Here is a 72,089-nt window from a genome sequence, read left to right as displayed (position 1 = left end):
TCTAAATACTATTTTTTTCTTTTACATTTGCCATTATGTGTTTCTTTTAGATTTTTCCTTAGCTGCCTTGGTCAGTGAAAAAAATTAGTCTATTTACTTATTTTAGCATTTTATCTCCTCTTAATTACTTTAGGTAATAACCTCTTAATTTTAAATGTGTTTTTTTCTTCAAGAAGCATTTTTATAATCCAAAATCATACTTTAATAATTCAACAATATTTTTATAATGTATAAAATATAACCACATTCATCATTTCATTGCACATATAATTATATAGTACCTGCTAGACAATTAAAATTTGTTTATGCTTATGGAAAATTGCCCTTATTGTTACTGCAACAGCAAATTCACAGAAATTTCAGGCGAGTTCTGAGTTCCCAAACAAATTTAAAACTTTTTTTAGAAAGAATTATGTACTACAGATCTTCCTGTATTAAACTATCTATCACTGAAGGTAATTACCCCATTTTCCTTCCAGCTTGTTAGTATCTATCCTCAAGTATTTTATGCTTAATTTAAAAAAACTATTTTATTCTATGTAATATTTTACAAAAGGTAAAAGATTACTTGAAATATATATATTTGGAAATAGAGAACCTCGATAGGCAAAAAAGAAAAAGAAAATCTTTTGGAATGAAGTTTTTCAAGGGATGGGACCTCACAATCATATTTTTTACTAAAATAATACTTCCAATTCTAAAACAATGGAAGAGTTGCATGGGAATGAATAAAATCAAAATTCTGAATTTTCAACCTGATGACTTATCACATTTTCATAATAAAATCTTTCTGTTTTGTCACATGGCACACATGTATATTCTGTTAGATATACTTAATATTCATTAAGTTCTTACTGTATGTCAAGAACTTTATATAGATTTCATGTAATTCTAACAAACACCCTATATGTAGGTGCTACACGTGCACACAGTAATCATACATGAAAACTAAGGTGCAGAGTTTAAAATACATATCCATGATCATTCCAGGATCTAATTTATTCAAGTAGCCCAATTATGTAGATCTATCCTAAGAGAGGAAGGGAGCAACATTGGCTTGGCATCCCTGAAACTCTGCCTAACTCATCCTCAGGGCAAATATCTACCCCTGCTGTTTTAGGATGCACATACAAAATGACCCCTTATTAGCTCACAGTTTAATTCAGTTAGTGTTTTTCTTTCTCTGCTTCTGCAAAGTTCACCCTGATAGTATTAAAATCTTGCAGTCAGCACCATTAGTAAGACTAGTGTGTTCTTGAGACATAGAGGTAGAGCCTAAAGTAAATAAATAAAATTAAAACACAATTTTGAAGCTAATTATCTACTCATTTCTTTTTTATGTTTGTCTAAGAATATGTTTTCCCAGTTTTCATCAATCTGCATCATTTCTTATTTTTTAATGCATTTTCTTGTTCACCTAAGTGGTCCCTACAGCAGCTGCTTCTTACATACTCCTGTATTTTTAATAAGATTTAACTTTGGTGACCATTCTCATCAGGGATCGTCTAATCAGTCATCCCTGAGATGATCACATCACTTTGATTTTGTGAGACCCCGTCTCCTCATAGTGGAGACATGCCCATTTGACTACACTTTGTTTGACATCTAACCCTATCTATTTCCATTCTCACAAATTCCAGTGTCAGTTTTTGTGGTGGTTGTTTGTTTTTCAGAAAACTGCCTTAATATTATTTATGTAAACTGCCTCATCTGCCTAACCAAAATCTGAAAAAGCAAACTTTTATTCTCTTTAGAGTATTATAGATATATACATTTAAAAATTATATGGGAGACCACGACCAAGTATCTTGTTTTGGGCTTCTTCTTTACAATGAATAATTGTAAAGTTGGACAAAATACAATGGGCATCTCTACTCATGCACTGGACTAAGGATAGCAAAAGAGACAGTAAAAGAAAAGGTAAACATAAAGGTAAACACCACAGTTACACTAGCTTTTTCCTGGTGGAACTTTCCAGACCACAACACAGGGAAGGATAAACCAAATATACTGGAAGAATGGAATAGACACATTCAAAAGAATAAAGTAGGACTCATCTCACACTATATATAAAAATTAACTCAAATGCACCAAAGACCTACATGTAATAACTAAAACTATAAAATCCCTAAAATAAAACATAAGGGTAAATCTCCACAACCTGAAATTTGGCAAAAGATGCTTAGCTACGGCACTAAAAGCAGGAGCAACAAAGGAAAACAGATTTTTACTTTATCAAATTTTAAAACTTATTGGTGCTTGAAAGAACACCATGAAGAAAGTGAAAACATAACCCTCAGGAAAGGAGAAAATATTTGTAAATTACATATCTGATGAGGGACTTCTATCTAAAATACATACAGAACTGTGATAACCCAAAAATGAAAAGACAAAGAGGAGCTTCAAGATGGCTGACGAGAGGCAGCTGGTATTCATTTTGGTACACACAAAAAAAGAAGCAAAATAGTAAATAGGTAATGGCACTTCAAATAGATCATCTAAGAGAGAACACTGGAATTGAACAGATAAGTGTCAGGAGATACCTAGTGTAAGGGAGGAGGGAAAAGTAAGAAGCCTGGAGATGGCTCTTCACTGCAAGGAAAGGGTAAGTGACAGAGCTACAGTGGTTCGTATTCCACTGTGGACTCTGACAAGTTTAGCCACTGGAGAGTCTCTCAACCTTCGCAGGCCCTGAGACTAACATAAGGAGCTGCCTAAAGCCCTTACAATACCATTGCTCCAGAAAGGGAGCTCACGCTGGGTCCCACACACACCGGAGTCCTGAGCAACGATAGCAAGGCAATATTCTCTGCTTTAAAAGAAAGACAACATAATGAATTTATAAACACGAGAAAAGTGGTCCAAGATATAATTGTTTTGGAGAGTGGGAAAGACAATTAAATACAGGACATCCAGTGGGATTGCTAAAGGGCATTTATTGGCTCATTTACTCATTCATTCGGCTACATTTACTGAGTTCTTACTGTGTTAATATCATCTCTTCTCTCTTGTTCTCTGATGGACCTTGCTCTTTGTGTCCTTTGAGATTTGTGCCATTGTTTTCTCTCTTTTCCAGTCATTACTCTTTCCCTTTCTTCTGGGTGTTTCCACAGTCATGTAAACATGCACTGGGAAATCCCATTCTATAAAGGATTTTTCCCCCGACTCCACCTCCCACTTCAATCTCACCTCATTTTCTCTGCTGCCCATTACAGGCAAGTATCTCCAGTTTATAGTACAGCAATCATCCACTATTTTTTAAATGTTAAAGAAGTTTTAAACTACCAAGAGTGCGCAGTGACTCAAGAGAAGTGTTTCAAGATGACTGACTACAAGCATCTGTTACAGAAGAAGAACCAAAATAGCAAATAGGTAATTACACTTCAAATAGATCATTTATGAGAGAACACTGGAATTCAACAGAGAAGTGACAGAAAGCAACTAAATGAAGGATGGAGGAGGGAAGTTTCTGTCCTGCTCCACAAGGATGAGCTGGGAGCCTGCAGAGGGTCTTTCATGCAGGAAAAGGGTAAGTAAGAGATCCCCAGTGGTCCACATTCCCACCATAGACTTTGGAAATGACAGGAGAACCCCTCAACACTGGCGGGCCCTGGGACTAACATAGGAAGCTTCCTGCAGACTGTATGATGGCATTGCTCCAGAGAGGGAGAGCACGCTGAGTCCCACACACCCCGAGTCTTAAGCAGCTATAGCAAGGTGCCATTTTGAGAGCCCAGACCACACCAGACTGCATTTTGTGCTGGGGCCTAACAGCTTCTGTATCGTCACCTTCCTGGAGCCCATTGACAGCCCCTACTTGCAGCCACCACCACCACAGTTGGCTGCTGCTGTCAGGGCTGAAGCACAGGCCACTGGCAGCAACCTCACTGCCTCCAGCAGCAGAACAGTCTCTACCTACAACAGCCAGTACTTGCACACACCACTCAGGAGTCTGAGGTCAGGTCCACCTGGTTCAGCTTCATGCCCACTGGTACCTGAGTACGCTGTCTGGGGGCCAGGAGATCACCCAGTCCCATACACTACCATTGGCACCCAAGCAGTCCTCGCAAGGGGCCTAAGGGCAGGTCTATCCAACGTGCTACTCCCATCAAAGCTGGAGCCCACCTGCACATGCCACTTGTGTTCCTGGGGACTAGCTCGTCCAGCCCATCACAGCTGTTACCAACACCAGCACAGACCGCTTGGGAGTCAAACAGTTGTCCCACCACTGATACTGCCATTGCTCACTCTACCCACTGCCCAGTAAATGGAAAATCTGCCCATTCAAAGAACCTGAGCAAATCACCTGGAGACCCAAGAGTGAACCCACCTGGACCCAGGATCTGAGCATGTCAGAGACATCATTACAGGTATATTTCTAGGAGACACTGTACCTGTTCAACGGGAGATTTTGTCTTGAGAATCTATCAAAATGTGTTTATAAGAGTATTCCATCAACATCTACCTAGGTTCCTTCTTTCTGTCTTTTGCAGGAGTCAGATCTCCATTGTGGTTTGATGGCTCTTTGGTTGGCTTCCCAGTTTCCTTAGTGCTGCCATTCCCCAGTCAAGCTTTGCATGTCTCATCTCATCTTGGCCTCTGCTTCTCCAGGACCTGAACTAAAGTATATGGGAGTCTTGGTGAAGCAATGAAAATGTAAAAAATGATAGACTCAAAATTATGCAAATTCAAAGTATAACATATAATAGTTAGAAAAAAATACTGGATGCCCAAGCAACAGAATGGGTACTACAGAAGAAAGATTCCATGTGCTTCTTCAGAAAATATAAATGGAAATAATTCAAACTGAAAAACAGAAAAATTAGAAGATTAAAGAAAATAAGCTTTAGTGTCCTGTGGAATGATATCATACAACCTAATATATAGATAATTAGAGACCTAGAAGGAGGCTGGATTGAGAATAGAGAATTTCAATCTATTTTTCAATAGAATTGAAAAATATATTTAAAAATAGTGGTCAAATTTTCTTCTAATTTGATGAAGAACATAAGTCTAGAAATAAAAATAAGTCTTGATAAAATCCTAGTATAATATATAAAAGGAAAACCACATCTAACCATATAATAAAGTGTTAAACGTAAAAAAAAAAAAAAGAAATTTTTTAAAGCAACCTAAGAAATAAAACTCATTATATATTGGAGAACAATGACAGAATTATGATCTTTCTTTGCAGTAGAAACAATGAGGATCCAAGGACAATATAATGCTGTATTTAAAATGGTTTTTAAAATGTCAGTGCAGATTTTACACCCAATAAATATGTTCTTCAAAAAATAAGTTTATTTAAATAAATTATCTGATAAAAGCTGAGATAATTAGTGATATGATTTGGCTGTGTTCCCACCCAAATCTCATCTTGAATTTTAGCTGCCATAATTCCAACGTGTCATGGGAGGCACCTGGTGGGAGGGAATTGAATCATGGGGGCGGGTCTTTCCTATGCTGTTCTTGTGATAGTAAGTCTCACAAGATTTGATGATTTAATAAAGGCGAGTTCCCCTGCACACGTTCTCTTGCCTGCCACCATGTAAGATATCCCTTTGCTCTTCCTTCATCTTTTGCCATGATTGTGAGGCTGCCCCAGCCATGTGGAACTGTGAGTCAATTAAATCTCTTTCCTTTATAAATTACCCAGCCTCAGGTATGTCTTTATTAGCAGCACGAGAACAGACTAATACAATTAACCACCAGCAGAGCTAAACAGCACACACAAGTCAAAGTTGAAGAAAATGTTATATGAAAACTCAAAATAGACTGAAGAGCTTCAGAAGTTATATGTATTTTTAGTTTTTAAAAAATTATTAAATAAAACAAATGACTCTTTAAAGACAATAGTATATTGTCTCATATATAAGATATGTAGAAGTTAAAATCTGATAAATTAACAACAGATAATAATTGAGGATTACAGAAATTTTAGTGTTGTGAAATTTTTACATATTCCATGAAGTGGTATAAGGTGAGTATAAGGCTGGGGTGGGAGGATAGTTTGAGCCCAGGGGTTTCAGACCAGCCTAGGCAACATAGTGAGATCCTATGTCTACAAAAACTAAAAATAAAAATTAACTGGGCATGGTGGCACACACTGTGGTCTCAGCTACTCAGGAGGTGGGAGAATGACCTGAGCCTGGGAGATTGAGGCTGCAGTGAGCTGTGATCAGACCACTGTACTCCAGCCTAGGTGACAGAGTGAAACCCTGTCTCAAAATAAAAGAAAACAAGACAGGGTGACTAAAAAATGGAATGTCATAAGTTATGGATGTATTCTATAATTCTTAGAGCACTAATAATAGCACAAAGAAGTGCAGCTAAGATGTGAATAGAAGAAAGCTAATGAATTATTTAAAATACTTGAAACATGAAAGAGAAAGCAGGAACCAAGAAAGAGAATACAAAGAAACAAATTAAGATAATTTGTTTTTAAAGACGATAGTTAAATCCAATAAAATCTATAATTTCATTAAATATAAGAAGAAAAAGTATTAAAATTGCAAGTCAGACTTTCAGATTAGATTCAAAAAGGAAGATTAGAAACAAAAGCAATTTTGTTTACAACATTAAATTTAAATATAAAGTCACGAACAGGCTTAATTAGAAAGACTGAAAGAGATCTGACATGCAAACACTTAATATAAGGAAAGCTGATTTGGTTATACAAATAGGCAAAGTAGAATTCAAGAAAATGGTTATTAATAGATGAAGATAAAGATAACAGTGTTAAGTCTTCAAATGTACCAGTCCTAATGTGAATATACCTAATAATAGATTTTCAAGTTACATGAAGCAAAAATTAAAAGAGTGAAGGAGAAATATGTAAAATTCCAACTGTAGTTGGAAATTTCATTATTCTTCAGTAATTGCTAAAACAAGTAGTTAGAAACCATTAAGAATATTGACGATCTGAACAACACTGTCAACCAATTTGACCTAATAAACATCTTAGAAAACAACTATCTTTCCCTACAATGTATTGCATGTTTACCCACAACGTTCTCTACACTGCTAATAAAAGTAATAAAACATTTTTTGAAGCTATCGCAGTTAGATTCCACAAAGCTCATGAAGGGACTGTTTGTTTTGAAAAGATTTCTATTGATGAAATCTCAAATTTTGACTTCACCAGAAAAATAAAATCTTAGTAACATCATTCTCCAGGCTGTTCACCTCCTTCAAAGACTGGAAATTAATTTTCAAATGGTTGATTCCAGGGATGCGTTTTTCAGTTCATTTGAAAGAGATTCAGTATTGAAATCTATTATTATTAATTTTATTTGCACCCTGTCAGGCTTAAACACAGGAAAAGTAAAATTTGTATATTCAAAAGGAAATCTTAAAACATCTTATGAGTAATTTGAAAGATAATTCTGTTGGCTATTTGATAAAATTATCTAATTATTGTAGGCAACAAGATTAGAATCAATATGGGTGTTGGAGTCATCAGACTTGATATTTTTTATCCAAATGCCCCTTCCCACAAAGTGCTCAAATTCCAGTGGTGGACAGTATGATGATGACAACAATGACTACGTAACATAAAAGAATATCTTTGCACACACAAAAATTATCATGTCTTTCATGCCAACCTCAGTGCATCTGATTTTCCTGATTACCAAGAGTGACAATGTGAGACATCCAAATTTTGTTATTTTTTTCTTCCTCATAGGCATCTTTGTGCAGACTACCAAAACTGAATTATGCATACATACGGCATATTATTCAAGAATAGGAAAATTGCATCTAAAGTTCACTTTATACACGTAAATTTCCTTAGGCATTATTCTTAGCATTGTAAAGGCAGAAAAGTATTTCAGGCAGAGTATTCTCATGACAATTCCACAGCATGAGAATACATTGCTTCCTAGAAATACTGTATCTCATTATCCAGAATTATTTAGAAGAGCAAGAGATAAGACATTTGGGAAGTCAGAAGCTATGTCTACTTACTGTAAACATGAAGGAAAAATGCACATGATGGCAAAGAACAATTTTCAGGACAACATTAAAAACACCATCTTGAAACAGAGCTGAAACATTTCCAGAATTTACTGTTAGACCATAATCTTAAATTTCTACACATCAAAGTAAACAAAAAAACGTATTAATTTAAACAAAAATATAGAGACATTAGTAAACCTACAGCTTATTCTAGAGTCATGTACAAAGAGGAAAATATATATTTCCTTGAATAGGTTTTATACTATGTTTCCAAAGTAGCTTTTTGAAGTTAATTTTATTTACTTATTTTTTTATTTCTGGGCTTTCTTTTGGAAAGGACACTACCACCATTACAGCTAAAAATTATTTTTAACAGCTTTATTGAGATATAACTTAATATTATACCTCAAAAAAACTGTAAATGTTTAATATATCTAATTTGATGTGTTTGGATACATGCATACAGTCATGACACTACCACCACAATCAAACTAATAAACATATCCATCACATTCAAAACTTTCCTTCTGTGTGTGTGTGTGTTTTAAGAATGCTTAACATGAGATCTACTCTTTCAATAAATTTTCAAGGAAACAATAAGTAAATGATGTTATCTATAGGCAATATATTATACAGTACATCTCTAGAATTTGTCTTGCTTAACTGAAACTTATGCCTATGGAACAGTACCCTATTTTCCTTCCCTGACAGCCCCTGGCAACTACCATTGTAATCTCTGCTTCTAAGCATTTGACTATTTTAAATAACTTTTATAAGCAGAATCACAGTATTTTTCTTTCTGAGGCTGGCATATTTCGCTCAGTATAATGTCTTCTAGGTTCATCCATGTTATCACAAATGATAAGATTTCCTTGCTTTTTAAGATTGAATAAAATTTCATTGTATGTATATATTACATTTTATGTATCCATTCATCTGTTGCTGGACATTTGGGTTGTTTTTATTATATATTTGGCTATTGTAAATAGCACTGCAATAAACATAGGAGTGCAGATATTTCTTCATACTCCTGGTTTCATTTTCTTTGGATATATACCCAGTAGTCAGGTTGCTACATCATACGGTAGTTCTATTTTTAACTTTGAGAAACCTTCATATTGGTTCCATACTATTTTATATTCCTACCAATGGTGTACAATTGTTCCAATTTCTCCACATCATTGCCAACATTTGTTATCTTTTGTTTTTCAGTAATAGCCATATTAACAAGTATCTCATTCTAGTTATGTTACATTTCCCTGATGATCAATGATGTTGAGCACCTTTTCACATACACAATGGCCATATGCCGAAGAATAAAATTGGACCTGTATCTTATCCTGCACATAAAAATTAACTCAAAATAGATTAAAGGTTTGAATGTAAGATCTGAAATCATAAAACTTTTAGAAGAAAACATAGAAGAAAAGTTTCATAACATTGGTCTTGGCAATGATTTCTTGGAAATGACATCAAGAGCACACGCAGCAAAAGCAAAAATAGACAAGACATATTAGATAAAGTAAAAAGCTCAGTACAGCAATAGAAACAATCAAATGAGTGAAAAGGCAACCTAGAGGAGGGGAAAATATTTGCAAACCATTTATCTGATAGTTGGTATCTGATAAGGAACTCCTATAACTCAATTGCTTAAAAACAAATAAACCGATTTAAAAATGGACAAAATGCTTGGCTAGAAATTTTCTCTAAAAATAGTTTTAACACAAATGATATAAATACGAATAAGAACTTCAGGTGAGATATAAATGTGGACAAATTACCAATGACATTTTAATATTACCACAAGACTTATGAAAACTTGTTCCTATGATACATAGAAACTGGTTATTTATATGTGTTTCACCCACTGTTCTGAAGATACATTGTCCTATCCAATAATAAATAAAAAGTTTTTATGGTTCATGTGGATGTTTTAAGTCCCCAGTAGGAATTTCTGAGTTTCCAATCACACCGGGCTTTATACCATGCTGCTTTAAATTTCTTTTTATTGAGGTTTATAATTAACCAAATCCCCAGACCCTCTTCACCCCACATCTATGCTCGATCAAGCATTTAGACATGATGTATTCTCCCTCATAGTGACTTTCCCTGGATAGACTAAGGAGGAAATGAGGCCCATCTTCACCTCCCAAACAGGACTCCCACTACCACCTCCATCAACAGTGGCTCCTATGAAGTGCTTTGGCAGCAACATTAGTAGCTCTTTGTTTCTCCTCCCACCGTCCCCTGGAGGCCATTGGTGCCTGGGATAGCTTGAATCCGCTCTTCATGCTGACAATGGTTTTTCTTGGAAGACATTATTGTTCACAGCATTATAAACGCCTAGAACTAAACCTAAAGATTCATATTCCTTCCAGAAAAGTCTCTGAGATTCTTCCCATCTGGAAGGCCCAAGGCAACATTCTCAACTTTTCAGTGCTGAGAGAACACTTGCTTATGAAGCTCTAGTTCAACGGCAGCTCTTTAAGAAAATATTTTTAATGAATTTAGAAGAAATGCCCAGGTTTGCACTAGCAAAGTAAGGATTTGTAATGTAAAAAGACAAATATTCTTAAGATAGCACTTTATCCCTCTTCTTCTGTACTCTGGGAATGAAGTGTCTGACCACTGGAGCAGATTCTCCTCAGCTTGAGGTTAAAACACAGTTTCCCATTCCTTATGCAAGTCTCTTCCTTTCCCCATGTATCAATGAGAAATCTGTCTCAGTTTGGAGTGAAGGACCTGAATTATAACCCAGACAGTTCTCACTCCATACTCCTTCTGCTAGTTTAGATTGCCTCTCAAACTATGCCAGAAGAGTAACGTTTTATATGTATATAAAGTATGTGCTGTTTTTATTACTACCAAAATGTTTTAAAAGTATTTTTTAATAAAGAATGCTAGGCAGGCACAGCTATTTGCCTACACAACAACCATTCCTTTCTTATATTTTAACAGATGGTTAGTTTTTATCATGTGGGGCAGCAGTATATTTGGAAGATGATCTCTCCCCACCGCAAGGAAAAGAATTCTATTATTTGAAGACAATAGGAGAATTCTGATTTCTCTTTGTCACTGAGTGATTTAGGAGTAAGGACTTTCTCAGGAGGTGGAGGGGGAAAAGCTTTGCTTTCTGAGGCTTTTGGGAAATCGTTTGCCTCCCCAGTTACAAAGAAGTAGAAGGGGAAATTCTCCTTTTCCTTTGCCTTCAGATGCATTTGTATGGGAACATGATATCAAGAACTGTGGCAACTATCTTTTTACAAGGAAGGTCAAGCCTGAAGTTGAAAGTCACCATATCAAAATGTCAGAAAACTGGAAAGAACATGGGCCCTTGATGACAACAATAGATTTCTGTAATAACCAATCTTGCAATAGCCAGCTTCCAGTGTGATATAAAAATAAACCATTAGAAGGAACAACATACAGATACGTGCCACTACATGGATGAACCTCAAAAACATTAAGTTAGGTGAAAAAATCCAGACACAAACAAACACATTTGTGTAATTCATTTTATATGAAATATTCAGAATAAGAAAATTCATAAACAGAAAACAAATTAATGATTCCCAGGGGATGGGGATGGGGGGAATGGAGAGTGGTTACTTAATGGATGCATAATGCTTTTCTGAGATATTGAAATAGTTTTGAAACTAGAGAGAGGTGGTGGTGGCACACCATTGTGAATGCACTAAATGCCACTGAATTGTACACCTTAAAATAATTAACTTTGTGTTAAGTAAATTTCACCTCAAAATAGAAAAAACTTTGGATCAAAAAAGAAAAAAGAAGCCCTCTCTTTAAAGTCACTTTTTGATACTTATATTTTCCCTTGCAATTGGAGGTGTCCTAATGGAAACTGGAGATGAGGATGAACAGACTGTGAATACCATAGCAAAGTACTCATGGCAGGTAGAATTCTAAGGTGGCCCCAACGTTTTTTCCTCTAGTGCCCATGCCTTTGTGGAATCTCCTGACCTTGAGTGTAGAGAGGTGTGACTTGCTTCTTGACAATGCAATATGGTAAAGTTGATGGGATAGTTATTCCTTTGAGTTCATTACTTTATACGAGACTGTCTTAGCTGACTGAAGAGATTCAAAGATAGAGATTTCCTGTTGGCCTTGAGGAAGCAAACCACCATGTTGTGGAGAGGGCCATGTGATGTAAAATGATTGACAGCCTCTAGAAGCTGAGGGCCTCAATCTGCAATCATAAGGAACTGAATGCTGCTGACAAATAAGCTTGGAAAAGGATGTCAATCTGTGGATGAAATCACAACCTTGGCAGACATTGTTGTTTCAACCTAGTGACATCCTGAGCAGAAGACACAGTTTACACATACCTGGACTTTTAACCAAGAGAAACTGTGAGATCATAAATGAATGTTGTTTTCAGCCTCTGAATTTGTAATAATTTATTACGTAGCGGTAGAAAACAAAAACAGTTCCTCAAAGGAAACCTCTCTGGATAAAGTAAATTGGCAACATATTTTCTAGTAAATGCTTTTGGAGATCATTAGTAACTTTCTCACTGGGCTCTTAATTTTTCCATTATGTATTTAGCATATTCTTAAAAATAGTTAACTCTCAAATTTAGTCATACTTTTAATATTGTAATAACTACTTGACTATTTCTTAAACCATCTCTTGGGCATAAAAGTGTTCTATAACACAGACTTCCTAAAAGTATGTATTTTGTGTAAATTTTTCCGTTAATAAATTATCAATATGCATAATTTTAAACATGCATTTGCCATTTTCAAATGTTAGTTTAATGTCTGTCTATGAATTCAGGCTATTATTACAAAGTACCATAGAATCAGTTGCTTACAATAAAGCAGAAATTGATTTCTCACAGTTTGAGAGGCTAGAAGTCCAAGAATAGGGTGCCAGGATGGTGGGGGCAGTTGTGCAGGAGGGATACAGATTGCTGACTTCTTGTATCCTCTCATGTTGTGAAAGAATAAGAAAATTCTCTGGTATATCTTTTATAAGGGCACTAATCCCATTCATGGAAGTTCCACCCTCATGGCCTAATCACCTCCCAAAGGCCCCATCTCCAATTACCATAACATTGAGGTTTGGGTTTCAATATATGAATTTGGAAGGGAAGGCACAAACATGCATCCCATGACAATGGCCAAGTACAAATTATTTGTGTAAGAATTAAACTGTCAAATCAACTGTGAATACCTAGCCAAACATAATGTTATCTTTAAAAATAATCTTGGAGAAAAAGATCTCCCCATAGATTATATTATTTCATACTCATAAAAGTGAGGAAAGCAAAACAGAAAAAAAGAAAGAGGGGAAGAAATGAAAAAAAAAAAAAAGGGAGAGAAGGAAAGTACATAATTTTCATAGTCCCTACAGAGCAAAGCGTAGGGATAGGTATAGGATAGCTTATTAATGCATGTGACATAATCTTTAAAAATCAACAAATGTTTAATTAATGCATAGATGAGAAAAATCCACCACAGGTTTGTGGTCTTAAATTTAATACAATAATATGGCAGAAGATAATTTTGAGTTGGAGGCAGAAAGAAAAATTTTGCAAACAAAGGAAAATGTGTGTTGTTGGGTGTTAGTGTGTGTATGTGTATACATGCATGTGGGTGCAGCTCCACAGAAATAGCCTTTTAGGAAAAGTCAACAAAAATCTGTGAGTATTGTTTACCTGGACAAATATGGCTACAATAGAATTTTGTTTTGTTTTGTTTTGAGATGAAGTCTTGCTCTTGTCGCCTAGGCTGGAGTGCAATTGCACCATCTCGGCTCACTGCAACCTCTGCCTCCAAGGTTCAAGCGATTCTTCTGCCTCACCCTCCCAAGCAGCTGGGATTACAGGTGCCTGCCACCATGCTCGGCTAATTTTTGTATTTTTAGTAGAGACAGGGTTTCACCATGTTGGCCAGGCTGGTCTAGAACTCCTGACCTCAGGTGATCCACCCGCCTCAGTCTCCCAAAGTGTTGGGATTACAGTCATGAGTCACCATGCCCAGCCATAGATTTTTATTTCATTCACACCTCTTACATTTTTTTAGAAGACAGGCAATTTTTTTGTTTATTGATTTTCACAAATCATTGAGTCATGTTCACATGTTACGCATCAGCTTATTTTTCTCAGTGATAGCATTCTCGTGACTTATATCACCTCCTGAATCTTAGTTCTTACTATAATGCTAAATGCTTTTTCCATTTGAGTTCTAAATATGTCAACCTCCCTAAGATTTGATCTTCTTTGTATCATTAATAACTTTGTGATTTTTCTGAAACGTTATCACCTTCTGAGTCATAGTTCCTTGGCATCTAAAATGTACAATAACTTTGGAAAAGAAAATAAAGTTTAAAAATGGTTTGAATTATCTGTTTTAACACTTGAAATTAAATATTTTCATCACAGTTGGAAAACCAGTGACCTAGACTGAATGTAAACTTTTTTTTTCCTTTGGAAAGTATTGCTGCTAATGCCAGCTCCTCTCAAAAACATCACTATAAGTATAATGGACATGATGCCAGTGACTTGGCATTGCCTAGAAAAATTCATTTTCTTGTTTCCATTGGCCTATAGAAAAATCTCTAAAGGTAATGGATTGTGTGACCCCTTGCAAACATTTTTCCCAACCTCAAGTAGAGATGTCCATTTGTCTACATTTGTCACAAATGACATAATTTATTTCTTTTTTAATGTTGAATAGTATTGTATATATGGCTCCCATTATATTTCTATTGAACGAGGCAGTTCTAGGTAGCGCTACCTTGACTTTGTCAATAGGAATGCTAGCAGCATAAACTGATTTAACCTGGATATGATTTTTGATGGCAGTCTACAAAACTTGTATCATTAAACACTCTTGATTGTGGTTAAAGCTTAAAGCAAATCATCTTTTTAGTTCTCTAAATCTCTACTGTGGTTCAAGTTATTATTGGCTCTCTCTTAGTAGAATAGTAAGTGATATGGTTTGGCCATTTGTCCCCACCCAAATCTCATCTCAAATTGCAATCCCCACGTGTCAGGGAGAGACATGATGGGAGGTGATTGGATCATGGGGGCAGTTTTCCCCACACTGTCCTCGTGATAGTGAGTGAGTTCTCACGAGATCTGGTGGTTTATAAGTGGCAGTTTCCCCTGCACTTGTCTCTCTCTCCTGCCACCTTGTGAAGAGGTACCTACCTCCCCTTCCCCTTCTGCCATGATTGTAAGTTTCCTGAGGCCTCCCCAGCAAGTGAGAAACTGTGAGTCAATTAACCCTCTTTTCTTTATAATTACCCATTCTTGGGTAGTATCTTTATAGCAGTGTGAAAACAGACTAATACAGTAAGAAAAACAATTACAGAAGGGAAATAGTGTGTAAAACTTTGGTAATAGCAAGCAAAACTGAGAATTTATCTTTTTATGTAGTATGTCCTGATCTAGGTTTTAAAGATAGGATACATTCAAAGATGGGACAAGACCATGACATCATGCTGGGTTTAGTCCTGAAAAGTGGTTAATATTTATTCAATATTTTTGTATTAGAGATTACTCTATGCCAGGCATTCTAAAGGTGCTAAATATTTCCAAAGGAATAAGAAAAAGGAACAGTATCAAACTTCACAAACTTTACAGACAAATAGAGGGAACATGTAAGCATATATTTGCAAATATAGGGTGAATGGATTTGTAATAAGCAAATGTGCAAGTCATACTGGGTAACAAAATGCACAAATGGACATCTCTACTTGAGGTTGGGAAAAATGGTTGCAAGGGATTACATAATCTATTACCTTTAGAGATTTTTCTATAGGCCAATGGAAACAAGAAAATGAATTTTTCTAGGCAATGCCAAATCACTGGCATCATGTCCTCCTTTCCATGCTAAGATGTGAGCAAACTGATATTGATCCTATTTCCTCAGAATGCTAGTATCTAGGGCAAAAGCCAAAGGCCAGCTCTTTGCAAGGCATGGAGCAAAACACTTCCTCACTCGATTCTTCTATTTGCATTTTCTTTATAGATTACATGCTCTTCTTGGACAGGTCTTTCATTCATCAGCATGGAGGGCTATAAAGGGCTAAAGTCCAGGTGTATATTTTTAAACAAATAGGCCAAAGGAAACATCTTGTCCACTGTGATTCTCAGCTTTAAGCTGGTCACTATCCTCAGAAAGAGAAGTTTCTATGTGGGCCAGTCATGCCAAAATCTAAAAAGGCATTTTATATCAAAGCTTCAAGTGGAAGCAAGTTGGCTTTTTACTTGTTTGTTGACTATATCTTTTGCCCATATATTTTCTTTGAGATCTTAGATAAGTAGTAAGTGACCTATTAAGGATAACATTCAATGGTTCAGAAATCTGTATCTTATTTTTTTGATATCTTTCTATTTTCCAGGCTACCATGCATTTATCATGATGATCATTGGCTCATATTTTTGTCCTCTGTCAAACTACACTCCTTGAAGTCATGTACCACTTGTTATGCACAGTCTCTTTTCTAGTTATCTCACAGCCAAGCAGGTACTTGATGCTTGCTGAATAAAAGATCAAAGAAACCTTGACAGGACACTCAGACAACCTAGTAAGCATTCGACAGATGGAATTTTAAAACTGCTACTTGAATGTTCAACTCACATAGAAACACTATTTCAATAAAATGCTTGGAAATTAATTGTTGAATTCATGTTGGTAAAATATGACATAACAGGATAGATATCAGCTTCTTACAATTCTCATACTTTCATCCTTCAAAAAAATACTTCACATAAGCTAATTGATCAAAGATTGTATGTAAATGTGTAAAAATTAAGCAAATTCCTCTATTATTCCCTGAAAATCTCCTATCTAGCTATATTTCTTAACTACAAGTTATGGACATGATTTATTGGTTAGTTTTTCTAAAAAGGTTAACCAAAGAGAACAGACCTATAACTAATATTTGTTTTTTAGATATAAGTTATAGAGGGTCCAGGAACTGATATTTCTTTTGTCATTCTTTAATACAACATTTTAAGATACATTCAAGCTTTTTTCTAGGCGAAATGCAATTTAGGAGATAAAGTGACTATTAGGAAGAGTGGTTCTAATTTATCATGGCTTTCTCTAGCAGCTTGAAAATAAGAATTCTGGAAGAGCTTGGTAAAAGTAAAAATTGAATGATTGCTTGCTTATTTATCTTTTTTATTTTGTTAATATTGATTGTTTTGTACGATTGTGCTTTGCAGTTTTAATTCTCTTCGTAAAAATAATATTTATCTCTGTTGAGAAATCATCTCCTGTTTAGTTGCATGATGTGAGAGAAGAATACGAGCTAAGCATAAATAGAAGTAAGGACTGCAGTTTAGCCAGAAACAAAGGAAACACTTTGGCAACCTTACAAGAAAAGCAGGAATTCTGAGCTGCAGGGGGAAAGAGGCTTTCACTGTCACAATATTTACCTAATTTATATTCAATACAAGAGTCTTATTTTTTGATATTCAGTTCAAGAAAGTGGGCCACATTGATCTTTTAAAACATAGTCTCCGATTTTCCTCTCATTTGGTTTGGCTCTTCAGCTGCAAGCGAATCAATGAAAATTGAGGCACAATATTAACATTTTAAATTGTGTTTAAAATGGTTACCCAGTTGGCCTAGATCTGTAAGTCCAGGTGGTGGTTTTGCAATAATCGTGTGGTGATGTTTCCCACCTGATAGGTTGTTCTCCCCTTGTCTGGTTCAGTAAGTAAATGTTATTTCATGATTGGCTCTTTTGCCCTGGAAGTTGTTGAGCTGGCTCATGTTACTAAACTCTGATTCAGTTAAACATTGCTAGGTTGTATTAGTTCTAAAATGATTTGTTCCAGTTTGTAACACTGGATGAGGTTGTGAGTTTGGTGCCATATTAATTTGATCTGACATCCTGGCAATTAGCCTCAAATAGCACTCTTAATCTTGTCCCAAAACAACAGTAATAGTTTAAGTATTTCAGTGAAAGATACCTTAGGGCAAAGGGAATTGCACTGCTAAGCTATAAAGTCTACTTTGTACTTTTATTTAAAGATCTGACTTCTATATGAGCATTCATGAACTATTTTATCCTATTTCTTCCCTGTCATCTAGATTTCTAATCTATTTGTGGAAGCTATCTTGTTAGTAACTGCCATTTAAAACCAATGTATAAATTTTGAAATTTTTAATAATATTCTTCAAGTCTTGATTTCATAAAATATGTACTAGCTGAATTCTATTTTGTCTTGTAATAACTATTATGACATTTATTAAGGATAAATTGGGTAAAAAAACTTGTCCTTAGGTAGAACAAGATACTATTTATCAAACATGAACTCTTATTAATGTCTTTTGTTCTAAGGACCTATAATTCTTACTTATTCCAATACACCTTTTAAAATAAAACTAGATGAAGCAATATCAGGCATAAGAATTTTTTTTCGCTTAAGAGGTTCATGCTTCAATTCTTCAATATGTGCCATTCAACATAAGCATGGCAGAACTGTGTCCTGAACATACCCTTATTGTTTCCTTTTAGTTTTAGCATCATAAACAAAAGGAGGAGGAGGAGGAGGAGGAGGAGGAGGAGAAGGAGAACATAAGACACTCAGAGGTCAGATAACCACAATGACAAAAAATATAACCATTCATCAGTTATACAGAATGTGTGTTTGTGTGTGTATGTGTGCATGTATGTTGGGTATGCACACATAATCATCTATAAGCTTGTGTGTACAAGGTGTGAAGTAGAAGATAGCACAGATATTAAAAATATAGGAAAATACTCTAGCATTGATATCAGGTACCACATTTGTCAGCATACTATTTCTCTCTGAATTAAGTGCATGATTTCTACAAGTATTTGAAAAACACAATTGTAGGACTGTCAGCTATAGTTGGAAAAGGGGAGCATATTTGGAACTTAAGACCTTTTCAGGCAGAATAAAACGGAATATGTCTGGCTTTCCTGTGATCAGTTACCTACTTTATTTCTAGTCAGATGTATTAGATATAATAACAATGTGTGTAATATTTAAATGCCTCAAAATACATTTTATGAGGCCTAAACACTTAGACACTAATTTATTATGGTTTTCAGTGCTTTGCTACCTTCAATTCAGTCAGGACTGTTGAAGTTTTATAACTAAATATTTTCTAGGATATAAGTAGAGAGTATCTTGAAAATATACATACATATTTTTGATATGTTTTTCTAATGTAAACATTCTGCTACTACAATACTATGTTTAAAAAGAATACTCAACTCAGAAAATAATTTATCCTTAAAAATTTAAAACTTATCATAAGATAATTTATATTGGCCTCCTCTTGTGCTCATACATGATAACCAACCAGTTCTGTAAGAAGATTTAGAGAGCTCCAAATAAATTCAAATATTATTTGTTTCTGCAGCCACTTTTACTTTTTTTAATTTATAAATTAAACATGGTTTCTGTGCAGAAAATGAATTGCTAACCTGGAGGCCTTTGAAAATTATTCTCCTTTATCATAGGAATTTTACTTTTGTTTCAACCTTGTTTTCAAAAGTTTATTTCAAGTATTTCTGTTATTTAGAAAATGTTCACGAGTCTTATGTTTTAAAATTAATATGTATATCCTACAGACTAAGAGTACTGTATTGACATTTGATCTGTCCATTGAAAAAATAATGTTTATAATGCACTTACATATGATTTTTAAAACCCATATATCTTGCTTATGCTACCAAAAAACTAAAAGATGGGAAGAAAATGAACAATAGGAAAAAATACTTAGAAACATGAATAAGACACATTAATGAAATACATGGTCAAAATTTCTAGAGGATAATGAGACAATATCTGAACATGGAGATGGAGCCAATGCAAACGTTGGGGAGGACAGTTCTTGTATTAGTCTGTTTTCACACTGCTAATAAAGACATACTCAAGACTAGGTAATTTAAAAAGGAAAGAGGTTTAAGTGACTCACAGTTCTGCAGGGCTGGGGAAGCCTCAGGAAACTTACAATCATGATGGAAGGGAGAGCAAATATATCCTTCACAAGGCATCGAGAGAGAAAAATGAGAGAGTGAAGAAGGAAGCCCTTGTAAAACCATCAGATCTCATGAGAACTTACTATCATGAGAACAGCATGTGGGGACCAACCCCATCATCTAATTACCTCCCACGAGGTCCCTCCCCCAACACATGTGGATTACAATTCAGATTACAATGCAAGATGAGATGTGGGAGGGGACACAAAGCCAGACCATATCATTCTGTCCATGGCCCCTCCCAAATCTCATCTTTCTCACATTTCAAACCACAATTATGCCTTCTCAATAGTTCCCCAAAGTCTTTATTCATTTCAGCAGTAACCCAAAAGTCAAAGTCCATAGTCTCATCTGAGACAAGGTAAGTCTTATTCACTTATGAGCCTGTAAAATCAAAAGCAAGTTAGGTACATCAAAGACACAATAGGGGTATAGGCATTGGGTGAATACACCCATTCCAAAAGGGAGAAATTGGCCAAAACAAAGGGGCTACAGACCCCATGAAATTCTGAAATCCACTACAGCAGTTATTAAACCTTAAAGTTCCAAAATGATCTCCTTTGACTCCATGTCTCACATCCACGTCACACTGATGCAAGTGTTGGGCTCCCATAGCCTTGAGCAGCTCCGCCCCGGTCATTTTGCAAGGTAAAGCTCCAACCCTAGCTGCTTTCACAGTTGGCATTTAGTGTCTACGGCTTTTCCAGGTGCAATGTGCAAGCTGTGGGTGGATCTACCATTCTGGGAACTGGAGGATGGTGGCCAGTTGTGGGACACTGTGTGTGAGCTCCAACCCTACGTTCCCCTTTTGCACTGTCCTAGCAGAGATTTTCCATGAGGACTCTACCCTTGCGAACTTCTCTTTAGATATCATTTCCACACATCCTCTGAAATCTAGGTGAAAGTTCCCAAACCTCAATTTTTTACTTCTGTTCACCCATAGGATCAACGCCACTTGTAAACTGCTAAGGCTTGGGGCTTGCACCCTCCGAAGCAATGGCCTGAGCTGTACATTGGCTGCTTTTAGTCATGGCTGAAGCTGAAGCAGCTGGGATGCAAGGCACCATGTCCCAAGGCTGCATAGAGCAGGGGGGAACCATTTTTCCCTTTTAGGGCTCCTGGCCTGTGATAGGAGGGGCTACTGTGAAGGTCTGTAACACGTCCTGGAGACATTTTCCCCATTTTCTTAGTGATTAACACTTGGCTCCTCATTACTTATGCAAATTTCTTCAGAGAGCTTGAATTTCTCCCCAGAAAAATTTTTTTCTATCACATCATCGGGCTGCAAATTTTCCAAACTTTCATGTTCTGCTTTCTCTTGAAAGCTTTGCCGCTTAGAAACTTCTTCCACCAGATACCCTAAATCATCTCTCTCATGTTCAAAGTTCCACAGACCTCTAGGGTAGGGGAAAAATGCCACCAGTCTCTTTGCATAACAAGAGTGACCTTTACTCCAGTTCCCAAAAAGTTCCTCATATCCATCTGAGACCACCTCAGCCAGGACTTCATTGTCCATATCACTCTCGGTATTTTGGTCAAAGCCATTCAACAAATCTCTATGAAGTTCCAAACTTTCCCATATCTTCCTGTATTCTGAGACCTCCAAGTCTCTGGGAATTCCAAACTTTCCCACATTTTCCAGTCTTCTTCTGAGCCCTCCAATTTGTTCCAACCTCTTGCTGTTACCCAGTTCCAAAGTCACTTGCACATTTTGGTGTATCTTTACAGCAGCACCCAACTTCTCATACCAATTTACTATATTAGTCCATTCTCATGCTGTTAATAAAGACATACCTGAGACTAGATAATTTATAAAGAAAAGAGGTTTAATTGACTCACATTCCTCAGGCTGTGGAAGCCTCAGGAAGCTTTCAATCATGGTGGGAGGGGAAGCAAACATGTCCTTCTCTACAAGGTGGCAGGAGAGAGAAGAATGAGAGAGACCGAAGGGGGAAGTCCCTTATGAAACCATCAGATCTCCTCAGAACTTACTCACATCAGGAAAATAGCATGGCAGGACCGCCCTCATGATTTAATCACCTCCCACAAGGTCCCTCCCCCAACACTTGGGGATTACAATGCAAGATGAGATTTAGCTGGGGATACAGAGCCAGGCCATATTAGTTCTGCTGACCTAGAAATGTCACACTAAACCTGGCCTATTCTCTGTCATCACACGTCTCTTCACTCTCCTCAGCCAGGCTTCATGTTGATCATCCTCTCCACTCAGTTGTCTAGTTGTCTATGATTGTGTTCAATAACATCCATCTTTTCTTTTAACACTTTCCACTGCATGAATAATAATAAAAAGTAATGAATACCCCTGCTTGTAACACATTTTATAAATTTATAATCAGTTTAATATATCTTTGAAACCAAACCATAAAAGAGAACAAATAAAATAAGATATTTGTCTTTTATATGCTTATCATGAGTCTGATTTTATTTCTTGCTCCGTTGATGTGCTTGCTATAAAAGAGAAACCTTAAAGTTTTAGTGAGAGAGTTAAATTCTAATTCTAGATTTTTAAGTTACTCTTTTGATGGGTGACATATTTTGGATGTGTGTCCCCTACAAAACTCATGTTAAAATATAATCCCCAATGTTGGAGGCGAGGCCTAGTAGGAGGTGTTTGGATCATGGAGTGGATATTGCATGAATGACTTAGTGCCCTACTCCTGGTAATGAGTTCACACAAGCCCTGGCTGTTTAAAAAACATGTGACACTTCCCCCTATCTTTGCTCCCACTTTCACCATATAATGAACCCACTCTCCCTTCATCTTCTGCCATGACTGCCAGTTTCCTGAGTTCCTCACCAGGAACACATGCCGGCACAATGCTCACTGTACAGCCTGCATAATCATAAGTCAACATAAACCTCTTATCTTTATAGATTATTCCATTTCAGGTACTATTTTATAGCAATGAAATGGACTAATGCAGAAAATTGGTACCCAGGAGAGAAGTTTTGCTATAAAGATACCTAATAATGTGGAGGCATTTTTAGAAATGGGTAACAGGCAGAGGTTGGAAGAGTTTGAAGGACTCAAAAGAAGAGAGAAAGAAGAAACTTTGGAACTTCTTAGGAAATTATTAAATGGTTGTGACTAAAATGGTGATAGAAATATAGACAGTGAAGGTCAGGCTGATGAGATCTCAGATGGAAGTAAGAATTTTATCAGGAACTGGAGCAAAAGTCACCCATATTACACCCTAGCAAAGCACTTGGCTGCATTGTGTCCACATCTTAAGTATCTGTGGAAGTTTGAACTTAAGAGTAATGAGTTGGTTATCTGGCAAAAGACATTTCTAAAGAGCAAACCATTCAAGGTGTGGCCTTCTTGTTTCTAATATCCTAAATCAAATGTAGGGCCAAATAAATGACTAGTAGTTGGAATTTATATTTAAAGGAAGGTGGAGTGGAAAACTCACAATCTGGCCATGTGATAGAGAAGAAAAGATCATTTTCAAGACAGAAATTCAAGTGGATTGTGGAGCAACTACTTGCTGGAGAGATTAGCATGACTAAAAGGGAGCCAAGTTCTAATATCAAAGAAAATGGGAAAAAGACTTCAGGGCATCTCAGAGATCTTGCAGACAGGCTCTGCCATCACAGTCCCCCTTCCAAATCAAGGCCCAAGAGGAAAGAAAGGTTTCATGGGCCAAGTCAAAGGCTCCATTGCCCTGCTTATCCTTGAGACACTGCTGCCTGCATCCTGGCTGCTCCAGCTTCAACTGTGGCTCAAAGGATTTCAGGTGAAGCTTGGGTTGGCACTCCAGAGAGCACAAGCCATAGGCCTTCATGATTCCACATGATGTTAAACCTGCTGGCATGCAGAATGCAAGACTGAAGGAAGTTTGGTGCTTCCACCTAGATTTCAGAGGTTGTATTCAAAAGCCTGGTTGCCCAGGCAAAAGCATGCTTCAGGGGAAGAGCTCTCACAGAGAGTCTCTGCTAGGGCAGTGCTCTGGGGAAATGTGGAGGTGGAGCCCCACACAGAGTTTCCAGCATCACACTGCCTAAAGGAGTTGTCTGAATGGGTCTGCCACTCTCCAGACTCCACGGTAAAGCCAAAGCAGACTGCAACCTCAGCCTAGAAGAGTTGCAAGCATTCACCTACGAACCACGAAAACAGCTACAGGGGTTCCCCCTGCAAAGACACAGGGGCAGAGCTGCCCAAGACCTCAGGAGCTCACCCCTTATCCCAGTGTACTCTGGATGCAGGACACAGAGGCAAGGATGATTTTGGTGCTTTCTTTAAAAGTTATTGCCAGTCCTTCTGGGTTTCAGAGAATTGTATGTGGCCTGATGTCCCTTTCTTTTGGCCAATTTCTCCCTTTTGAAATGAGAATGTGTATTAGTCTGTTTTCATGCTGCTGATAAAGACATACCTGAGACTGAGCAATTTAAGAAAGAAAGAGGTTTAGTGGACTTACAGTTCTGTGGGGCAAGGAAGGCCTCACAATCATGATAGAAGGTGAAAGTCACTTCTTACATGGCAGCAAGAGAGAGAATAAGAACCAAGTGAAAGGGGTTCCCCTTATAAAGCCACCAGATCTCATGAGACTTATTCACTACCATGAGAAAAGTATGGGAGAACTGCCTTCCATGATTCAAATATCTCCACCAGGTCCCTCCCATAACATGTGGAAATTATGGGAGCTACAATGTATGATGAGATTTGGGTGGGGAAACAGCCAAACCATATCATTCCTCCCTGGTTCCTCCCAAATCTCATGTCCTCACATTTCAAAAGCAATCATGCCTTCCCATCTTTGCCCCTCAAAGTCTTAACTCATTTCAGCATTAACTCAAAAGTCCACAGTCCAATGTCTTATCTGAGACAAGGCAAGTCCTTTTTGCCTATGAGCCTGTAAAATCAAGATGCAATGGGGATACAGGCATTGGGCAAATATACCCTTTCCCAGTGGGAGAAATTGGCCAAAACAAAGGGGCTACAGGTTCTATGCAAGTCTGAAATTCAGCAGGGCAGTCAATTTTAAAATGATCTCTTTTGACTCCATGCCTCACATCCAGGGCACACTGTTGCAGGAGGTGTGTTCCTATAGTCTTGAGCAGCTCTGACTCCATGGTTTTGCAAAGTACAGAGTTCATCCTGGCTGCTTTCAAAGGCTGGCATTGAGTGTCTGCAGCTTTTCCAAGTGCACTGTGCCAGCTGTCAGTGGATCTACCATTCTGGGGTCTGGATGATGGTAGCCCTCTTCTCACAGCTCCTCTAGGCAGTGCTCCTGTGGGGACTCTGTGTGGGGACTTCAACGCCACATTACCCTTTCTCACTGCTCTAGTAGAGGTTATCCATTAGAGCTCCACCCCTGCAGCAAACTTCTGCCTGGACATCCAGGCATTTCTATACATCCTCTGAAATCTAAGCTGAGGTTTCCAAACCCCTATTCTTGACTTCTGTGCACTTGCAGACTCAACATCATGTGGAAGCTGCCAAGGCTTGGGCCTTGCATCCTCTGAAGCCATGACATGAGCTGTATCCTGGCTCCTTTTAGCTGTGGCTAGAGCAGCTGGGACACAGGATGCTAAGTCCCTAGGCTGTGCACAGCAGGAGGGCCCTAGGCCTGGACCATGAGACCATTTTTTCCTGCTAGGTCTCTGGGCTTGTGATGGGAGGGGCTGCCACAAAGGTGTCTGACACACCCTGGAGACATTTTTCCCACTGTGCAATTAACATTTGACTCCCTGTTACTTATGCAAATTTCTGAAGCCAGATTGAATTTCTCAGAAAACGGTTTTCTTTTCTATTGCATCATTAGGCTGCAAATTTTCCAAACTTTTATGCTCTGCTTCCCTTTTAAAACTGAATGCTTTTAACAGCATGGAAGTCACCTCTTGAATGCTTTGCAGCTTAGTCATTTCCTCTGCCATATACCCTAAATCATCTCCCTGAAGTGCAAAGTTCCACAAATCTCTAGGGTAGGGGCAAATGCCACCAGTCCCTTTGTTGAAACATAACAAGAGTCACCTTTGCTCTAGTTCCCAAGAAGTTCCTCGTCTCTATTTGAGACCACCTCAGCCTGGATTTCATTGTTCATATCATTATCAGCATTTTGATCAAAGCCATTCAACAAGTCTCTAGGGTGCTGCAAACTATCCCTCATTTTCCTGTCATCTTCTAAGCTCTCCAAACTGTTTCAACCTCTTGTCTGTTACTCAGTTCCAAAGTTGCTTCCACATTTTTGGTTATCTTTTCAGTAGTGTTCAGTAGTTCACTCTATTGTACCCATTTACTGTATTAGTCTGTTTTCATGTTGCTAATAAAAACAAACAAACAAACAAAAAACAACCCAGAGACTGGTCCATTAACAAAAGAAAGAGGTTTAGTGGACTTTCAGTTTCACGTGGCTAGGGAGGCCTCACAATCATGTCAGAAGGTGAAAGTGAAAGGCACTTCTTACATGGTGGCAGCAAAAAAGAGAATGAGAATCAAACAAAACAAATTTCTGATAATAAAACCATCAGATCTCGTGAGACTTATTCACCACCATAAGAACAGTATGGGAAACTTCCCCCATGATTTAATTATCTCCTACGAGGTCCCTCCATAACATGTGGGAATTATGGGAGCTACAATTTAAGATGAGATTTGGATGGAGAAACAGCCAAACCATACCAGAATGTTTACCCAATTCTTATGTCATTATTGTATCTTGGAAGTGAATAGCTTATTTTTTATTTTATAGGCTCATAAATGGAAGGAACTTACTTTGCACCTCAAATAAGACTTTGGACTTTAAAGTTAATGCTGGAATGATTTAAGACATTTGGAGACTGTTGGGAAGGCATGATAGTATTTTGCTTTGTAAGAAGGATGTGAGATTTCCAGGGCCAAGGATGGAATGATGTGGTTTGGATGTTTGTCCCCTATGAATCTAATCTTGAAATGTAATCTCCAGTTTTGTATGTTGGGCCTGGTAGGAGGCATTTGGATCATGGGGGCAGATCCCTCAAGAATGGCTTGGTGCCCTCCTTCTTATAGTGAGTACATTCTTGTACTGAATTAACATGAGATCTGGTTATCTAAAAGAGTGTATCACTTCCTCTCCCACTTCTCACTCTCCTGCTCTCACTATGTGATGTGCCTGCTCCCCTTCATCTTGTGCCATAATTATTAAGCTTTCTGTACCCTCACAAGGAACAGATGCCAGTGCCATACTTCCTGTGCAGCCTGCAGAACTGTGAGCCAAAATAAATCTTCTCTCTTTATAAATTACCCAGGTTCAGGGATTCTTTTACGGCAATGCAGTCTAACACAATGGGCACTCCATTTCTTTAAGCTTTAGCGTTCACGTAAGAAAAACAGAGTGAATAATATTTGCCTTATCAAATAAAATTAAGATATAAGATTTGGCTGTATGTAAAACACCCAGGATATATGTTCTTTGTAGTGGGTTGAATAGCGTCCCACAAAATAAAATGTCCGAGTTCTAAACCCCACCATCCATGAATGTGATCTCATTTTAAATTAGAGAGTTTACAGATGTAATTAAGTTAAGAATCTCAATTTGAGATTATCTTCAATTTAGGGTAGGCTTTTACTGGTGTCCTTTTAAGGGAACAAAAAAAGAGGGAAATTGGACACACAGAGAAAAGTCCATGTAAAGTTTGTGGCTGACATTGAAAGTATGAATCACTTAACCAAGGATCATTAAGAGTTGCAGGCAGAAGTTAAAATAAAAGCGTGGAATAGATTCTCCTTTAGAGTCTCCAGAGGGAATTAATCCCTGCCAACACCTTGATTAAGGACTTCTGGCCTCCAGAACTGGAGATAATACATTTATGTTTGTTTTTGTTGTCAAGTATGTGATAATTTGTTACAACAGCCCTAGGAAACAAATACAGTCTTCAGAGTTGATTCTCTTTAACTCTCATGTTTTCTATGAGACTGTATATTTTTAAGACTGATATTTACTTGGTGTGCACCAATATGACCAGAGAGTTAAATGTAGCTGGCATTGATTTGTTTATTACCCCCATTCTGATAAGACTGGGCCTGTGCCATAACTGTTATTAAATATTCTAAGTGATACCCTCCTATATTTATTTTATTGATTCATCCTGACCACCAAGAAAATGGTCATGGATGGTGTATATATTGAGAACAGAAGTAAATCTAGAATAGAAGTTTATGGGAGATGGAATGCAACAAAATGTGGAAGGCAGAGGATAAGGTCTAACTAGGGTTATGTTGCCCGGTAAGACAGGAAATCCTATGAGTCTTCAGGTGAAAACAGGGAATATTCATTCATTGCTTTTTAGAGTAGAAATACATGTAAGCCCAGATGCCATCTGCCTGAAAACAAAAAATTATTCAGTGTGCCAAATCAGGCATATGAACAGGAGTGTCTCTCAAGGTCTTTTCCAAGACTAAACATCTGTGACCTTTTGGCTAGATTTCAACTACTTTAGGGCAGCTTCAGACTACAGGAATAATTAGATTGGCAGACTTAGACAGTGCTCTAGGTATTTATGGAAAGTGAAAAGTGAACAACATTTCATGTTCTTAAAGATTGTAAAGTCTAATTAGAAAACTGAGATTTAATGTAACAACAAGCAGTAGCAAATTATAAATGTCATCCAAGAGTCAGTGGCAGAAATCAATTCCTGATTTCATTGTTCATTATGGATCTAGACCAAGAGATTGCTGTAGGCTATGGACACCAAGTACCCACATAATGCATATGGCTTTTCTTTTACAAGTAAGTATATTACTAAATGTTCTTCCCATATGTTTACCCCTGAAATTAGGCTAGAGCTGTTCATAGTAAAGTTTTGTCTCAACCTAGATAGTATTGCATGGTAAATAATAATAATAAATTAAACAAGATTTTCTATTCTTGAAAAGTATATTTTTTCTCCTAATGAAACATATTTGTTTATTGAATATTGCTACCTCAGAAATCAAAGATAAAATTTTATATTTAAAACCATTTTTGGTTTTGCTTTCTTACCCCATTAAAATATAAGATTTTAAGGTAAAAATAATTAAAGTCTAAATGAAACAGACATGGATTGCCTGTACAGTTTTACTATCTTTATTTCTCCCTAAGAACTACTTTTCCAAACTGGGCTTACTTAAATATGTCCTTGTTAAATACAGTAAAGGGAGACAAAACAATGGTTTTAATATAAAAGAATGTAGTGTATCAAGGGGAAAAATAGCAATGTTCTGTGAAATAATTTTTTAAAGAAATATTTAAGTGGAAATTTCTCTGCATATAAAACAGATAACTCTATATTTGATTATTTTATGACATGAAAAATAATTGACATGAAAAACATTTATGTTTTCAGTTAGTTATTAATTTTAAAAAGAAGCAAATATGTTCCAAACAATTTGTGGTCTAAATATCTGTACAACAGATTAACAATTTTATCTGTACAATAGATAAAAATTACAAATGTTTCATCATCAAATTGCACATTTGTATTTAAATTTACGTGAAAAAGGAAAAAACTAAAAATAAAAACTTTAGAGCAGACATAAAAAGAAATACCCCCATAGACTGCTGTACTCTTACTTAGGACTGCGGCTAATTTTCAGTTCCTTCCATTTCCTTGTGAGACCAATCTAATTTGGCAAAATTGATTCTTAGGCTTTTAAAGCAAGAAATCCTTTATTGGGGGTATTGATTAGAATGAGAAAATGGTATAAGCCATCTCTTTAATAACATCCACTTCAACAGTCTTGAGATGCTGTGCACTTCATTGATGAAGCTTCCCAGAGTGTGGATTCCCTTTCCATGTAAAACAACATGTTCATGATCAAAAACTCTGAAACAAATTCTATGTATACAATTTTCTATAGCACTGTCGGCTATTTATCCACTGGTAATATCCAAGAGCCAGATTTGTCTCAGATGGTGTATTCTGTAACAATCACACAAAACTAACAAAAGAAAACACAGCTTTGGGATGTCTCCTGATCTGACCCAGAGACTCAGGGTTTTCTGCTTCTCAAAGAGGCTGAAATAGGAAAGAGTCTGCTGTCCCAGCTATACCAAATACCATGCTTTACTAATTACTCTGAATATTCTCCTGTGGACATGCCTCATCTTTGTTCAGTTCAGTGGTTCCCAACTATAAGCACCATATTAGAATTACCTCTGAAGCTTCTAAACCTCCTGTAATTCGGGCCACACCCCAAAACAATTAAATAATAATCTTGGTTGTGATATCTAGCATGAGTTAAAATATAAATTTCCCAGTTCTTCCAGTGTGCAGCTAGATTGTTTTCCTTACTTCAGATGTTTGAAAGTACTCACTAGACTTACAGGGTATACCCATATAGGGCTTTTATTTAAAGGTAACAGATGACTCAAGAAAATGCGTAACAGTGCAGGCAGGAATTAGAGGTCCGAAAGACATTCCAGAATTTGACCTACCCTGGATGATTTCTTTCTCATACACAGGACCATGCTGCATACAGGTTTATTTACATTTCTAACTTTAATAATTTTTTATTGAAAATCATGACTACTGAACATCATAAGGTTGTTTTCCATATAAGTCAGTTGATGTCAAAGTGCAATATTTAGTACACAAGCAATGTATGGCATATCTGATTTAACTGGAAATAAAATCTGTAGCGTTTGTGATACAGATCTCATGTTTTGCCCTATCTAATTGTGTTTAATTTTAGTTTGTATAATAGTCTTTCTCAGAAATACCTTTATTACTAGTTGAAAGTTTAAAATACAATCTGATTAAATTATTACTTTTTAGCTTCAGTTTCAAGAGATTGAGAAGAGTTTCTTGATACTAATTACTCTTAAAACCAATAATTTGGTAAGTATGAAAAGGACTTCAGGCCCATATTTTTTTTTCTTTTGTCATCATTGAATGTAGTATCATTGGAAACACAGAACACTATAGTCTATTAGCTATAATATCTGCCCTTTTGGGAATCCTAGATGTTATTTCATATTATAGACTTTTTTCTCCTTTTAATCACAATGTCCTACCATCCTATGGATTAAATCCTATTGTCTCTCAACCAAATGTCTCTTGGTACATTTTAAGATGTTTTCCCAATGTGACTGTTGTCAGGCCTCTGAGCTGAAGCTCAGCCATTGTAACCCCTGTGACCTGAACATACAAGTCCAGATGGCCTGCAGGAGCCAAGAAGTCTGGGGTAACCTAAAACTACAAAAGAAGTGAAGCCTCCAGCTCCTGTCTTAACTGATTGACCAGCCTTATGGCATTCCATTACAACTTGTTCCTGCGCTGCCCCAACTGATCCATCGACCTCATGACATTCTTCTTCTGAACAATGAGTCTTATGATCTCCCCACCATGCACCTTGTGACCCCCTCCTCTGCTAACCATAGACAACCACCTTTAACTTTAACTTTCCACTGCTTACCCCAGTCCTATAAAACTCCCCCACCCCTATCTCCCTTTGCTGACTCTCTTTTCAGACTCAGCCCACTTGCACCCAAGTGAAATAAACAGCCTTGTTGCTCACACAAAGCCTGTTGGTGGACTCTCTTCACATGGACGCGCTTGATAATTGTCTTCCCAAAAAGTCACTCTGTTGAAGTCATTAAACATATAATCCTATTACTTACTAGGTTTATTTTCTTGTCAATGCCCTATGTGGTAAACTTATATCTACTACCTTACTATAACACTTTCATTATATTATTTAGCTTGCCAATAGTTTATTTAATGTATTTTTACATTATGAATGACCCTTCAATGAATCATGATAATATTATACAAAAAGTACCAGCTACTAATATTTTGTAATCAGCTCAAAACGAAATAATAACCTGGTCATAATTATCCATAAGTATTATAATATCTAATAGCAAAAATGCTTCCAAGTAGTTCTAACAGAGACGGTATCTCTTCTATGAATCAATTTACAACGATTTTTAAGAGGTAATAATCCCAAATTTTAACAATTTTAGCAGCTTTGTTTTGGTGCCAATTTGAGTTGAAAATGGCACAAACCATTTTCCAACCTGTGAGTCATCCTTTATACTACTGGCTTTAAAATTCAAATATAAAACAAGCCATTAGTCTTATAACAAAGTTTTTAAATGTTAATTTTTCTTAATTGATTTCTCTAGACATTTTTCTTTGAGATAGAAATCAGATTATCTTACTGTTTTGGTAGCTCAATTTCTGTCATCATTACTAAGATGAGTAATTTTATATTTATCTCTCAAACCTTAGTTGTAGAAATATGACAGTTAATTAAGTGTAATTTATGAATGCAAAAATAAAGTTGCAATCTTATTTATTGGCAATTGTGATTAGTTAAAAATCTCATCAATGAATAAGGCATGGATCAAATTTTTCAGTGAAGAAATAAGCTCAGAAAATATATAAAATGTAAAGAATACTTTGTCAGAAGTGTTATGGAAAAGCCTAAATCCTGATAATAAGGTTAAGATTGAGAAAGTTCCTATTAAGAGATTAAGTAGGCCTGCTGTTGACTTTGTCTCACCCAGCTGTATCAATATTCCATCTGGATTGCTTAAGTGGTAAATTACCGTGCTATAGTAAAATAGCATAAAATAATAACCTTCAGTATTCCCTGGAGTATATTGACCTTTTTCCTAGGCTTTAAGCTTCTTTGAATCTTGTTAATGTTTAATTCATACAGCAAATGAATGAAAAGGTAGAGTTTTCAATTTGTAAAACATCAGTGAGCATTGCAAAATGAGAGGGAAACATGAGTTGGTTATTTTACCTGATTTTAATAATGAACTAAGTTAATTTAAGAGCAGCAACCATGGCTTTTTCCACTTGTGAGAAAGTAAGGCAAATCTCTTGCCAACTACATTAGTCATGTCTTTTAATTCCTCGTTCATAAGTATCTGTTACCATAATCTCAAATTATTTTCTTTTCATAACAAATTCAAAAAACTAAGATATATTTGAATGCTAGCATGTTAGAAAAATATTTTAAATAATGGCAATAACAAGAAGTATATAATTAACAGGTTGAATTGTGTCCACCAAAAGAGAATTGCTAGGCTTCACAATATTTTAAGAAGACTAGACATAATAGCATGTTCCTGCTATTATGTTCATGGGGAAGAACGAAGACTGAATTTTGGGAAACAGTTTTGACTGTGATAAAAAATATTTATGTTTTAGTATTGTTATCTGTCTCTCAAACATTATAAATACAGAGAATTTAAATAAATAGGTCTTTAAGAACTTGTTGTTTCTAAAACTAATTGTCCACTATGAAGTAGTATGAGCATGGCAACAGTCAGCCCCACACATGATGAAGTAGCTATGTGGTGCCCATGACCACTGGCTGCTGTTTAAGAAATGAGGGCAGGGACCAAGTATTTAATCAAGGGTTATTCTGGGCTGACTTTTTTGTGAGGTATATTATATGTACTGAATAATTAATTGCAGGAAAAAATCTGTGAAATAGAAAATGGCCTTCTTTAACAAATGATGACATTGAGAGTCTCTATGGCTTCTGTAATTTACCATAGCCTAGGAGGCAAAGTTCAAAGTTAAACCAATTTCTCTTTGTTCCACAACCATATTGTCCAAAACTTGACCTTAAATTAAAATATTGAATAATTAATTAAATTCTAAGTCGATTGCCCTAGTGTAATTACTGAGGATGATTTACAGGGCAAACTTAATTTACAGAAAGCCTACTTTGTTTCTCCTTTGTTCATTCCCATGGTTCATCCTAGTATTTAATACTGAGCTCTAAAATTGGAAAAAAAATTATTTCTTATAGTAAATTTACTAGCAAAAGCAATGACACCAGTTGCAGTTTCTTCTACCTTCTACTGGTTTATAGGTGAAAGATTTTCAGAATATGGATTAAATAAAGCTGCACTCATTTTTAGGCATTTAGTTTAACTTCTTAATAACATCATTAGAGAAGAGTCACAGACATTACAGGAGAGCAACTAATTCCTGGAGCTCAGCCCTCCCATCCTTTGAAACTGAGACAAACATTCATTGGTCCCTGCATTCAAGGCTAGTTTCTTCAGAAATTAGAAAGCGAGTGTGAATGACGCTAAGAGGGCTGGTCTTTTTTTAGGCAACCAAAGGAGTAAGTTTTGACAATATTATACATCATAGCAACGTGTTGTCAGATTCTTAGAGTAGTGCAAAATTATCACAGTTCTACTGTACAGTTAATAACTCTATGTCCATCTAGTCTTACCATCATTCACGTCCCAAAATGCCAACCTGTATTCCCTTTGTCTAATCCAGCAACCACCTGCAATCCTATGCTGTGCTACCCCTTTCTGATTAATCTCTGTTAGCTGTTTTTTGACTGTCCTTACTGTGCTCTCTGAAAACCCCTTATGTTCTCAACCTCTTGACTGAAAGTTCTTTTCTAAACTTGAGCATAATAGAAACTTGACTTCCTATCCACACACCCCATGACATCTCCCATGTCAGTGTTATTGTACAGTGTCCCTCTACGTAAGTGTGTTGACTCCTTAGCTCCAGTATTCTTCTCCCTTCTTAGTCCAGTGAGGATGTGGAACATTCTGTGGAACACGAAGTCAGGATTAAGAAATGTGCTTAAATATGCTAATGAGCAGCCATAGGAATCTCAGGGCTCTCTACATCTTTCATCTTTGCTTTTCTAAATAGTTCTGTAATATTCCACAGTTTGGGGGGCCAATTTCTTTTTCTGCCAGTCCAGCAAACATAAAACACAGCTATTCCATGTTTTTTTGTCATTTAAGAAATCAGTCAATACTGGAAGGGCTGTAATTTTCTAATTCTCAAGAAAGCAACATTGATTCAACTTGGGTGAAGGTTCTCCTCTGGTCTAATCACTATGACTGTAGTGAGGAAGACTATCATTTTGCACATCTAATTGTCTGGAACTATATGAACATATAAAGAGTGAGAAGGAAATCGCCATACGGTGGAGCTGGGCCGACATCTTTATAGCATCTCGGTACTTAGAGCACAGAGTACTTATTTAGATTTGGATCTCAATTTTTCACATGGTTTCACTATTTCTCAGGGGATAATTCTACTTTCTACTTGACTGATAAATGAAGCCTTCTCCTCTTCCACATAGAATCTATTTTCCATCTGTTGCCATGATATGGAAACAGCTCCACAACAAGCACAAAATTTGGATAGGTTGTAAATTGAGCTTATGAATTGAGCATTGTGCTGATATAAAATCTGATGAAAATTGCACTAAATTAAAGGAAATGCAGTAAAATGTCTCTAATGACTAAAAATCAAGCTACAAAATAAAATCCTAGTCTATTTAACATATTTAAATTTATTCTCTCCCTTTTCAAGGCTCAAATAGTGGCTTAAATATATGGGCTTATAATTCTTACTGTTTCCTAAATTCTACTTTGGCAGTAGAGTTCATCTCTTCTAACCTACATAGGACTCAGGCAATTCCCCTCCACCCTGCTCTGCACATCTTCAACTTTTTCTTCTACACGGGACCATCAGATTGACATAAAAATGTGTTATTTCCCCTACCTTAAAAAGCAAACAATTAAGAACAAACAAAGTCATAAATCACTTTTTAGCCCCACTTTCCACTCCAGGTACTACCCCATAGCAAAACCCTTTAAAACCGTTGTATATAACAATTATTTTCAATGTTCTCCTCCCATTATCTCTGATACCCACCATGCTACTAACAATGTTCTCAGCCAGGGTGTTAGTGCTCTCCATGCTGCTACTACTGATGCAAATTCTCAGCCCTCATCTCACTTGCCTATCAGCACCACTTGGTACAGACTATCCATTCTGATCCTTCACTTAGCTTCCTTGATGCCTCACTCTGTAGGTCTTTTTCCTAAGCCAATGATGTTCCTCCTCAGCTTCTTTTGTGGATTCTACTTCATCCTCAAAGCTCATATTGTAGTATCACTGGCTCATTCCTCAGCCCTTACCTGTATCTACAGTCACTCCTTTGGTGATTTCATCCCATGTCATGGCTTTAAATACTTTCTATATAATAACTCCCAGATTTATGTTTCCATCCAAGATCTCTCCTACTAAATCAGATTCAGATATCCAAGATGTCTGTGCAAAATCTCTACTTAAATATCTAGTGGACAGCTCAACTATAATTTGTCCAAAACTAATCTCCTGAATTCTACTATGTCCAGACAAATCTGTTGCTTTTTAGGTTTCTGCCATCTCAGTTACTTCCAATTCTATTGCTGTAGAATAATAGCTTCATATATACACCTCATATGTAATATTTAACCAAATCTTGTTTGCTCTGCTTTGGGAACATTCAAATTCTGAGATTATTCACCACCTCCACTGCTTACAGCCTGATCTGACATCTTCAACATCTCTCGCTTGGATTACTGCAATTGCTTCCTAATCAATTTCCTGATTCCTCCCCTGCCTTCTACTGTATATTTTTAACTGAGCAGTAAGAGGAATCATTTTAGAAACAAAATTCAGATCATGACACTTTCCTGCCCAAAACTTTCCAGTGAGTTTACGACTCACTCAGAAAAAAACCCATAGTTATTTGCTAAGTGATCTGGCACCCTGCTCCCACACTGACTTCATTTTCTCTTACTTTATCAGCATTTCTTATTCCTTGATGCTGTTTTATTTCTTCCCATATCAATTTTCAAGTGATGCATTATGTATTTTTCTCTTAATTTTGATTATTTTTAGTTCTCTCTCCTCTAGTATATTAATTCCATGAGGTCATCTACTGTTGTAAATTTTCCTTTTGGCTCTATCCCTAGCACTCAGAGTACTTGGCACATAACAAGTCTAAAAGTATTTGCTATATGATTTAAAAAAAAAAACCATAAAATACCTCTCTCTATGAAAAGCCTGAGAATTCCGCTAGTTCCCTTCTGGGTTCCCTTTCCCTACACTTAGTCACTACCTGAAACTTTGAATAAGACTCCATTCCCCTGAAAGTAATGAGTAAGAGGAGACCATTGTCCCTTCACCTTACTATGCTATCCCTTCACTCTCTCCTTGGTTATCACCATGGAAAATCTAGGCGAAGGGGATCTGCAGTAATTTTAGAAAGAAATTGGAGGATAAGTGAAAGTAATTAATTTATTTATTAATTTGTTCAAAAACTATTTATTATCTTGAAATTCCTTGTGAGTCTCAAAGGAATTGCTACTAGGCATTTAGACCCTTTACCAGGAAACAGTCACCTTTGAGATCGACATGCAATCCGTCTTCTTTGCCCTCAGGTGTTCGCTCCCTCCAAAACCATTTTTATTAAGCTTCCCTTCAAATCATCACAGCTCCCCAACCAATTTATTTCTCAATGATTCCAACCCCCTACCACCACCACCTTCTGAAATTCCTTATAGAAAATCCTAAAATATCTTTAAACCTGAAGTAGCATCCTCTCAAGGACTCAGTGAGCTATTTTGTAAAGTCATTGCAGTCCTAATCTTACAGTATGTGTCTTTTTATTAGAAAAGGAGGGTTGAGAGTAGCATGGAGTAGGTGAACTCTTATTGGTTAGATTTCCTTTATGATATTTTTACTAGAGTAATTGTTAGGCAACAGATATATTCTACTGTTGCACCTATTTTTTTTTTTGAAATGGAGTTTTGTTCTTGTTGCCCAGGCGGGAGTGCAATGGCACAATCTCAGCTCACTGCAAGCTCCGCCTCCTGGGTTCAAGTGATTCTCCTGCCTCAGCCTCCCTAGTAGCTGGGATTACAGGCACAAGCCACCATGCCCAGATAATTTTTTGTATTTTTAGTAAAGACAGGATTTCACCATATTAACCAGGCTGCATCAGGTGATCCACCCGCCTCCCAAATTGCTGGGATTACAGGCGCAAGCCACCATGCCCGGCCCTGTTGCACCTATCAAATTAAATATATTTACATCTTTACAAAGAGAATTTGTTTTCAGGGAGACAAAAATCTAAATTGTGAAATAATTATTTACCAATTAAAAAGTTTCTTTTTTTTCTTGAACTATCACAAAATCAGCATGCACATTTGTTGTAACGTCTATCACTATTCCAACAGGATACGTTCTTAAAGAACTTGACAAAATAATGCAAAACTATATTTGTAGGAATCATATGTAGATAAAGCTAAAATTTTTATTATGAAAAAGAAAGAATTGTTGTTACTACCTAATTACAAATGTATTTCAATAAAATAAGACTAAAAACAGTGTGGCACTAGTGTGAAAAAGAACATACGTTTTGACTCACAATTAATAGCCCAAAAACGAAACTCTCATATATCAGACGTTTAGTGTAATCCATATGGAATTTCAAAAACATGAGAATTGAACAATAAATGGTCCTGAAATCATTAATTGCATACTAGTAAAAGATAGTTTTCAAATTCATGCATGAAACAATTTTCAGATATAAAAGAAAAGAGAAAAATTATTTTGAAAAATTATCAGAAATGTTGGCTGAAGAATCTGCTAAACATGCCACAAAACACAGGGAAAAAATCACCATTTTAAGTACAGTATCATAATGAGCAACACATTTTAGAAAACTAAGCAGTGTTGTATATGATATATACATATCTAACTAAGCAATGTTGTATATGATATATACATATACGTTAATGGAAAATATTCATTTCTAAACATGAAGACTGATTTGTCTTTGTATATAAACAAAAAAGCCTAAGGCTAGAAAACTACTGGTAGGAATTTTACTCTCACAAGTATTTTTGCTTTATTTTATTTTTCCACCAGCCCTAAGTTAAAAGGGCACAGAATGAATCTTGGCAGCTTCAAATGCTCTGTCTCATGTTCCTGAGGTGCCATCTGGCACAGGACTCGACTGCAGACAGCGCTTAATGACCATCCTGGCTGACAGCTATTACGGATGCGTCACTGCTACTGTTGCACGATCTGTGAGTAATTCTAACTAGAAGGATGACAGTCACAAATCTCAACAGAGTGTTAGGTTATTTTCCATTCCAAAAGCCTTTTAAGAATGTGATATTTAGCAAGAGTAAGCAGACTGGTTAACAAAGGTGGAACATGTCCCCACACTTAATGAAATAGTCAATAAAAAGCAAAGGCACAATGCAGACAGCACAGTTTTGTTCTGAGCAGCCCTGCTGCAGGACATCTTTGTTGGAAGGTGAGAACAATTCATTTGCTCATAATCCAAATCCAGAAGCCACCATTGCTTTGAACTTCAAACAGAATGAAGACATGTGTCATCTCAAACAAGAACATGTCTAATACATACTTCTTACACAAACTAAGACTTAAATGTGGGGAAAAAGTAGAAAAGAAACCAAAAGAAAGCTGAAATGAAAATGAGAAATGTAGAGCACAAAATGAGATGTGAGAAACAAAGAAAGTATTCTTGGTTGTTAATTTTTATTAAAGTTACCACTCATGACACTACACTAATAGTTCTGGCATGTGAGAGAACTTATTGATGGCCTATTCTACCACAAATTTAGAAATCTCATTCAAAGGAAATCATTAAAGTCTCACCACATCAAAAAGAATATTTTATGTTTTGGGGCACTTCACTTCTACAGAAAAAAGTCTACTTTGTTTTTGGTTTTAAGAAACTAACTCACCTATATAAATTAACCATTTTTATTTGTAGAACTTTGCCTTCAGCTAAAATATTGGCAGGTAATAAAAGGAAATAATGACCTTTAGTCCCTATTTTCTATCTATATATGGCACTACAAAGTTACATTTAAATATTTGTGGGAATAGCATCAAAATAATACACTGCAATTGTGTGTAAAGAACTGATTTAGTCTGCGTAAAATAAATGGCATGCTTTCATATATAAATGATATGATGGATCGCCATTTATTCTTTCAGGGAGAGCTTTCTATATGCCCTGCATGTGCCAGATCCTGGACCTGCTAAGATGGGGAAATGACATCCACTCTTGCCTCAAGGAACATGTTGTCAGGAGATATGTAATCTGATATTTTCCAATAACATGAACTAGATAGATGTATTCAGTCACCAATCTTCTCTGGTCTCTACCACATTTTTACCAGTGTTGTGGCTTTGTTAGAGAGATGACTGGCAAAGCTATAACAATGGTTAAAAGGTGGGATGAGGCAAGAGAAGTTGAATATTCTGTGATCAATAGAAGAAATTATGTTTAGGCATATATGATATCCCTACACTCACTTTCAACCACATTAATGTTCTGGTACTTTCTAAACAAAGGCACATGAAAAGAAGGAAAGGTCTCTTACAGATGGAGGTCTAAAGTTAGCTCATCTTGCAGGAAGCAGTAGTCCAAGCCATCATGTAATTTAGAAGCAGTGTCAGATGCTAAAAATTCACATGTAGGCAAGTCTTTGGTCACTTTGGAAAATTACTTTTATTTTCCATCTTTACTGAGGAATAATTGACAAATTAAAATGGTATATATGCAAGGTGCACAACCTGCTGATTTCATATACACATTATGAAATGATTACCACAATGAAGCTAATTAACATATTCATCACCTCACATAGTTTACTTGTGTGTGTGTGTGTGTAGTGAGAATGCTCAAGATTCACTCTTAGCAAATTTCAAGTATACAATCCAACATTATTAGCTGCAGTCGTCATGCTGTACATAGATGCACAGAACGTATTCATTTTATACCTGAAATGATATGGTTTGGATCTGTGTCTCCACCCAAATGTCATGTCAAATTGTAGTCCCCAGTGTTGGAATAGGACTTGGTGGGAGGTGATTGGATCATGTGGATGGTTTCTAATGGCTTAGCACCATCCCCCTAGTGCTGTTCTCATGACAGAGTTCTCAGGAGATCTGGGTGTTTAAAACCATGTGCTACCGCCTCACCCCTTTACCCTCCTGCCATGTGAGTCTTGCCTGTTTCCCCTTCACCTTCTGCAGTGATTAAAAGCTTCCTGATGCCTCCCCAGAAGCTGAGCAGATGCCAGCATTATGCTTCCTGTACAGCATGCAGAACAGTAAATTAATTAAACCTCTTTTCTTTATAAATTACCCAGTTTCAGGTATTTCTTTATAGCAGTGTGAGGAGGGACTAATAGATGAAAGTTTGTAACCTTTGACCCACATTTCTCCACTTTCCTTTCTCCCTTTGCCCCTGGCAGCCACCACTCTATTCTCTGTTTCTATGATTTTGACTATTTCATATTACACACATAAGTGAGATTATACAGTAATTGTCTTTCTGTATCTGGCTTATTTCATTTAGCATAATGTCTTCCAGCTTTGCTCATGTTGTCACAAATGGCAGGATTTCTTTCTTATTTATACTTAAATAATATTTTATTATATACTACATTGTTTTTATCCATTCATCTATTTACGGACATTTTGATGGACCACTTAGGTTGTTTTGCTAGCTTAGCTATTGAAAATAAAGCTGCTATTTAAAAACTTGGAGACACAAATAAATGGAAAGATATTCTATGTTCGTGTATTATAAGAATTAATACTGTTAAAATGCCCATACTGCCTAAAGCATTCTACATATTCAATGCAATCCATATCAAAATTCCATGGTATTTTTCAACAAAATAGACAAAAATTACAAAAATTTGTATGGGCTCACAAAAGGCCCCAAATAGCCAAAGCAATTCTGAATAAAAAGAAAAAAGCTGGAGACATAATGCTATCTGATTTCAAATTATATTACATACCTATAATAATCAAAACAGTATGATACTGACATAGAAGCAGACACCTAGGCCAATAAAAGAGGATAAAGAGCCTAGAAACAAGCCCACACATATATAGTCACCAAATCTTTGAAAATGGCACCAAGAATATACAGTGGGAAAATAAGAATACCATTCAATGAATGGTATTAAGAAATGTAAATATCCGCATGCAAAAGAATGAAATTGGATGCTTATTTTATGCCATACACAAAAATTGACTCAAGATGAATTAAAAACCTAATCATAAGGCCTGAAACTCTAAAACTTCTAAAAGAAAACATAGAAGGAAAGCTGTTTGACGTTGTTCTTGGCAATGATTTTTTTGCATAAGACACCAAAAATACAGATGAGAAAAGCAAAAATAAACACAAGAGACTACAACAAACTAAAAATCTTGTGTACAAAAAAAATCAACAAAATGAAAAAGCAATTTATGGAATGGGAGAAAACATTTGCAAACCATACATCTCATAAGGCGTTAATATTCAAAATATATAAAAACTCATACAACTAAATAGCAAAAAAAAAAAATTAGTCAATTTTAAAAATGAGATTTGAATAGATACTGTTCCCAAAACCATCAGAAAAATATCCAGTAGACATTTAAAAATGTGTTCAACATCACTAATCATCGGTGAATTGCAAATGAAAACCACAATGAGGTATCACCTTATACATGTTGGAATAAATATTTTAAAAAGACAAGAAACAACAAGTATTGGCAAAGGTGTAGAAAAAAGGGAATCTTTGTACACTATTGATGAGAATGTAAACTGGTGCGGTCATTATGAAAAATAGTACAGAGATTTCTCAAAATATGAAAAATAGAACTACCATATGATTCCTCAATTCTATTTCTATGTATATACCCAAAGGAAATGTCCATACTGAGCAATTATTGAATGTTAACATGGCTTACATGAAATTAGAAAGTGAGTTCGGAAGTGGAGATGCCCTTTTATCTTCAAAGGAACTCTTTCTTCCTAACTTCAAGCAATATTTTGTAACCTCCTGGAAGACAGATATGTAACAGTCAAAACATGTCAAGAAATAATAATTACTAAATGATAAGTGTAACCTTCAGAAATAAACAAATTCTATATCTTGCAAAGTCAAACTGTGTGAGAATATTTAATGTATACTAACATATACATCATTTCACATACTTATATTTTATGGTGAGAATGTTTATGTGTATATTTTTAAGCAATTTTCTAATATCAATTATTATTAAATGTACTTATCTCTACTGTGCATTTGTTTACTCTTAACTTTATATTTTCAGATTTATCTATTATTCATGTTTATATACATATATGTGTGTATGTAAATCCATGTTTAATTTTATATTTTGAATGTCAAATAAATAGTAAGAATTATCATCATTTTGTCAATGGGTATAAAATTTAGGGCTATAATATAGCCATTCCTTTTATAAAAATTTGTACTAAAATATTATGGAAACATCTTAAACACATTATAGGTAATTTCAGTTTCTCAAATAATGTATTCTAAATGTAATATACTTTTAAATAATAGTGTCCATTGTCTGCACTCCTGTTTATTAATTCTGGTTGTTTAATTTGGGTTATAAAAATACGGAGTGTCTTTACAGAACTCTATACAACAGCCTTCTAACTCTTTAGTTTGCCATGTGTTTCTCCCATGTCAAAATTTCCTTAGAACCCCTAAAGCGATATTTTTATAATACAAAACTGATTGCCATTTATGTTTAAAATAAAACAAAAATTAAAAATCTTTATATTTTGAACATTGACTAAAGTCTGCATTCCTTAATAGGATATACAAGATTCTCAGTATTCTTGTATCTTAACTCCAACACATCATTTTAAATTTTCCATTAATCTTTCAATTATGCCTCACATCCCAACTACATTAAATGCTTCAGTTCACCAAGTGTATTTCATTATAAGAAATATTTATTGGACATCTTTTTTTAAATAAAGCAATTTCAATAATCATTTATGCATGTTCTCTCCTTTGTTTAGAATAGTCTTTTCCACCAGTCATTGGCTGGGAACTCCCTTCTGATTTTCATTACCCAGTCCCATACTCCACTATTAGAAAAATTTTGCTCAGCTCCCTCCTCGGAAATTTCAGAACATTTCCTCCTGCTTACTTGATGATAATTGTTTATTTACATATCTATATCCTGTGGGATGAAATGAGTCTTCTCAGTTATAACTGAGTTATACGAGTTATAATTCATGGTTTTGTTATTGATTTGAGGTTGAACTGAGGGAAAAAATCAATTCTTGTATATTGAGGTTTTGGTCTTCCCTGAAAGTGGAGGAATTCATGGTATTCATCAGTTAAAGAAATAGCATGTACCTCAGGATGTACAACTAAACTAAGAAGGAAATCTCTAAGTAAACTTGGGAGAGAGAGAACTACAAGCTCTCATTCTCTCGATAATCATTTTACAAATCAAAGATGTCTAGCAGATTGCCCGTGCCTGAGATCTTGTGTAGTGGTTACTTCCATGCAGACAATGGACAGGAGCTGAGAAGAAAAGCAACAACGTTCCTGAAAGTAGGGCTGGAAGAGAACAAACCCTAATGGAAATTGGATTAATATGGGATTCTCACGCTCAGAGTAAAAAATTATGTAACATTAGAAATATATACCTTTTTAAACAACTTTTTTGGGCATTAACTACATACAATAAAATATATGCCCACTTTGTCCAGGTTCAGTAGGTTCTGCCTATAATGCCACAACTTTGGGAGGCTGAGGCAAGAGGATCACTTGAGTCTAGGAGTTCAAGATCAGACTGGGCAACACAGTGAGATCCTACCTCTATAAAAAACTTTTAAAAATAGCCAAGCATGGTGGCTCACATCTATGGTCCCAGCAACTCAGGAGGATGAGGTGGGAGGATCACTTGAGCCAAAGAGGTTGAGGCCTCAGTGAGCCATGATGGTGACACTGCACTCCAGTCTGGGAGAGAGTGAGACCCTGTCTCAAACAAGCAAAGAAAAAAAAAAGAATCACCCATTTTAAGTGTACAGTTTAATGATTTTAGTAACAGAGTCATACAACCATTACCAGAATCCAGTTTTAGCATTGTATCACCCTAAAAATATCTTTTCTGGCCATTTGTGGCCAATTCCTTCTCCCATCCTAAGTGCCAGGCAACCTCTGACCTGTTCTTTTTGTAGAGATTTGCCTTTTCTGGGTATATCATATAAATGAAATTATAAAAATATGTGGTTTCCTCTTTCTGGTTTCTTTCACTTAGCATAATGTTTTTACATTAATATTGCAGCATGTATCAGAAGTTTATTCTTTTCGTCATTGCTATATAGTACTCCATTGTATGATAGATCACATTTTGTTTATACATTTAGGTGTTTGGATTGTTTCCAGTATGGGGCTACTATACATAATGCTATTGTGAAAATTCATGCATATGTCACTATATGGAACTATTCTAATATACATTATTAGTAAAATAATACATTATTATATACTTAAAATTATGGGTAGATTCCTAGGAGTGAAATTACTTGCTGTATAATAAGCTTATATTTAACTTTTATGAAACAAATAATTTTTTTCCAAAATAGCTGTGACTTTTTAAATTTTTATCAGCAACACGTGAGACTTCCTGTTTCCCCATATCTTCAACAACACTATCTTATTGATTATTTCAATTTTAGTGGGTGAAGTAGAATTTTACAGGAGTATTAATTTATGTTTCCCTTATTGCTAATGTTCAGCATTTTTCATGTGCTCATTATTCATTCTTATGTCTTTCTTGGTGAAAATTCATAAAAATACTTTGCCCATTTTTAATTTGGGTTATCTTATTATTGAGGTACAAAGATTCTTTATATAATATCCTGGATAAAAGCCCCTTATAAGATGCACAATTTGAAAATATTTTCTCTCACTCTGGAACTGATCTTTTCATTTTTTAATGATACTATTGAAGTACAAATGTTTTTACATTTTATGAAGTCCAATTTATTGATTTTTTTTTGTTATAGATGATGCTAAAATATATTTGCCTGATTCAAGGTCACAATAATTTTCTGCTATTGTTTCTTCTAAATATTCTATAGTTTTAGCTCCTACATTTAGACTATGACTTTTTCTGGGTTAATTTCATATAGGACAGCATGTAAGAGGCTATATCCAGCTTTGTGCCAATGGATATCCAATTACTTCATCACCATTTGTTGAAAAACCTATCAGTGATTGAAAATGAATGCATCATAAATGTAAGAATTTCTTTCAGAACACTTAATTCTTTCACTGATCTATATCAGTGGTTCTCCATTGGGAGTTGTTTTTCTCCACAAAGGATATTTCTCAATATCTGATACGGTTTGGATGTTTGTTCCCTCCAAATCTCATCTTGAAATGTGATTCCCATTGTTGGACATGAGGCCTGGTGGGAGGTGATTGAATCATCGGAGTGGGTCTCTCGTGAATGCTTTAGCCTCATCCTCTTGATGATAAGTGAATTCTCACTCAGTTACTTCCCATGAGGTGTAGTTGTTTAAAACAGTCTGGGATCTTTCTTCTCTCTCGGTCCTGCTTTTGCCATGTGATATGCTGACTCCCCTGAATGTGCCAGTATGAATGCAAGCTTCCTGAGGCCATCACTAGGAGCCAATGACATGCTGGCACTCTGCCTGTATGGCCTGCAAAGCCAGGAGACAAGCTAAACCTCTTTACTTTATAAATGACCCAGTCACTGGTATTTCTTTATAGCAATACAAAAACAGCCTACCACAGTATCTGAAGATTTTTTTTTATTGTCATTACTTGGGAGTGAAGGGTAGTACCAAAGATGTTGCTAAAAATCCTGCAAAGTACCACTTCTCCAAAAAAAGAATTATATACCACTGAATAAATATGTATATTTAATAATATGTATATTGTATTATCCAACTCTAAAATATGCATAATCTAGTGTCAGTACACACTGTGTTGATTCCCATATCTTGTAATAAGTTTTGAAACTAGGATATATTGTCTCTCAGTTTTGTTACTATTTTCAAAATTGTTTTAGTCATTCTGGGTTTTTCTCATTTGCATATAAAGTGTAGAGTCAGTTTACTTCTCAAAAAGAAAACAAAAGCCTATTGAGATTTTGATTAGTGTTGCATCAGATCATTTTTGAGAGAACTGCTGTCTTAATAATATTGGACCTTTCAATCCATGAATATAGAATGTCTCTCCAGTTAATTACATTTCCATTAATTTTTCTCAGAAATGCTTTTGTCATTTTCATTAAGTTTTTCATTTATATTGCTAAATATGTTTTTATTTCATTTTTTGATTCTATAGAAAATGAAATTGTTTTCATAATCTTGTTTACAGATGTTCGTTGTCACCACATAAACAGACAGTTATGTATTGCTTAACCACAGAGATATATTCTAAGAAATGTGTTTCTAGGCAATTTCATCATGGTGCAAACATCACAGAGTATACTTAAATGAATCTATATGATTTGGCCTACTTCTTACCTAGGCTATATAGTATAGTGTATTGCTCCTGGACTACAAACCTGTACAGCCTGCTATTGTGCTGAATGCTGTCAACGATTATAACACAATAGTAAGTATTTGTATATCTAACCATATCTAAAAATAGAAAAGATACAGTGAAAATGCAACATAAAAAATGGTACACCTGTGTAGGCTACTTACTGTGAATGAAGCTTGCAGGACTGCAAGTTGCTCTGGGTGAGTCAGTGAGTACTGAGTCAGTGTGAAGGCCCAGGATATTACTGCACACTGCTGTAGATTTTACAAACACTTCAACTGTCTTGTAATAATACTTAGCTTAAAACACAAACACATTGTGCAGCTGAAAAAATATTTTCTTTACATCTTTATTACATAAATATTTTTCTATTTTCAATGTTTTAACTTTTTAAATGTTTTTGTTAAAAATGAAGACACCAGCATATACATTAGTTTAGGCCTATACAGGGTAAAGATCATCAATATCACTGTCCCCTTGTCCCACTGGAAAGTCTTCAAGGGCAATAACACGCATGGAGCTGTCAACTCCTATAATAACAATGCCTTCTTCAGGAATACTTCCCGAAGGACCTGCCTGAGCTGGTCTTACAGTTAAGGTTTTTTTTTAATAAGTAGATGTTCACTCTAAAATGACGATAAAAAGTATAGTAAACACTATGTGTGTTAGCCTGCTTTATGCCACTAATAAAGACATACCCAAGACTTGACAATTTACAAAAGAAAGAGATTTAATAGACTTATAGTGCCACATGGCTGGGGAGGCCTCACAATCATGGCAGAGGAGCAAGTGACATCTTACCTGGATGGCAGCAGGCAAAGAGAGAGAGGGGGCTTGTGCAGGGAAACTCCCATTACTAAAACCACCAGATCTCACGAGACTTATTCACTATCATGAGAACAGCATGGGAAAGACCCACTTGCATGATTCAATTATCTTCCCCTGGGACCCTCCTTCCTACAATACGTGGGAATTATGAGAGCTACAGGATGAGATTCTGGTGGAGACACAGAGCCAAACCATATCACTATGTGGTAGGAAATTTCAGTTGCATTATAATTTTGTGGGACCACCATCATATATGTGATCCATCATTGACCAAAAACATCATTATGTAGTGCATGATTGTATAAATAAGTTTTATATATGAATCTTGTATTTTGAAAATTTGTTGAACGTATTTATTAGACCCAGTAGTACCTTTTCTGTATTTCTTAGGACTTTATATATACGAGATCATGTTGATTGTAAATTAAGACAATTTTATTTTCTTTTCAAACTGGACATCTTTTTCTTTCAACGTCATTGCATTTTATTTTTTGTGTAAAAGCTTTATTGAAATATAATTCACATACCATCATATACATCCTACTAAAGCATACATTTCAGTGCTTTTTGGCATATTCACAGAGATGTGCAACCATCATCACTATCGAATTCCAGAACAGTTTTGTCACCCCAAGAAGAAACCCCATGCCTATTAAGTCACTTCTCATTTTCTCTCCCCTCAGCCCCTGGAAACCACTAATCTTCTTCCTGTCTCCATTCATTTGCCTCTTCTGGTATTTCATATAAATTTAATCACATAGTATGTGACCAATTCTGTCTGGCTTCTTTCAGTTAGCAAAATATTTTCAAGGTTTTTGCATGTCATAACATATATCAGGAAACCAATGACTGAAGAACATTACATATATCTGTTTATTCATTTATCAGTTGGTAAGCCTTTGAGTTACTTGTTTATTATACATAATACAGTTATGCATATTTGTGTACACATTTTTGTGTGGACATATGTTTTCCATTTTACTGGGTATTTACCCAGGAGTAGAATTGCTGCATTACATGGTAATTTGGGGTTTAAATTTTTTAGGAATTGGCAAACTGTTTTAAAAGTGACTGCACCATTTTGCATTCTTACTATTAGTGTATTAGTATTCTAGCTTCTCCACATTCTTTCTGACACTTGTTACTGTCCATGTTGTTTTCATTATGGCCATCCTTGTGTATGTGAAGTGACATCTCACTGTGGTTCTGATTTGCATTTTCATAATGACTTATGACATTTAACATCTTTTAATGCCCTTATTGGTCATTTGTAGAATTTCTTTGAATACATGTCTATTTAAATCCTTTTCCCCTTTTTTGGGGGGTGGGGAGGGGGACAGAGTCTCGTTCTGTCGCCCAGACTAGAGTGCAGTGGTGTGATCTTGGCTTACTGCAACCTCCGCCTTCCAGATTCAAGTGATTCTCCTGCCTCAGCTCCCGAGTAGCTGGGACTACAGGCATGTGCCACCACGCCTGGATAATTTTTTTTTTATTTTTAGTAGAGACGGGGTTTCACAGTGTTAGCCAGGTTGATGTCGATCTCCCAACCTCCTGATCTGCCCACCACAGCCTCCCAAAATGCCAGGATTACAGGCGTTGAGCCACCACACCTGGCCCCCATTTAAAAAATCAGGTTATTTGTCTTTTTTATTACTGAGGCATGTCTTAGCTTAGTCTGTCATAACAAAATGCCACAAACAAGGTGGCTTACACAACAGAAATTTATTTCTTGCAGTTCTAAAGATTGAAAAGTCCAAGATCCTGGTCCTAGCATGGTCAGGTTTTGGTGCAGGCTCTCTTTCTGACTTGTAAATAGCCACCTTCTTTTTGTATCCTCACCTGTTAACAGAAATAGCAAACACCCTTGTATCTCTTCTTATAAGTGATTTAGTAACATCATGAGATTTTCACTCTTATGGCCAAATCTAACCCTCATTAATTCTGTATAGGCCCTATCTCCAAATATATTCACATTGCATGCTAAGGCCTCAAAATATGAATTTTAGGGGGATGAAAATATTTAATTCCTAATGAGGTATGAGTTCTTAGTATACTCTGAATACAAGTCGCGTATCACATATATAATTTGTAAATATTTTCTCCCATTCTGCATATGGTCATATGTCCAATGGAATTCACTAAAGCACAAAGGTTTTTAATTGTCATTAAGTGCAATTCAACTTTTTTTGTACTTTGTGCTTTTGTCATTATACCTAAGAAAATACTGCCCAATAACCTAAATTCTGGAAGATTTACTCCTATACTGTCTTCTAATAGTTTTACATACTTTTCTTACATGTATGTGTATGATTTAAGTTAATTTTATATTATATGAGTTACTTTTTCAGTTTACTTTTATATATGATGTGAGATGTAGTACAATCTTACTTTTTTGCAGGTAGATAGCCAATTGTTACAACTCCATTTGTTGAAATGATTATTCTTTCTCATCTGATGAATCTTGACACTCTTGTCAAAAAATGATTTACCATGGAGGCAAGGTAAGGGTTGATTAATGGACTCTGAATTCTATTTCATTGATCTATATGTATATTCCTATGCCAATAATATGTGATCTTGTCTATTATGGCTTAGTTTAGAAATCAAAAGTATAAACCCTTCAAATTTGTTCTTCTTTTTCAAGATTCTCTGATTATTCTGGATCATAGCATTTTCATATGAATTGTAATACCAGTATGTCAATTTCTGTAACAAAGTGAATTGGGATTTTGATAAGAATTGCACTGAATAGGTAAATCAAGTTGATGAGTATTGCCATCTTGACGTTATTAAGTCTTCTGATGTATGAACACCAAGATGTGTTTCTATTAATTTAGAAATTTATTAATTTCTTAAAGATGTTTTGTAGTCCACAGATGAAAGTCTTGCTCTTCTTATGTTAAATGACTATTTTATTTTTGATGCTACTATAAATGGAATTATATTCTTAATTTACTCTCAGATTGTTTTTTGCCAGTATATAGAAATAAAATTTATTTTTCTATATTGATCCTACATCCTGTAACCTGATAAACTCATTTATTAGTTCTGATAGGTTTTTTAGTGAATTTTCAAAGATTTTATATATGCAAGACCATATCTCTATGAATAGAAACTGTTTTATTTCTTGAGATCTGGATGCTTTTTGTTGATTGTTCTGGTATAATTGTTCTAGCTAGAACCTCCGATAAAATGTTGAATATAATTAACAAGAAGAGACATCGTTGTCTTGTTTCTGATCTGAAGCAGAAAATTTTAAGTGTCTCACTATTCAGTATGGTGTTAGCTGTATGCTTTATATAAATATCTCATCAATTTAGATAATTTGCCTTCTTGGTTTATTGAGTGCTATTATGAAAAATACTGGATTTTGTCAAATGCTTTCTCCACATCACTTGAGATTATTATATGCAGTTTCTGTGAAGCTGAAAATGTCTTAATTTCTCCTTCTTATATGGAACTTAGTTATGTAGATATATAATTCTTTTTTTTACAATAGATTGGTTTTAACATTTTTAGTATGTCATTCCAATGCTTTCTGGTTTCCATAGCTTCTGATCAGAAGTTAATGTTTATCTTATTGAAGACTTTCATCCCCGATGAGTTGTTTCTCTCTTGCTGCTTTTAAGATCTTCTGTTTTTGAATTTGACAGTTTGATTATAATATGTTTAAATTTAGATTTGCTTAAATCCATAGTACCTGAAGTTTTGTTGTTGTTGTTTTTTTTAACTTCCATTAGAAAGCTATTTGTCATTATTTATTCAAATATTATTTCTACATTTTTATCTTTCTTCTCTCCTTCTGAGAGTCACATTATATATGTGTTAGCACAGTGATGATGTCCTTGTGGGACTCTGAGGTTCTCTATTTTTCTTCATTCATTATTATTTTCATTTCTCAGACTGGATAATTTTGATTAACCTATACTTAAATTCATAGCTTCTTTCTCCTGCCTACTCACATATGCTTTTGCATCACTCAAGTAAAATTTTTAATTTCAATTATTTAACATTTTTACTTCAAAATTTCAATGTAGTTCTTTGTTTCAATGATATTTACCTTTTTTATTATTGTTTATGTAATAAGACACCATTCTCATATAATCCTTTATTTATTTATTCTATTTATTTATTTAAGACAGGGTCTTGGTGTGTCACCCAGGTTGGAGTGCAGGGGTGTGATCATAGCTCACTGAAGCCTCAACTTTGCCAAGCTCATGTGATCACCACAGCCTTCCAAGTAGCTGGAACTACAGGCATGTGCCACTGTGCCCAGATAATTTTCATACTTTTTCTGAGAGTTGGAGTTTTGCCATGATTTCCCAGGCTGGTCTCCAACTCCTGGGCTCAAGCAATCCTCACATCTCAGCTTCTCAAAGTGCTAGGAGTACATGTATGAGTCATTATGCCCAGCCAATCCTTTAGTTCTTTACAAATGGTTTTCTTTAGTTGTTTGAACATATTTACAGTAGTTCATTTAAAGTCTTTGTCTAGTACATCTAATGTCAATACTTCCTCTGGTACAGTTCTGTTAATCTTCCCTCCCACACACTACATGGCCATACATTCTGGTTTCTTTGCATGTCTTGAAAATCTTTGAAACTGAACACTTCTATAAGTTAATCTGATAACTCAGTATTAGACCACCCAGCCAGGGGTTGCCATTGTTGCTATTTGTTGTTGCCATTTGATGTTTGTTTAACTGTTTTATTACTCTTCTGGACTAATTCTGCATAATTTGTATATTTTTAACTTTTCAAAAATTTTCAATTGTTATGTAAACACAATTATTGTACTTATTTGTGGAGTACGTGTGATATTTTCATACAAGCATACAATGTGTAATGACCAAATCAGGGTAACCGGGGTATCCATCACCTCAAGTACTGATTATTTCTTTGTGTTAGAAACATTTCAATTTCATTCCTACAATTATTTTGAAATATACAAGTTATTGTTAACTATATATTCTGTGTGTAGCTTCTGACATCTCTGCTTGGTTTGCCTGATGGTCAAACAGAGATTTTCTCACATGCCTTAAACAAGTGAGTCTATGAATCTTTGCTAAGTAGCTCTATGTTAATGTTAAGACATACCTCCAATGCCTGTTTAGGCAATTTAAACTTTACCTTTTCCTTCACTGCCTGTTTTCATGGTTATTGTGATTGTTAAACTGTTGGTTTTTGAAGCTATCACAAAGTGTAAAAGAGAAGGTGGGAATGTGGCAAATTTTTGTCTTGTTTTTCTATTAATGATTAAAAATAGGTTATTGAAATCTATAACTATTAGAGTTAAATTCTCTATTTCTCCCTTTAATTATGTCAGTTTTTGCTTTATGTATTTAGAGTCTCTATTATTCAGTATGTTATATATATATATATACACACACACATATATTCCCAATTAACTGACCTTTTTATCAGTATAAAACATTTTTCTCTTTCTCTAGTAATAGCTTTTTCTTAATGTCTATATTTTATTATATTTGCATACACTCCCAGATCACTTATGTTTACTGTTACATAGTGTATATCTTTGTCTATCTTTTTTGATATGGTTTGAATATTTGTTTCTTCCAAATCTCATGTTGAAATGTGATTCCCAATGTTGGAGGTGGGACCAGGTGGGAGATGTTTGGATAATGGGGGTGAATTTCTCATAAATAGTTTAGCACTATCCTGTTGGTGATAACTGAATTTTCTCTCAGCTACTTGACACAAGGTCTGGCTGTTTAAAAGAGTCTGGGACCTCCCCCTTCTCCCTCTCTTGCTCCCACTCTCACCATGTAATTTGGTGCTCCCCTTTTCCTTTCACCGTGGTTGTAAGCTCTCTGAGGCCTCACCAGAAGCAGATGCCAGAACCATGTTTTCTTTAAAGCCTGCAGAGCCATGAGTCAAATAAAACCTTTCTTTATAAATTACCCAGTCAGGTATTTATAGCAACACAATAATGGACTTTTACTTTCAACCAGTTTGTGTCTTTCAAACTAAAATGTATCTCTTGAATATGGTATGCACATGGATCTTATTTTGGCTTAAGTCCAGCCTCATATTCCCTGCCTTTTAATTAATTATATTCAGTGTAGTTTTTGATATAATTTGCTCTACATTTGCAAAAGTACTGTTTGTCTTCTGTATATCTCATATCTATTTGTTCCTCTTTTCCTTCTTTACTGCTGTAATTTGTATTAAATAGATATCTTCTAGTGTTCCATTTTAATTTTCTTCTGGTTTGTGTGTGTGTATGTATAGAAAACTATGTATATATACATAAATATACTGATATGCATATATGATAATGACCATATCAGTATGCATATATTTATATCAAACCACATACAAAATAAAGGTAGTCTGTAAAGGTAATCACATAGATAAATATAAATGACTGTATGAATATATTTATATCTTTTCTTAAGTGATTTAAAATAAAATTATATGAAATGAAATTTTAAAAACTGATTTGATAAGTCTATATTATAGGTACAAAATTAGAGCAATAGAAGCTATTTTGTTTTGGATTTTTGTTGTTGCTGTTATTATTTGTTTTGCTATCTCAGTTTCTATTTTTTAACAAAGATCCTGGACATGAGGTTTCTCAAGGCTTCTCCAAATCAAGTCAGTGCCCTGTAACATCAACATCCTTCATTTTCTTGGCCTGCCTTGTCCTGGTATAACTACTGCTCTGAAGGAAATGAGTGGTGGGTAGGAGTAGTCGTGGGCTAAATTGCAGTAGATTTAACTGTGTTTTACCTGAGATTCATTATCTTTTTAAAAATAAATGATTCTTAATTATTTGTAGACTTGTGATGAATTTCAAGACTTCTATCATGGTCATCTTTAACAATTTTGTTTAGTTTTATCGTTTTTGGTGGGAGGAAGAGGATTCACTGAGCCCAGCTCCACCAAACTAGAAGTCTTCCTCAGGAATATGTGATGGATATTAGAATAGGACATTAAATTTAGGACATTGAACTAAATATTTGTGTGTAATTCATCATGTTTATTTCTAAGTAATTCTCCATTCATATTTAGAAAGGACTTCGTAATACCTCAATTTTGTCTCAACTATAAAGACAGACCAAGTGAGGGGCCTTTTGTACCTACTTAATTTAGAGCTGCATTCCGGAAATATTTTGTGAGGGTCTTAGGTTAGCACTAGCAGTAATAGAACTGTAAGAAACACAAGGAGAGATAAAATCTAAGAGATGGAATTGGAGTCACTGACTTGGAGCCTTTACCTACCCTGAAATTCTACTTTCCTGTTTGTTTGTTTGCTTGCTTCCTTGGTTGCCTGTTTAACTCCTTACTAATCACCATTGACTGAGAAGTTTTCTAAATTTCTAAACCACCAATTGAGAAATTTTGACTTCATTTTCCTAGGGTGGTAGAAATTCATTGTCATTCTTACTCACTTATTGGTTTCTCTAGGTCTGTTGTATTAGGTCTACTGAGGTTTAATCACTATATTGTTCTCCCCATTTTCATAGTGCCTGGCATATAGTGCCCTCTCAAGAAAAGATTGTTAAATCAATAAGTGAGTACATTAGTAATAAATCTCCAACCTGAACATGTAATATACTCTTCACTATATAAACACACTCTCAAAGGCTAATGAGGTAGGTACCAGAACAATGGTGTACCACAGAGGGCTTTTTTACGTTAATTAATTAATTTGGTTACTGGTTTGACTTTCTATGTCTCATTTCTTATTTGGCAGAGTGTAGGTTTTCTTTTTTTTTAAAGTTGACGTTAGGAAATTTTCTCTTAAGAGTGGAACTAATTTACACGACTTTGGAAATACTATTGTCAAACTTTTATGAGGAGTTACAATGTTCTACATGAAGCAAACTTAGAGTGGCTGTTTGACTGTTTAGAAGTTCTTCCCTGATCTTATATTTTTGTCTGAATATTTGAGATTGCCAAAGTAATGCTATTTTTTAGTGAGATTTGATGAAGCATTCGTGGTTAAAGGTAAATATGTAATATATGCTTCATTCAGGAAGTTCTGAATTGTTGAAAAGGTCAAATATTAGTAGTGATTGAGTCATCTGTTGTTTCTTCATTCCTCCTGCACAGTTTCATTAGTAGATAAGGCTATTTTGTGGTCTTGATATAGTAAAATTACTCACTCTTTCCAAATGCCAGAGATAGGGATTTAAAAATAATTAACATGAAAAACTGAAAATAATGAATCTTTGTTTTGTTTAAACTACAAAGACAATCATTTAATAGTTTATATAAAGATTTCTTTACTTCTTGTAAGTAATGGTCGATGCCTGTACCCATCAGAATGTTGGCTCACCAGGTAGGCGAGGTTTGCTGAATTTATATGTCATTGCTTATCCATCTGAAATACAAGCCACCATATGTCAGTTTACTTATTGAAGCTGGAAAAGAATCCATTATAGAAAATAATCTTAGAGCATTACTTGAGTAGTATTTGTCTCTCCTCAATACAATTTTTATACTTACACAATTTCATTTATTTTTTTATGTTGCTTTTGGTCATTTAAAATGCTGATGACATTTTAGCTGATTCAATGGGGTAGAAACCCCATTGCTACCATCTGACATGTTTCAGTCTGTTACATAAAATCTGGACATTAAAATCTTTTCTGGTGCTACCTCAAAGGCCCAGATTCTTTCACTTACATACACGTAAGAAGGTCCTATAGCACTATGGACACTCTATGTTAAATCCTGCTTTCCCTTTATGTACAGTTCATTTTATTTTCTTGCAGCAAAGTCTCACTGGAATGGTTTCACCCAGTTATATTCCATAAATGAACATAAACTGCTATTCCACCTGTTTGTGCCTCTCCAATGTGGAGAGGGTCATTTGAATTTGGGATGACTTATTTTGCCAGGTTCAATTAAGTGTCAGCATATTGGAGAAAGAGCCCAAATAGATTTAGGCGACCAGCTTCTTACTGCATCATTCAAGTACAGAAAATAGTCAACACTATCAATGCCAGCAGAGGGATACACATTTCTGCTTTTATTTTTAGTGTCTTTGCTACTGAAATGTCTTGGGTTAAGGCTGCACATTTCACACAATGGCTCATTTTCACACCTTCAGCAAACAGAAAAGCATGTCTGAAATAATGTAGTCAGTCTAGGATAATTTCTTGGTGAGAATCCCTTGTCTTTGCCCCAGTCATCTGTTTTCACACAAAAATTGAAATTTCATCATTTCATAATACTAGAATCAATAAATGTTAACAGACTTTGACTTGTTCTGGTAACACAGCAGCTGACGGATGCTTTTCTGAAGACAATAAAAAGTATTTACTTAAGCAGGTGATGATATATATGGCATTTCTTAAACTTGTGCTTCTCCAGAACAGTGTTTCTGAAGCACATCGGTTTGCAGATGTTTATTGTGGCCCTTTAGAGATTGATAATAAATGTTTTAATAGATCACTCTCATTTCAAGTTCTCTAGATCTAACAACAGACCCTTATTCTTCCTTCCTTCATCTCTTTTTTGTAGTTATTTATTTTTCTTGCCCCAGAAAAATAAATAAATCTAGTTTTTGTCTTACTAGAAGTATCACACCAATGTGACAATAATTTTGTTAATTATTTATAAACATATACCAAAATAGGTCTTTGTAGCCATTGTCAAAATGTTCTATCCTAATGGGAATATGAGAGAGATAAAAATCTATAAAATCCATGCCCAATAATGTCATGCCCTGATGAAAATATGTTCAGAATAGTAAAATAATGGCAATGTGCTTTCTGGAATTGAATTTGTCTTTAATGATGTAGGATACAGGGATCCTTGGTTGTCTAATTTGTAATGCTAAGCCATGAGTGGTGTTGACATTAAAATTCGAAATAGCTCTGTTATCAATGACAACTTATAGCAGCATCACTGATACGGATATTTAGCTGATTATTAAAACATTTATTTTGCCAGAGGGTAGGATTTTCATTCCTAATGTTTGATTTTAGTAATAGCAGTAATCTTACAGTTCTCCCTTTGGGGATACTAAAATTCTTCCAAGTGAAAGAGAATCAATCATAGATTTCACATAAACTGGGAACATTTTAACCACTGTGGAGAGAAGCACTACTTGACACTGAAATTTCTCATCTCTGCACTCTACTTCAGCTGACTTGTATGTGTTTGTTTCGTTTTTACTTTTTTACTCATGTTAATGTTAGTAAACATTATGGTTATTTTCTTGTTTTAGGGGCAGCTCTTATCCTAGCATCCTAGCCAGTAGGGAATTTACTCTCTGAATGCTAAAGAAAAGAATGATGAACTATGCCCACATCCATTTCCTTTAAAGTGAAATTACTATCTTTACATTGCAGAAGGGGATATAAACAAATTAATCGCTTGCTGCAATTGTCAAAATATCAAAACACACACAGTCTCATAATAATGCATGTACTAGCTTTGTTAACTGACTCTTACAGAGGATAGAGCATTCATCCATTCATTCACGCACTCATCTCTTCAACATTAATTATACATTTATTGTGCATGCAAATGATTATTTGGGCACTTAACTGAGTTGAATAATAATCTTATAATAAATGAGGCTTCCACTTTTTGGTTCATGTCAAGAGGCCATATGTAGATAAATATCCTATATATATATCATGTATAGATGAATACACTTTTTCTTTAACCAAATAATACATATTCTATGGAACAATATTATAAATAAGTAGTCTCTCACAAACAGACTATAAAATTCTTCCAGATCTAATTCCATAATAAGCAACAGTGGTATGCAAATTAATGTATAGAATACAGATGTCCAATTTAAATTAGATAAAAATTACAGTTTGAATGGGGGTGTCTGTGCTATGACTAAAAATAAGAGGTAGAAGAAAGCTGTCATGCTTAAGAACATGGTACTGAACTTCTACCTGGGATGAAACTAAGGTCTCCATTTATTGGCTGTGACCTTGGAAATGACAATACTTCTGGGCCTCCATTTATTAATATGTATAATGAAGATTATTAAAATAACTAACTCCCTAGGTTTGTGTAAAATTTTGGGGAGATCATGCACATAAATCCCTTAGTATCTTGCCTGGACTAGAGAGTAAACCCTCAGTAAATATTAGCTATTGTTGTTATTACAGGTTCACACGTGAAAATTTATTGGTTTGGAAACCTCAAAACTGTTTTTTAGTTTAATTAATTATTAATACACAAACATGCAATTGTGTCATATTAAAAGAATCAGAAAACATAACAATCATGGAAGCAGTGCCAAATAGATATGTGTCACCAAATGGCAAGCAGCCAGTTAAATTAGACCTAAAATTTTTTTTAATGACATGATGTTGTAGTTTTTGATTTCAACGTAAGTAACTAACAATGAGGATTTATTTCTTTGCTTTCCATGTATGATAATTATATCTCCATTATAAAATATTCTAAATAGAATGGTTAAAGATAAGTTATTCCAGGAGATATTCTATCTTGAAATGGCATTTTAATTAAATTTATTTAGACTTATTAGGAGTTATTACAGCATGTAGGCTACATGAAAAACTGTGATTGAAAAGTAGGAGGTGAGAATGTGTTTCCAACAATTGGAAGATGAACTATACCAATGAAATTATATAGATTCTTTAAGGTTCAATTCAAATATTATCTTCATCCTGATATTTTCTCTATCTTTTTAAGTTCTCTTAAGAATTTTCTATTCCTTCATCTCCACTATCTTAACATATTGTACATTCTCCCTTCTTCGCTTTTTCAATACATATAGCTTTTAATTATATATCTCTCTTCCTGGCCTCAAGAGCAGACATCAGTCAAGTCTTAATGGGATTGCAGCTCCAGTTATTGATTATTTGTATGTATTTTAAATGTGTGGTTTGTATTTTTTATTTTTATTTTATTTTTTATTGATACATAATAGCTATGTACATTGGCTACATGTGATATTTTGATATATGCATACAATGTATAATGATCAAATTGGGGTAATTGGGATCTACATCACCTCAAACATTTATCATTTCTTCTTCTATTATTTCAAGACTACAGTAAGCAAAACAGCATGGTACTGGTACAAAAACAGACACATAGAACAAGAGAACGGAATAGAGAACCCAGAAATCAGGCCACACATCTACAATGATTTGATCCTTAACAAAGTCAACAAAAATAAGCAATGGAGGAATGAGTCTTGAGTCTCTATTAATTAAACGACTTTGAGATAACTGGCTGTCTATATGCAGAAGAATTAAACTGGATCCCTACCAATCACCATAAAAAAAAATTAACACAAGATGGGTTAAAGTCTTAAATGTAAGACCTAAAACTATAAAAATCCTTGAAGAGAACCTACTAAATATCCTTCTAGATGCTGACTGGCTTTGGAAAGGAATTTATGACTAAGTCCTCAAAAGTAATTGCAACAAAAACAAAAATTAACAAGGGGATCCAATGAAACTAAAGCGCTTCTGTACAGCAAAAGAAACTATCAACAGAGTAAACATCATCCTACAGAATGGAAGAAAATATTTCCAAACCGTGCATTCGACAAAGCCATAATATCCACAATCTCCAATGGGCTTAAACAATTCAACAAGAAAAGAACAACCCCGTTAAAAAGTGGACAAAGGACATGAACAGAGATTTCTCAAAAGACAGACAAGCGACCAACAAATGTAAAAAGCTATGAATTTTGAATACAGTGTAGAATTATTAAGTTAAGCTAATTAACATACCCATCCATCAAATATTTAACACTTTTGTGATGAGAACATTAGAAACATACTTTCTTTGTGATATTGAAATGTAGAGTATTAAGTTATTAGCTATATTCAGCATGCTGTATAATTTATCTCCAAAAAAATTACACTTATTTCTCCTGAGACTTTGTAGCCTTTGACTATGATGGATATTTTTTCATTGAAGATTTGATGAGAAATTGATATGCACTAGTATTACTAGAATGATGATAAAATTCAGCTTAATTTCTTCTTTATTAAAAATATAATGTGAAGTCTTAAGAGATTTTAAAGTTTCAAGTTAAAAAAAGTATTCTGATATATTAAGAAATCTTGTAAGCTGGGCTACTTACCATATTCATGGGGTTTATTTATATAGTATTATAACAGGAAGCTACATGGTTGTAAATGTGCTATATGAATGTCTGTTCAGATGTGGTTATTCCTATGACAGATAAATATGCTTTTGCTACTTGATAGGGCAATGGTAAAAGTATAATAAATATGCACATTGGGATTTCCAAAGTTATATTTTTCTCCACAGCAGATTTAGTAGGCATGCAAATAAAGTTTTATCCGTGCTTTGTGGAATGTTAAAATTGATGCAGAGTGCCTGCTCTTACTGCTAGTATAAGCCAGAGACTTAGTCATACACCAAGCCATTGGTAGTTCCCAAACTTGCCTGCCATTAGCTGGAATACTTCAATAAAAATAAATGTGAAACATATGAATGTCCCTGTCTCATCCCCAGAGATTATGACTTACTTGATTTGGGGTGGAGAAATATTATTTCATTGGTCTGTGGGGGTAGGGAGTGGAGCTCAGTTTTGAAATTTTTAAAAATTCCCAAAGAGATGTTAATGTGCAAAACAGTTTAGGAACTTCTGCATTAATCAGTTATTATTGTTTTAAAATGTTTGCCCTCATCTTCAGCAAGAACAATTTCCCAGTCATTAGTAAAACTGCTAATTCTGTAATGAAACAAAACTAACTCTCCATTCCTGTCTGTAAATAGAATTACCAAGCCAATTCCAGAAAGCTTTACAGTAAGGTTAATGTTGTTTAAATGTGCTAAATTAAAGATTCCTTAATGGGAACTTTATATTTGTGATCATATAAACATTGATTCAGTATTATGTGCAATTAAAAAAATTTAGCAAATTTTGTAGAAAATGAAATCTTATCCAAATTCTGTAGAACTATTTATTTTTGATCTGGCTATCTAATAATGGAAAACTATATACAGCAGTATCTTAAGAAAGGTAATCTTTAATTACATACATATTTCATTTATTTATTCAGTCATTTACCTATTCGTTTATTCATGTATTAGTTTGTTTTTTATTGTAGAATTATTTTCTTTTTAATTTTTTTCTTTTTCATTCTTATGGGCACATAGTGGGTGTATATAATTATAGGGAACATAAAATATTTTATACAGACATACAATGTGTAATAATCACCTGAGGGTAGCAGGGGACACTTCACCTCAAGCAGTCATGATCCTTTTGTGTTACAAATATTCTAATTGTACTCCCTGAGTAATTCTAAAATGTCACAAAATTGTTGTTGTAATCATCCTGTTATGCTATCAAATAGTAAATCTTATTCATTATATATAACTGTATTTCTGTACCCATTAACCATTCCTATTGCCCCCACCTCACTACTCTTCCCAGCCTCTTGTAATCACCATTCTACTCTCTGTCTCCGTGAGTCTCCATGAGGTCAATTGTTTAACTTTTAGCTCTCACAGATGAGTGAGAACATGCAAAGTTTGTCTTTCTGTGCCTGGCTTATTTCACTTAACACAATCTCCTCCACTTATATTCATATTGTTACATATGACAGAGTCTCACTCATTCTCCTTTGTTGCTGAAAAGTATAACCATTGTGTATAGGTACCACATTTTTTTTTTTTTTTTTTTTTTTTTTTTTTTTTTTTTTTTTTTTTTTTTTTTTTTTTTTTTTTTTTTTGAGCTAGAGTCTCACTCTGTCGCTGAGGCTGGAGCAGGCTGGAGTGCAGTGGCACAATTTCAACTCAATGCTAACTACGCCTCTGGGTTCAAAAGATTCTCCTGCCTCAGCCTCCCAAGTAGCTGGGATTACAGGTGAGCACCACCATACCTGGCTAATTTTTGTAATTTTAGTAGAGACAGGGTTTCACCATGTTGGCCAGGCCGGTCTTGAACTCCTGTCCTCAAAGGATCCACCCAAGTTGGCCTCCCAAAGTGCCGGGATTACAGGCATGAGCCACTACCCCGGCCCACATATTCTTTATTCATTTTTTTGCTGAAGGACGCTTAGGTTGCCCTCAAATCTTGGCTATTGTGAACAGTGGTGTAGTAAATATGAGAGGGCAGATATTTCTTCAATATTATGTTTTTCTTTCTTTTGGGTATATACCTAGCAGTAGAATTGTCAGATCATGTGGTAGTTATAGTTTTCATTTTTTTAGGAATCTCTGTATGTTTCTCTAATTTACGTTCCCAACAACAGAGCAGAAGGATTCCCTTTCCTCCACATCCTTGTCAGTATTCATTATTGTTTTTCTTTTGGATAAAAGCTATGTTAATTGGGGTGAGATGATATCTCATTATAGCTTTGATTTGCATTTCTCTGATGATCTGTGATGTAGAGCACCTTTTCATATTCCTGTTTGCCATTTGTGTGTCTTCTTTTGAGAAATGTCTATTCAGATCTTTTGCCTGATTTTTAATTGTATTATTCAATTTATTTCCTGTAGAGTTGATGAGCTCCTTATTAATTCCTTGTCAGATGGGTAGTTTGCAAATATTTTCCACCATTCTGTGAGTTGGCTCTTCACTTGGTAGATTGTTTCCTTTGCTGTGCAGAAGTTTTTAGCTTGATGTGATCTCATTCGTTCATTTTTGCTTTGGTTGCCTCTGCTTTTGGAATACTGCCCAAGAAATCTTTACCCAGACCAATGTACTGGAAGGTTTCCCCTACGTGTTCTCTTAGGAGTTTCATATTTTCATGTCTTAGCTATGAGTCTTTAATCCATTTTGATTTGATTTTTGAATATGGTGAGAGACATGGATTTAGTTTCATTCTTCTGCAGATGGATATTCAGTTTTCCCCGCACCATTAATTGAGAGATTGTCTTTTCTCCAATGTATGTCCTTGGCACCTTTGTCAAAAATGATTTCACTGTAGATGTGTGGATTTACTTCTGGGTTTTATATTCTGTTAAACTGGTCTATGTGTCTGTTTTTATACTGGTATTATGTTGTTTTGGTTATTATAACTGTAGTATAATTTGAAGTCAGGTAATGTGATCCCTCTTGTTTTGTTATTTTTGCTCAGGAAGGCTTTGACTCTTCAGGGTCTTTTGTGGTTCCACATAAATTTTAGGATTGTTATTTCTATTTTTGTGAAGAACATCATCAGTATTTTGATAGGAGCTGCATTGAATCTATAGATTGCTTTGGGTCCTATGGACACTTCAATATTCATTCTTACAATCTATGAACAAGAAATATCTTTTTATTAGTTTTTCTTTATTTATTTTCTTGCATCAATGTGTTACAGTTTTCATTGTAGAGATCTTTCACTTATTTAATTATGTTTATTCCCAGGTATTTTATTTTACTCATAGCTATTGTAAATGGGATTACTTTCTTGGTGTCTTTTCTAGATTGTTTGCTGTTGGCACATAGAAATGCTACTAACTTTTGAATGTTGATTTTGTATCCTGCAATTGTATTCAATTTGTTTATCAGTTCTAATAGTTTTCTTGGTTGAGTCTTTAGATTTTTCCATCTATAAGATTATACCATCTGGAAATAAGGATAATATGACTTCTTCCTTTATAATCTGAATGCATTTTATTTCTTTCTCTTGTTTAATTGCTTTAGTTAGAACTTCCAGTACTATGTTGAATAAAAGTGGTAAAAGTGGGCATCCTTGTCTTTTTCCAGATCTTAGAGTTTTTTTCCCATTCAGTGTCATACTGGCTATGGGTCTGTCACATATGGCTCTTAACTGTGTTGATTTATGTTCCTTTTATACCCAAATTTTTGAGGGTTTTCATCATGAAGGAATGTTGAATCTTATCAAATGCTTTTTCAGTGTCAGTTGAAATGATCACATCGTTTTTATCCTTTATTCTGTTGATGTGATGTTTCACGTTGATTGATTTGCAAACGCTGAACCATCTTTGCATCCCTGAGATGAATCCCTCTTGGTCATGATGAACAATGTTTATAATGTATTACTGAATTCAGTTTGTTATTATTTTGTTGAGAATTTTTGGATCAATGTTCATCAGAGATACAGGCCTGTAGTTTTCCTTTTTCTGTTGTGTGTTTATCTGGTTTTGGCATCAGGGCAGTACTAGCTTTGTATGATGATTTTGGAAGAATTCTCTCCTTTTTCTTTGGAACATTTTGGATAGGATTGGTTTTAGCTCTCTTTAAATGTGTGTCAGAATTCATCAGTGAAACCATCAAGTCCTGGGCTTTTCTTCACTGGCAGACTTTTTATTATGGTTTCATCTTGTTACTTGTTATTGTTATTATTTCTTCATGATTCAATATTGGTAGGTTGCAGGTGTCTAGGAATTTATCCATTTCTTCTAGGTTTTCCAGTTCATTGGCATAGAGTTGCTCACAGTAGTCTCTAATGATCCTTTGAGTTTCTGTAGTGCCAGTTATAATGTCTACTTTTTCATCTCTGCTTTTATTTATTTGAATCTACTTCCTTTTTTCTTAGTTTTGCTAAAGGTTTGTTGACTTTATTTATCTTTTCAAAACATTATCATTTGACTTTCTGTATTTTTAGTAGTTTATTTACTTCTGCTATGATCCTTATTATTTTTTCTTCTACTAATTTGGATTTGGTTTGCTCTTGCTTTTCTAGTTCCTTAAGATACATTGTTAGGTCGTTAATTTGAAGTTTTCTACTTTTTGGATGTAGTCACTTATTGCGATAAACTCTCCTCTTACCTGTTTTTGTTGTACCTTATAGGTTTTGGAACCTTTTATTTCCATTTTCACTTGTTTCAATAAAGTTTTAAAACTTCCTTCTTAATTTCTTCATTGACCCACTGGTCATTCAGTAGCAAATTCTTTAATTTCCATGTGTTTGTATAGTTTCCAAAATTCTTTTTATTACTGATTTCTAGTTTTATTCCATTGTTATCTGACAAGGTACTTGAAAAAAAATTTTCATTTTTTTTTGAATTTTTTAAGACTTGTTTTGTAATCTAACATATAGTCTATCTTTGAGAGTGATCCATGTGCTGAGGGGCGTATGTTAGTTTATTATATTCTTAAATCTTTGATCAGTAGCTAATGTGGGGCAGGCCCTATATAAAATTCTATGTGGGAATAAAGGATAAAAACACTATTTTAAAAAAAAACTATAGAATTCTTATTATCCTTTGACATAGTTACAGTATATAATCCAAGAGAAGTAACAAGAGATGAGCAGAAAATGTATATATAATGTTAAGAAGCACACAAATTACAGTAGAATTTTTATAAAAAGAAAATTTCTAATTTATACTAAATCTATAATTGAGGATGTAGTGGAGTGGTTAGCACATTTGTTAATATTCCATATTCAACTATGTGGAATAGTTTATATTCAAGTATTCAAGTATGTGGAAAAATTCTTGCAATCTGGGAATAACAACAACTTTCAGTTCAGACTAAATATTATATATCAGGCTCTGTGGCAAATTATTCACATATAATTTCATACTAATTGTCACAGCAACCTTATTATATAGGTTGTACTAGCTTCCTTTTATATGTTAGAAAATTGAGGAAAAGAGAAAATCAGTACGTTACTCAATGTCATACACCTATTAAAACAGCTGAGCTCAGTTTGGAAGGCCCTAAGTATATACTTGTAACTATTATTCTGTATTTTTAATAAAGAATAGGATAATATATAATTGTAGGGATAATGGAATCAACATTTAATGTTAAAGAATAAATAATTTATTATGAGTATACACAGTAATTTCCATTGTCATTTTTTCCTCTCTCTTTTTATATTTTATATAATGAATATGGGTTAAATTTATAATAAGAAAATCAAAATAAAAATAAATGTGTAGAGTACCTGTGCTAGCAGGAGTTTCCCATCAATATGAGGAGCAATGACTACCTTCATCTTTTTGGGTCTTGCTCAGCCTGGGGTCTGCCATCAGGAAGGGCATGTTCTCTACTCTCTTCCTTAGGCCTCTTCTCCATTGATCAGCAGTTGATGTGTTCCTAGCCATGTTCAACACCTCAAGAGAAAGGAAAAATAAGAGGATAAGTCAGGTCCTATGCAGCTGCCTGGTTTCACACTCTTGGTCCTTGAATATATCTAAAGTAGCTTTCCTGGATGGCCATACTAGGTGGGACAAGTTAACTTTCTCTATCAGTAAAATGTTCCTGTGGGCCTTCTCTGAAAAACTTTCTTCAGGTGGGCAGAAAGCACCTCTGATTTGGGCGCCTCTCAGAGCTCCTTCTGTAGCCATTGGGCATCAAGATGCTTTCAAGCCTTTCTTCTGAGGTCTTCCCTCATCCTCTCCAACAGGACCCTATAGGATAGAACATACCGCACGTGGATTTCTCTCTCTCAGTCACATCTGGTCAACAGGAAATATTCACCCATTCCTTGTCCTGACAGACAAGGATAAAGGCAAGCAGGATAATTCGAATGGTAAGGAGAAGGTATAACTAAGAAGAAAAAAATAGTAACTCTCCCTCATGTAGGGAGACATACCCTTCCACTTTTTTTTTTTTTTTCCCAGAACACTTTCTTTCAAAAATATGTACTTGCATATTCTTTCCGTGTGGCTTTGAGATATATATAAATCTTTTTAAAAGTAAACCTAATTCCAGCTTTATAACCCAGGAATATCACTCTTTAGGACCTGTGAGGCACCCGTTTAAAATGGAATCAAGGAAGCTAGAGCCCTATCTCCCAGTGGCGGGACAGGAGCCTACTACAACTTGGTGCACCACCTAGCATGACATTGCAAAACTGTCTTCTGTCACACATATGAGAATTTTTTTTTTTTAAAGCCTATTAGCTACCACAGCTGGTCAGCCTAATTACCAAGTGAGTTTGCTATGCTGTCAAGTCCTCTTACTTGAAGACTTGTTATTGCTTTTCTTTCAAACGCATATGTAATGAATCCTTTCTGCTTGTCTATGTAAAAAGGTAAGATTTCTTTCTGTCTCTGCAACCTCCTTTGAGATTTACTGGATTTACTGTTTTCAGTGGATTGCCTATGATATGCTTTGTATTCTGGTTTAATGCATATTTTACAACAAAACTATTTTATTTATCTTCTATCATTTTAGAGAGGTTTTCTGGGTTGGGATTTTTATTATTTATTTATTTATTGAGATGAAGTCTTGCTCTGTTCACCCATATGAGAATGCAGTGCTGGAATGCAGTGGTGAGATCTCGGCTCACTGTAACCTCCAACTCCTGGGTTTCAGCATTTCTCCTGCCTCAACCTCCCGAGTAGCTGGGATTACAGGTGCCTGGCACCACTCCCAGCTAATTTTTGTGTTTTTAGTAGAGACAAGGTTTCACCATGTTGGCCAGGCTGGTCTTGAACTTCTGACCTCTAATGATCCTCCTGCCTCAGCCTCCCAAGGTGCTGGGATTAGAGGTGTGAGCCACCACGCCTGGCTGAGATTTTGTTTTTAATCACACTTCCTCAACACAGTGCAGCAGCCCTCACTCTCTGGCTCTGCCACCAAAACAACTCACTTTTCCTTTGCCTCTAGATGTATTCAGTAGTCCACTGTCTATTGACCTCAATTATAAGTTAGGCACCTAAAGAGAATTTTCCATAGACTACCACCTCCTTCCCTTTCCTCAAAGAAGGACTGAGAACTGTGTTTAGGGTAACAACTTTCTCTAAAGAAATTTACTCATCAGTCACTTCATTACACTGTCTTTGACCTCTTTTTACAACTGTCATCTGACTTATGGATCTACCAAGAAATAGGAATAAATTTCTTGGAAGCTTTCTAATTCTGCACATGGAAGTGAGAAGTTCATAGACATTTTGATGTTCTTAAACTTATATTGTGGAAAACATTTTCAGAAGTGGAGAAAGAAGCATTCTGTTTAAACATTCTGCCCCAATTACAATAAGTGGAACAGTAAAATATACATTATTCTTTGGAAATTAAGGATAAACTATTTTTTTGTTTATGAATTTTAAGCCATGTTCTTTTCACTCGTAACCATATTCTCATTAAACGATTTCCCCCTGAATATACAAAAATGTTGGATTGTGGATTTTTTATACTCATCATTACCTGTGTATCTGTGAGGTAAATTCATTGTAAAAAACATACTAAATTTGACTTCCAATAGCCAAGATGTGTTAATTATAATTTTTAGTGTAACAATGTGTGTGATTTACTTCAAAATATGTCAGCTATTGACAGTGTGATATCAGATAAAAATTGTTTAAATTACCATTTAAGGAATTGTCCTAATCCAGAATTCATAGTCCAGGGTAGGCAGCTACATTTTCATCTGAAATACAAGCCTCAGGTATCCTTAACGTGATTAACAATAGAGGCTTTGCTATTTAGCATGACTGTAATTGGTTTTCATTTGTAAAATAATGGCTTATTAGTGAATGATTGTTAGAAAGGGGTGTTCACTAGTGAAATTAATAATACTGGAAATATATTTTCTGGAAAAAAAAGATCTTTGGAGACACCATTCTGACATGCATTAATAGACATAAGACTCTAGCCAGTCTTGTACATGTTCTATACACTGAAGCATTGCTCTCCAGACTTGATTCCAAACAAACCAGTTCAGAGGAGTCCTGGTTCCCCCTATACGCAACATGAATAATGCAACATTTGTCTTAGGTAACCTTCTATCAGAGTACCCCTCCAAAAAACAGAAAGCAAGGGTTTTTGGAGAGATTGTTTGTAGTCTAGTTTCAGGTTATTAAAAAATATACATCTATTTGCCTATCTCATGCTGTTAGAGATCAAACGAAAATAACCTAATAGTTTTGCATCACCAAACTCTTAATATTTTAGACCAGTTCAAAACAACCAGCTGAAGATGGGGCACTAGGGACCATGAGGAGGAGGGTTCCTGAAATGTTCACAAAGGAGATGATATTTGAGTTGCATACTGAAAACTGAGCAGGCATTTCCCAAGTTGACAGGAAAGTGAAAGGGGAAACATTTCAGCAAGGGACAATTATATAGATTGTCCCAAGATGTGAAAGAGTATGGATTATTTATTCAACTAAAGTGTGACTGAAACTTTGAGGTGTTAGGCTGTAGATACAGGAAAAGTAAGATTATGAGGGGATCTATATGATCTACAGAAGTGTCCTTGAAGCTTTTTCTTAAACATAAGTCATAGTAAAATATTTTATATTACTCAAATATAAACACATAAAAATTAAAATCTCACAAAAATATTACATCTTACTGGGTAATGGGTACCCAGGTCTTTTATATTCTATTGCTTTTGGTCTATTCCATTTTCTTTCATTTCATAAAAATGTTGTTTTTGAGTAAGTAAATTGAGTTTTTGACACATCATTCAGTCACTCCTACAGTATAAAAAGTTTTCTCTGGAGACAACCCTGTAGAAAGTTGAGAGCTACTGAAAGGTTTTAAGCAAGTGTTTGTGATGTTTGCAAAGAACATTGTTTTGGTAATATAGAAAATGGATTAGACACATAGAATTTAGGTGGAGGAAAAAAGTAGGGAATAATTACACTAGTCCAGACAAGAAATTGTGAGTGCATGATCTAGACATTAGCTGTGTGGATTGGGACAGGAAAAATCTGAGAGATAAATGGGTAAAATTAGGAGAACTTTCTCACTGAATCTAGGTTATTGTTTGGTGGTAAGGGTGGAGATGGGATTACATGAGAGATTTGAGACTATGTTATGGACTAATGAATTAAATAACAAGTGTGTGTTTGTGATTGGAGAGTAGTCCATAAAATACAGAGTAAAATGCAAAATATAGAGGAGAATTTCAATTCAGTTTTCTTTATTTTCTATTAAGAGAAGTTTACCTTATTCTGTTGTTCTCAATTCAGTTTGGGATTTTCCATGATTCTCTAATTTTCTTATAGAGCATATTTTAAGAAGTATGCTGGCTATTTGTACCTTAGCAGTTGTTTGGTTTAATGGATGCCAAACCTAACATTGCCTAAGACAGAATCCCTTTGGGAGAAGAATTCAAAGACATGCTTCAGAAACTCCCCAAAGGGTCATTATAGCAATCCTGTGCCTGGAACTTTGTTATCACTACTCTTTTTACATGTATAAAAACTGAGTGCCTGGGATTTAGTGATTTCTGAAATTCACTCCATTTGGAGGCTTAGCTGGAATTAAAATCTGTTGTTTATCACTTTCCCCCGTTAAAGTGTTTTTCTTAAAACCCACATGCATTATTATTCACTAAGGACCTTGACTTATACTTTTAAGATGATCTTTCTATTTCACCTTAACATTTTCCTGTACCTTCACATTTTCAGTCTTCTTCAAGCCTGTCAGTTAGGTGTGCTCTTCTTTATTGCTAAGACTTTTCTCCAGCTGTTTTCATGGTTCTCACCACCGTTTTTTTTCTTCCAAGATCAATGTGCTCTTTCATTTGCTTTCTACGATCAATATTTTTCAGATGCTCCACAGGCTCTTTAAGGATACTTTCTTTGGATTGTTATATTACCCTCATTTCTTTGTTGTTTAGAAACCACTTTTCTACTTTTAGTTGGCAAGGGTGGAAAACAAAATGATCTTTAGCTCTGGATAAAATACGTATAAAACGAATCTGACCAGCTTAATTTATATATTTTAAAAGCTCATTCTTCCCAGCAAATTAAACAGCAGTAAAGATACAATTAACAACAATCAAAAATACTAAGGGACAATACTAAAATACTAATACTAAATACTTAAACAGCAGTAAAGATACAATTAACAACAATCTAAAATACTAAGTGCAATCTAAACACTAATACTGGCTCTGTCTGTCATGTACTACCAAATTTATTTACTGAAGCTTATGTTTGCTAGAATTCCAGGTTGTGTGTGTGAGAGGGAGAGGCAGAAAAGGAGACAAGAGTTATTTTACTCTATTTGCAATTTCTACTTACTGAAGTGGTAGATTAAATAAATATTAAATAGAATAAGGGTAGAAGTTGTGAATATTTTTGTGATGTCAATGTAATTCACTGTGGTGTCTAGTGAATTTAATTTATGAACAAATATCAATAAAACTTTCTGTCCTGTCTATCTTAATGTGGAATATTTAGACGGTGGTGATGATCTGGAAGATAATAGTAAAGTATGAGAATTGAAAAGAAAAAGCTGGGAGCAGTGGCTCATGCCTATAATCCAAGAACTTTGGGAGGCCCAGGCAGGAGGATTACTTGAGGTCTGAAGTTGGAGACC

This window comes from Mandrillus leucophaeus, unplaced genomic scaffold, assembly GCF_000951045.1.
Source record: "Mandrillus leucophaeus isolate KB7577 unplaced genomic scaffold, Mleu.le_1.0 Scaffold701, whole genome shotgun sequence".
In the NCBI taxonomy this organism is placed as follows: domain Eukaryota; kingdom Metazoa; phylum Chordata; class Mammalia; order Primates; family Cercopithecidae; genus Mandrillus; species Mandrillus leucophaeus.
The sequence above is the reverse complement of the archived record's forward strand: the minus strand, read 5'-3'. Positions refer to the sequence as shown.